The sequence below is a fragment of the Desmodus rotundus genome, chromosome X, assembly GCF_022682495.2.
Source record: "Desmodus rotundus isolate HL8 chromosome X, HLdesRot8A.1, whole genome shotgun sequence".
NCBI classification, from domain to species: domain Eukaryota; kingdom Metazoa; phylum Chordata; class Mammalia; order Chiroptera; family Phyllostomidae; genus Desmodus; species Desmodus rotundus.
The window spans coordinates 58,706,627-58,777,719 of record NC_071400.1 but is presented as its reverse complement, the minus strand read 5'-3'; the positions used below and the strand labels follow the sequence as shown (position 1 = coordinate 58,777,719).

The window sequence follows — 71,093 nt, the reverse complement described above, 5'->3', positions numbered from 1 at the left end:
CCATGATTTTGAGTTTTTGGGGTTTTTTCCATTGGGATTGGTTTCTAGTTTCAGTCCCTTGTGGTCAGAGAAAATACTTGATATGATTTCAATTTTCTTGAATTTGTGGAGGCTTGCTTTGTGTCCTATCCTGTGGTCTATCTTTGAAAATGTTCCATGGACACTTGAAAAGAATGTGTATTTTGCTTCTTTGGGATGAAAAGCTCTATGTATATCAGTTTAGTCCATTTCATCTAGGGTATTGTTAAGTGACACAATATCCTTGTTGATATTTTGTTAGGAAGACCTCTCCATTTTTGATAGTGGGGTGTTAAAGTCCCCTACTATAATTGTGTTGCTGTCAGTATCTTTCTTGAAGTCCTCCAAGATTTTCTTTATGTATTTGGGTGCTCGTATGTTGGGTGCATATATATTTACAATGTATATGTCTTCTTGGTGGATTCTTCCTTTGAGTAGTAGGAAGTGACCTTCTGATTCTCTCTTTATGGCCCTTCTTTTGAAGTCTATTTTGTCTGATATGAGTATTGCTACCCCTGCTTTTTTTCCCTGTTCGTTTGCTTGGAAAATTTGTTTCCAGCCCTTCACTTTCAGACTGTGTAGGTCTTTGGTCCTGAGATGGGTCTCTTTTAGGCAGCATATGTGTGGGTCATGTTTTCTTATCCATTCAGCTATTCTATGTCTTTTGATTGGAGCATTTAATCCATTTACTTTTAAGGTTATTGTCGATAGGTAGTTATTCATTGCCATTTTTTCCTACCTGTGTTCCTCTCTGTTTCTCTTTTCCTTCCTTTCCTTGAAGCAGTCCCTTTAGCATCTCTTGCAGAGCTGGTTTGCTGGAGCTGTATTCTTTTAGACTTCTTTTGTCTGGGAAACTCTTTATTTGGCCTTCTATCTTGATTGAGATCCTTGCTGGGTAAAGTAGTCTTGGTTGCAGGCCTCTGGTTCTCATTACTTGGAATATTTTTTGCCATTGTCTTCTGGCTTGCAGCGTTTCCATTGAGAAGTCAGTTCCTAACCTTATTGGGGCTCCCTTGTATGTTACTTCCTGTTTCTCCCTTGGTGCCTTTAAGATCCTCTCTTTATCTTGGAATTTTGCCATTTCAACTATGATGTGTCTTGCAGTGGGCCTCTTTGGGTTCCTCTTGCTTGGGACTCTCTGTGTTTCCTGGATTTGGGTGACTTTTTCTCTCATCAGAATAGGGAAATTTCCATCATTACTTTTTCAAACAGGTTTTCTATCCCTTGCTCTTCTTCTTCTCCTTCTGGTATTCCTATTATATGGATATTGTTACGTTTCATGTTGTCCTACATTTCCCTTAATCCCTCTTCATTCTTTCTGAGCCTCTTTTCCTTTTCTTGCTCTTTCTGAGTGTTTTTTTCTACTTTGTCTCCCAGGTCGCTTATCTGATCCTCTGCTTCATCAAGTCTGCTTTTCCTTCCTTCTACTGTGTTCTTCAGTTCAAAAATAGTATTCTTTATTTCCTCTTGGCCCTTGTTGATAGTTTCTATTTCCTTTTTCATGTTGATATAGTTTGCAGTGAGTTCATTGTAGTTTCCCTGTAGTTTCTGGTAGGTCTCTGTGAGCTCAGTGAGCTTCCTGGTAACCATTGCTTTGAACTCAGTATCTGATAGTTGACTTGCCTCTTTTTCAGTTAGCATTCTTTCTGAGGCTTCCTCCTTTGCTTTCATTTGTGGATTGTGTCTTTGTCTTCCCATTGTTTGTGAGACTCTTCTTGTTAGCCTCTGCTTCTTAAATTGATCTGTTCTGACTCCCTGGGTATGGTATGAACTTTTTTGGTAGAATGCCAGTCGGATTCAGTGGTGCTGTCTCCTTAATCTCCTGTGCTCACTGGTCTTGAGCTGACATTTATGGGTGTAACACAGTCTAACTCTTGTCTTTTCAGCACTCTAGGTTTTATTGCTCTCACCTGTGTGAAAAAGAGGAAGGGGTCAAAAAAAAATAGAAGGGAAGGAAGGAAAAAGGGAATAGAAAAGTAAAGGAAGGAAGGAAGAAGGAATAAAGAAAGATCAGAGGCAAGATAAGAAGAAATTTTAACAAAAATTAAAACAAAAGAATAAATAAAAGAACGCGGGAAGAAGGAATAAAAAAGGTAAAGGGTGGAAGGAAGAAAGAATTTAAAAAATGAAGAAGGACAGAAAGGAAGAAGGAATTCAGGGGGAAAGGAGGAAAGAAAGAAAAAACAAAAGTCTTCTGCTGGCTTTAAACTGTTCAGGTTAGTTCTGCTGGTCTTCCTGTCTGTGGCACGGGAGGGGGTGTTTGGAAGGATTGGTTTCAATTTTCTCCCTTCCTGAGCCACACTCTTCACTGTTGTTCACCTTTCAGTCCAGTTCCTCTGGGTCCTTTTGTTCCCCACTAGGCCTTTAGTTCACCAGCTGTGCTGTCCTTGAGTTTCACCAATTAGGGGCAACTCACATTCCACCTTCTTGCTCTTTGCTGTCTTAGATGCAGGCTCTGGGTGATGCTATAGGGTAGTTCAGCCCCGTACTGGGTCGAGTCTTTCCAGGCAATTCAGTCTCCCCTAGCCCTGCAGCTCCCCTCTGCTAGGTGTTTGCCTTCCTCCCAGAGAGCCAGTAGGCCCTGCAGGGTTCTGTGCACAGGGGCTGGGTAGGAGTTTTTCAGAATCAGTGCTTTTGGGTGTGGTCGCCTGCAGGCAGCCAGGCTGTTGATTGGGTTGTGTGGCCTTTCTCAGGTTTGGGCCTGGTTTGGCATCTGATCCCCTGCTTTGGGTCTGTGCGCAGGGGCAGCCAGCCACTGATCCAGCTGCACACCCACCGGAGGTTTCAGGTGTGGCCGCCCAGCCTGGGTTTTAGGTGTGTGTGCCCACCCAGGCGCTTTTTGTCTGTGTGCCCAGGCAGCCGGGCCGCTTATCAGGGCGCGTGCTCACCCGGAGTTTCAGTTGTAGGCCCCCAGTCCGCTAATCTGGGTGCGCACCAGCCAGGCCTCAGGTGAGCGCTGGGGATGCTTTTCCGCGTTCACAGTCCAGGGGCTGAGGGGGGAGGTGTGCCAGAGTCCTGGGCTGCTGCAGAGAGTTCTCTAACTAGCTCCTGAGTGCCTCTATTTTCTTTTCCTTTTTGAGAAATTCTTCCTGTTCAAGTCCCCATGGTCCAAACAGGCACCTGGCTGCTCACACAGCCCAGCCTGGCTCTCTCCCAAGAATCCTGCAGCAGACCCTGCACCTGGGCCGGGGCTTCAGCTGCCCTGGTCCCTACACTGGTCCCAGGGACCTTATTGTCCTTAAGCACTCTTCTTAGCGTCTGATCTTTCAATGTCCTCTATCTTTGGTCTCTGATCTTCATATTTGCTGGAATACTGTTGGCTGTTCGCTCTGCTCCTCACATCAGCTAGGTATTTCACTGGTGTTGAGGCAAAGTGGACTCTGCTCCCACCCATCTCGCCGCCATCTTCCCTCATCTCGATCTCCAAAGTATTTAAAAATCTCACACAGCTGCACTCCAGGAAGACAAACAACCCAATTAAAAAATGGGCAAAGGACTTGAACAGACACTTCTCCAAGGAAGACACACAGAGGGCCCAGAGACATATGAGAAGATGCTGAGCATCTATAACCGTCAGAGAGATGCAAATTAAAACCACAGTCATGTACCATCTAACACCAGTCAGAGAAGCCAACATAAACAAATCAACAAACAAATGTTCGAGAGGATATGGAGAAAAGGGAACCCTAGTGCACCATTGATTGGAATGCAGACTGTTGAGGCCACTAGACTGGTGGAAAACAGTATAGAGTTTCCTTAGAGAACTAAAAATGGAACTGCCCTTTGATCCAGCAATTCTGCTGCTGGGATTATACCCTAAGAACCCTGAAACACCAATCCAAAAGAACCTGTGCACCCCAATGTTCATAGCAGCACAATTTACAATAGCCAAGTACTGGAAGCAACCGAAGTGCCCATCAGCAAACGAGTGGATCAAAAAACTATGGTATATTTACACAATGGAACTCTATGCAGCAGAGAGAAAGAAGGAGCTTATACCCTTTGCAACAGCATGGATGGAACTGGAGAGCATTATGCTAAGTGAAATAAGCCAGGCGGTGAGGGACAAATACCATATGATCTCACCTTTAACTGGAACATAATCAACAGAAGAAAAAAAGCAAACAAAATATAACCAGAGACATTGAAATTAAGAATAATCTAACAATAGCCAGTGGGGAGTGGGGAGGGTACTGTGAAGAGAAGGGATTACAGGAGCTACTATAAAGGACACATGGACAAAACCAAGGGAGAGGGTGGAGATGGGGGAGGGAGGGGGGTTTGGCTGGGGTAGGGTGGAGGGATGGGGAGAAAAGGCATACAACTGTAATTGAATAACAATAAAATTTTTTAAAAATAAAAATAAAATAAAAAATCAGAAAAAAAGAGAGCAAAAATGTAATTATAAAAGATAAGAAATAAAAGTTATTAAAAGAAAATGTAGGAGAATACCCTTTCATCTTGGAAATAGCAAAGATCACCCCTAAAATAAAACCTATCTATATGTATTGGTAGATTTGATTAAACAAAATGAATAATTTCTGTGAAAACTTACATTAGGAAAAAATAAATGACTGGGAGGTCAATACATTTGTGATATCTAAAATTTAACCAACAAGACAGAATCATTCAGCAAAAAGACAAGAATTCAAATTTTAAAAAAATATTTGAATAGGCAATTTACATCTTTTACATATGAAAAGATGCCCTAGTTCACTAGTAACTAAGGGTATGCAAATTAAAACAACAATAAAATTCATTTTGCCCCTCTAAGTTTGGTAAGTATTAGAAAGCTGGAAAATACTAATGGTCAGCAAGGATAAGGTGATACTAGAGCCCCCATGCCCTCCTGATTGGAGTGTAAAGTTCAGTACTATTTGGAGAGTAAACAAGCCAGGCTCAGTAAAACAAAGTGCAAGTTTACTCTCTGATTCATTGAGGCCACATTTGGGGCCTAGCTCAATGCAGGTCCCATCAGGACATGTCCAAGGAGGGCCATTGTGGCACTGCATGGAATGGAACATGCCATTTATCAATTCTCAAGAGAATGGATAGTCAAAATAAAAAACTACCCCTGACTGCTGTGGCTCAGTTGGTTGGACTTCGTTCTGCAAAGTGAGTGGTTGCTGGTTTGATCCCCAGTCAGGGCACATGCCTGGGTTGCGAGTTCTCTTATAGGCACCCTGACTGAAGTCAGGGTGCCTATAAGAGACAACCAGTCGATGTTTCCCTCTCACATCGATGTCTCTCCCTGCTTTTTGCCCTCCCTTTCCCTCACTCTAAAAATAAATAAATAAAATATTTTTAAAATAAATAAAATAAAATAAAACTAAGCAGCAGTTTGAAGTAACTTGATGTATGCACAACATGGACTGATATCACAATTATAATGTTGATTTTTTTAAAGTAAGAAACAGAAGATTTATAGCACAATGACATTTATGCAAATTAAAAACATACATGCAAAAATACACTATATTTTACAAGAACACATACATATTCAGAGACTCACATCAAATGCTTTGGAATAGGTGCCCATTAAGGGAAGGAAAGGATATGGGAATCTGGAATTAAGGGGAAAAAATAAAATGAGAAATGGTCCTTGTACAACCCATGGGTCATTCTATAGCCAGCTCTGAACTGAGTTGTGGATTTAATTCCACTCTCTGCACCTGAAGTTCACAAACAAGTTCTAATAAGGTTTTCTTTAAGGGAAAAGAAGGGAGAGGACAGAAGAGACTGATTGCTTACTGAGTATGAGGTCTTCTTTTGGGGCGATAAAAATGTTCTGGAACTAGATAGAGGTGATGGATGTACAATGTTGTGAATGTACTAAGTGCTATTGAATTGTACAATTTAAAGTGGTCAAATGGTTTATTTATGTTATGTGAATTTTACCTCAATACAAACCATAAAAAAAGGAAAGGAAAAAAAAAAAGAAGGAGGAGCTGACCACTCAGGGCTCCTCAGAATGTAGCCTGCTCCTCTCACCTCTCTTCATCACAGCCTTGTCTCTTGCTGTCTCTTGGGGTTGGATTCCCCACTGCAGCACAAGGATCTCTTGGGCCTGGACCTGAGCCTGGGCCTGGGCCTGACCTGGGGCAAAAATGTCATAGACAGTAGTGCTCTGGGCCTGGGACTCTATACACAGCTCCCAGGGTAGCTAATCTTGGTCCTGTGTACTTCACAGGCCCATTAAGAAGAGCCAGTGGGCTAATGTATGGGAATTAGCTCAGCACACAAAAAAGTACCTTGCCAGTGTGAAGGATTATTGGGGATATTTATGACCAAGCAGAAATCCTCATAAGGCAAATTTCTTTCTTGTATTCCTTCCTGACATGGCAGCCCATTTCTATGTCAGTAACTTGGGACTTTAAGGAGGCAAGATTGAAATCCTTCCCCCCTTTCCTAGGACTTTCCAAAATTTTTGTCATCCCTCCTGATGTCAAATTAAAACAACTGAGAGGTTTCAGTACAGGGTCATAGGGGTTGGCAGAGCTCAGAGCTCATCACTCAGACACAGGATGGCTCCTCAAAGTTTGCTTTGTCCTATAGTCCCAGGCCTACAGCGTGTGTGTGCAAGTGGGCATAAGTTTGGGTCCATGCACTACGCTGTGTGCCCAAGGGCCATAATTCTCACCCTGCATGGAGATGTCTTCAGAGGACCCAGCTCTAGCAGGAGCGAGACACTTCCAGGCTCCAGGAGAAGCTGGTAGGACACATCAGGACATTTTCTTTTTTTTTTAATAAGGGCTCCTGATAGCTCTTTCTTTGTTTGAAGGCCCCTTATAGTTACCTTCTTGGTGCCACAAGGTCTCAGGATGGTTAGGAAGGCAGCCCTCCTCAAGGTTTTGGTGCTTAAGTCCAGCACCTTTGGTCAGGGAAATTCGAGACTGGAGATGATAATGCTAACATTCCAACACATGTGTCTTTTGTTCCTTTACAGGCTGGGTCACTGCACACAGCCCACCTGTACCTTCCTGTCTGATGGAGCCTTTGGCATAAACTCCACTTTCAGCAGTGACACTGCTCACCACCTCCCTTCCACTCCATCCATGCTGCTGGGCAACAGAGATACAGCGTTAAAACAAGGATCTGTATGTACATATCCCATGCTTTCAAATGTTGTAAATAGACAACCCAGCAAACTGAAAATACTTCTGTGTGGCTCTCAGGAGTCTCCATGATCAGGCCCCTGCCTGCCTTTCCTGTTTTATCTGTTGTTTTCTTCCACACCCAGCCCTTCAGCATTTCCCCATTTTTCCAAACACACCAGGCCTTTACCTTAGATTTTGTTAATATATTTCCCTTACTAGAAAGGTCTTGTCTTGTTTCTCTGTCTGGAAAACTCCTCTCAATGGCTTCCTTTTTTTTTTAAAGATTTTATTTGTTTACTTTTAGGGAGGGGAAGGGAGGGAGAAAGAGAGGGAGAGAAACATCAATGTGTGGTTGCCTCTTGTGTGCCCCCTACTGGGGACCTGGACTGCAACCCAGGCATGTGCCCTGACTGGGAATCGAACCAGCAACCCTTTGGTTCGAAGGCTAGCACTCAGTGAACTAAGCCACACCAGCCAAGGCTAATAGCTTCCTTAAATGCTCCCAGACATGGTTAGTCACTGCTTTTCCTGCCAGGCCTTGGTAGTACAAAAGGAATCAAGACAGAAGTGGTCCTATATTCATAGGGTTGGCAGTATAGTGAGTGAAGAGAGAGATTGAACAAAGAAAGCAATAAAGGAGAGCAATATGAGTGAGCAGCACTGGCCAGAAAATTAACATGGGGTGATATGACAGATCGTGACTGAATGGCAACTTTAGAATGGGTGTCCAAACATGGTAACATTTAAGCTGAGGATTGAATGTCGAGAAAGACCCAGTAATGTAGGGAATGGGGGACAGAGGATGCAGGCAGTGGAAACAGAAAATAATTAAACAAATATTAAGAGCCTCTGCCATCACTGAAACAATGATTAAACAAATAATCATTGTGGGAGGTGCCCTACTTCCCAGATCGTAGCAAGGATAGAAGAAAGACAGGTGGCTGAAGACAATCACTTCCCTTCAGAAGTTTTGAAGTTTGTCTCCATGAGATTGGCCTTTCCACCTCTCAGTTTGCTGCTGCTGGGTAAGAGCTCAGAGTGCCAGTTCCCTGGACCAACTCTATCAGGCTGTACATGGATACAGCAGGCCAAGAAGATGTAGATCTAATTGACCTGTGTTCCAGCCCCAGCTCTTCCACTTTCTTACTCTGTACCTGTGGCCAACCTCTTAAACTTCCTGTGCCTTGGTTATTGCATGTGAAAAATGGGGAGCCCAAGGTTGTCAAGTTAATGAGAGGGTTAAACAAAACTACATATGAACAGAGCCTGGAGCAAAACGGGTCTTGATAAGCCAATATCACCACAGCTGAAAGGCCAATTAGTCCATTTTTCTGTTAATTATGGGGATACTGAGAGCCAGGCTTGCCCAGTGTCACCCTACATTTGCTCTGGCCCCCATTCTTGAGCTGCCTGAATGTAGGGCCCTAACTGGTCCTCAGTGTCCCCTGTACAAGAAACTTGAGTCCATGTCTGTGCATCCATCTCAATCCCTGGCTCCCTTAGGTACTCTGCAAGTCCCCAGAATGCTTTTGCCACTAACCTCTGGCGGGACTTGGTGCAATGACAGAAATGCACCTAGTAGGTGATCTCTGTGCTGCATCTCCAGGAGCTACCCAGGCCTGACAGGCTGTCTTTGTAAAGGTCAAGGTGCTTATATGGAATGTAAGTAGGGAGGGTTGATGGTTTTCCTTGCTCTGATGCAGAGTTCATGATTGGGTTATGCTGGTGTCCCCTCCACATTCAGAAATTGCTCCCCCAACCCTATTGCCTCTTATATGATGAAGAACCCCAGTGGCTTCCCAAGGCTTCCCATTGTGTCCCACAGCCAGCTGAAAGCAGAAGGACAGGGTGCAAATTGGGCAGAGGCATAGAAAAGGGTAACCTGGAAATGAAGAGCCATGAGAATCAGAGCTGAGAGACACAGGCCAGGGCAATGAGCAGCTAAGGGTGCAAATTATGAGCAAGGATGGCCAGGCCTATGAGAAGAGGCTATATGGAGGGCCATCCAGCCAAGGTAGGTTCTAAGAGGAAAACAAAGGGGTCATCCTACATGAGATCTGCCTGGGGCTCAACTCATGACCTTGCTCCCTCACAGAGGGCTCATCACTAGGGATGCCCATCCAAAGTAACTGCCATTGATGGCTCACTTACTAGGAACAACGCACGTATGCCTAGAAGCTTCACAGATCCCTTTCATCATTTTCCATGTGGGCATCAGCAGCCCCAGTGGGCATGTTAGCTTAGATGTAGGACTACCCCAGCATGCCTGACTCCCAGGGCTTGCTCTTCTCCCTGCCTCTCACTGACTCTCCTGAATCTTTTCTTCCTGAGGAAGGACGTAGAACAGTTGTGGGAGTAAGGCTAGGACTGGGGGATAGGGTCCAGGCCCTTGGGTTCAGTGAAAATTCCATCAAAGTAAAATCCTCACCAGGTCCAGAGGCTGCTCCCAGGATTCTGCTGCTTGGTATGCAAAGAAGGGTAGAGGGAAAAGGGCAAGCTAGAGGCCCAAGAAATGGGAAGAGGAGAGACTGAGAACAAAGGGAGAGGAGAAGGGGCTGGAGGTACAGCTTGAGGGAGAGAAGGAAGATGAAGAGTTTCATGGTAGAGGGAAGACACTGGGAGGGAGAGGGAAATAGAGAGAGAGAAAGGTTCAGATGCAAGGACAATGACCAGCTAAAGAAGGCAGAGCTATGGAGAAGAGAGAGAGAAGAGCAGAGGGAAGAGAATGGAAAAGGAGGGCAGAGACTGGGGAAAGAGAGAAAGAGTGACTAAAGGACGAAAAATGAGAAATTTATTCTGAGGAGATGGAGGAGGAAGGGGAAAGGAAAGAGAAAAGGATGAGGGGAGGAATATGGGCAAGGAAAAAGAAGTAACAGGATGAGGGAGCCTGGGGATGGGGAGACAAAGAAGGGGAGGAAAAGGGGAGGCAAAGGGGGAAAGAGGGAGAGGGGGGGAAAGATGGAGAGGAAGGAAAAGGAAAGGAGCAGAAGAAAGACAAAGAAATGGCCAGAGGCATGAAGACAGATGAGAAAGCTACTGAGGGAGTGAGGAGAGGAAACAGGAGAGGGCAGGAGAAACAGGAGGAAGAGAGCAAGTGGGAGTGAGAGAGGGAGCTGAGGGGCGGGGGGAGAAGAAACCATGAGAGGAAAGACAAGGGAAAGAGAAAAGAGAACAGCAAAGAAAGAAAGGTCCAGATAAAGAAAAACAAAAAGTTTTAAAGGCAGGGAGTACCACTTCACATGGCACCTGTGACCTGGGTGTGAGTGATGATGAACAACCAAGCCTGTGGAAATCCATTTCAGAGGAGACATGACAATGGCCTGCTGACCAAGTTCTCAGGAGACACTGACACATTTCCCTGACACAGTAAAGCCAGCACACCTGCCAAGATAATTTCCACTCTATGAGTGACACTTGTGCCAGCCTTCTCGTGCTGAGCCCTGCCACCCCACAAAGCTGGGCACTAAATGCTAGGTATTGGGTGTTGGATCCTGGCAGGGCTTGAGAGGCAGCTAAGCTTTTCCAGCTTTCATACTCTGTGGCCATGAGTCACCAGGAGAAGGGCCCAGAAATCTCCCTGCCTACTTCCCTCCCTCTCTCCTTCTTCCTTCCCTTTCTTCCTCCTCTCTTGCTTCCCTCCCTATCCCTCTTTCCTTCCTCCCTTTCTCCTCTCCTCCCTTTATTCCTCCTCTCTTTCTTCCCTCCTTCCTTCTTTATTTCTCCACTCAGAGCTGACAACAGCCTCACCTGTCCTCCAAGGCCCTTGATTCACCAATGAAGTAGGTGGAGGACTGGACACAGTCCCAGGTCCAGGTTGAAAAGCCCCACAAGGGAAGCCAGGCAGAAACCAGGTGTGTATGCAGTAGCACTTCACAGATGGCCACTTGCTGCAAACTCCCTACTTTTGTGTAGCAAGGGGCAAGCCAAATCCAGCTCAAAGTTTCTTGTTTTGCAAGGCCACTAAGACCGAAGTACTAGATCTCCCCAAAAGTAAGGGGGACATGACAGGTTTAATTGAGGTCACTGACTATGAAAAAGATACTCTTAAAATAATGGGCAAATGTGAATCAGATACTGGATAGGATTTTTGTGCCTTTCAAAAAATGATTCAATAGTTTTATCAACCAATTTCATCCCAATAAATTCAATAAAAATAAAATAAAATAGTACATTTATACAATGAAATACTATACAGAAGAGAGAAAGAAGGAGCTCCTACCCTTTGTGACAGCATGGATGGAACTGGAGAGCATTATGCTAAGTGAAATAAGCCAGGAGGTGAGGAACAAATACTGTATGATCTCACCTTTAACTGGAACCTAATCAAAAGAAAAAAGGTAACAAAATATAACCAGAGACATTGAAATTAAGAACAATATGACAGTAACTGGGGGGGTGGACAATGGGGGGAAGGGTTTTCAGGAACTACTGTGAAGGACACATGCACAAAACCAAGGGGGAGGGTGGAAGTAAAGGAGGGAGGGAGGTTTGGCTGGGGTCAGGGGGAGTGGTGGGTGTAAAATGCAGACAACTGTAATTGAACAACAATAAAATAATTTTTTTTTAAAAAACCTGTGATGTTAGCTGTAATCCTGTATTTGTAGGCTTCTCACAGAACACATTGGCAAGCCTAGGTGTTATCTCATTTAACACTTGTCTTGCCTTACATCCTCATTTTGTAAACAGTGTTTTTGTAAATGCCCTGTTTTTTAAGTTCTGAGTAAAATAAAAACTTATTGGTTCACTCAAAAAACATTAAACACTAAAATAAAATAAAATAGCCCTGGCTAGTGTGGCTCAGTGGTTGAGTGCCAGCCAGCGAATCAAAGGGTCGCTGGTTCGATTCCCGGTCTAAGGCACAAGCCCGGGATTGTGGGCTGGGTTCCCAGTGGGGGGTGCACAAGAAGCAACCATACATTGATGTTTCTCTCCCTCTCTTTCTCCCTCTCTCCCCCTCTCTAAAAATAAATAAATCAAGTCTTCAGAAAAAATAACATAAAAATGATGATAACAAATAATAATTTTAAATGCAAAAAGAGATTCAATATACGGCAAGATTTGAAAATAGACAAAAATCAAGTTCCAGCTGGTTCCATCTCAAATGTCACCAATCAGTGCTTACTTCATCTGGCTGTGATGTAAACTCTGCATTTGGGTAAACAACCCACCAGAGACCTGAGATTTGGACTCATGGTGGCTCAGTTGAGGACTGATGTCACTTCGGGGCTCAGAAGCAGCTTCTGGGTTGCAATCCCCATGGCAGCCAGTGCCTTGAACCACCCACCCAATGTATCTTTCTGAAGAGAGTATCTAAAGCTGTCCCACAGCATGCACAATTAGGTCTCAGCAGATTCGCACAGTTACTGCCTTTCCTACCTTGTCTTTGGGCCAAGGAAAACTGCTTTCTGTTCCACATGATCACAATATAAAAGGAAGAGCAAGTTGGTGCCCGCAAAATGAACTGAATTTCTGGGACTCTTTCCAGACAGATACCCTCTTTCTGAGACTATTTCACCACTTACTCCCTGGCTTGTACCTGGACAGATCTGGTTTATTTCCTTAAACCTCTGCTGTGATATGGACACACTGGATACAAGGTTGTTTCTTAAAGGACTGTACTTTTATTTAATAGGTAGAGTACACACAGAAATCTAAGCACATTAAAAAATTAGAGAAATACACTGGTTTGCTCATTCTTTCCACAAATACTTATTGGCATCTACTCTGGACCAGGTGGTGAATAGGGACAAGGAGATTGAGCCATAAGAGGAGACTTGATCAAATGGGGCTGAGGGGATCTTTGGAGGTCCTCAAATTAGGGTGGCTTTGGAGAAGGTAAATTTCAACTTGAAACCTGGGGAACTTATCCCAGGCCTTACAAGAGTGGCCAAGGAGAGGAGACGACAAAAGCCATGGCTTCTGGCCCTGGCATGAAGAGGCAATACTCCTGGGCCACTGCCAGGCACCCCAAATTGTCCCATTGTTTTGAGGGAGGGCTCTAACCCAGCCTCTTTTTCTAAACACATTGCAAATCCAAGTGCTCAGTGATGAAATCAATCTGCAGAGGTGACTCACAGGCAGACAGCCAGCTCAGTTATGGGGCCCTGTCTACATTCCCAATTTGCCTACTCAGGTTGTCGCCTTGTTCATGTTATTTACCAAACCCCATGCATGGAATGCCTGTCCTTCACTCACCCCTACTAGAGCTCTCCAGACATTGTTCCTGTATGTCTGTCACAGCCTGTCACTACCTTCCTGAATTCAACAGGTCTGGGCAGACTGATTACAGACCTGCCTTCTCATTCTTGTGGCTCTAAGAACCAAGAAGGTGGCCTAGTGGCCCCAGCCCAACCTTCCCTTAGAGCAAGTTCCAGAGAAGTCCACAGATATGCACCTCTTGCCTTCCCTAGGGCAAGAAAGGAAAGGTAACAAAGGTTCTGTGGCGTGACACTGTGCTGCTGGCAGATGTGGTCAGGTCCTGAGCAGTGAAAGGAGGGGACGAAGGTTCCTGGGTCTGTAGAAGGGATGGCAAGATCAGGAGTAGTCACCTGGATAGCTTCTCCTTGCCATACCCTGTGACTGCAGCCACACTTACAACCTCGCCCAAACTCCTTCTTCCCTGAGGGCCTTGATGTGACCCCACTCCCTTGAGTACAGGTCCTGCGAAAGGTCTTCCACCATGTGGAGGGTGCCCAAGGGCTTAGAAATCCCAGAGCCACTCTCTACATTCCCCGTGAGAGTGCTCCCACTCCTTCGTGTGTCCAGAGATGGAACAGCAACTGGAAGAGAGGTCTTGGGCCAGAGACTTGACAACCTGGCTAGCTAGTGCCTTCCAGACCCCCTCTCAGGTTGCTGCTCACCCCAACCCCAGCCGCCTGCCCACCCCACCTTTCTTGGCCTCCAAGACCTTTGTCCCAAAGGCTGCGTACCCCTCCAACCTGTATCAGTTCTCACTTTCCCAGAACCTGAGGGCCCCCAAAAGCGAGAACAAAAGGGTCTCCAGAAATCTTACCTACCATACAGATATGAAAACAGGCTGAAAATTCAAGGTAGACCCTTGTTTATGAGCAACTAGGAACTTCTGGTTATTATCATCCCACCACTTCTCCTATCCAACACTAGTCCTGAAGTCCCTCTAACCACCCACCCACCTTGCCCTCAAGAGTCAGAGGATCAACCTACATGTCCCAGAGATAACCACTCCTACAACTAGCTTCTGATTCTACCACTCTGGGAATAAGTTGAAAGGACCTGCATGTGGCACAAGCCAAGGTTATGATACCAAGTTGGCATTTAAACGACCTAACAACAAATTGCCCGATTTAATTGGCTTACTCAATTGGAAAAACAAGAAAACCCATCTAATTTAAATACATTGATCCATAAAAACTGGAAAATCTGCCTGGAAGTTAAAGGCTCGACAAACTTGAATGACACAAAGTTGTGAGTTGAAAAAAGATAAACCCATTCTCCTCCCACCCTCAGGAGGGCTGCAAAGAGCCCTGGAAGACTTTTTCTTTAAAATAAGTGGGAAGCTGAGCCTAAAAGGGAATGAAACTTATCTAAGTTTAGACAGTAAGACCAAATTAATTCCAGGGTCTGTGGAGCCCAAGAGGGCATTTGGTTCATGCTCCACTCCAGCCACAGACTGGGGCCCTTGGCCTTCTTCTCCAACATCCTTGCTTAATCAGCTCTTTGGACCTGACAACCTATCCTGCTTACTCAGACAGCTCTTGTGAGTCCTTCAAGACTCTGGGCAAACATCAAGTTCTCAGGGACAAATCTGTCCATAAAGAACAAAGTAGCAACTTGCTCCAACCCTCTTAGAACTTTGCCCATTTTCAGTCATGTGAGTATAACTGGGTGGAAAGTACTAAGAAAGAGCAAGAGCAGGGCATCACTAGGCCTGGAAAAGCCAAGACAGAATGATTTGATTGGAAATAAATAAAATGTCTTCTTTCCAAACTCCCCCACTGTGCTATGCCTCAGGTTTCCAAGGGCATAAATTTCCAAGTCCCCAGCAAATAGGGTGGAACAAAACCCAGCTTATGTTCCTGATCTCCCAGGCCAGTGTCCCTATCAGGACCTCCAATGGCATGGCTCTGGTCCCAACTACAGCACTGAGCCCCTTTGGACCTGTGATTAGAGAAACTTTTAGCTAGAAATTCATGTTCATCACCTTCTCAACTGGGGCTAGCTATAGCTGGCTTGCTGTTGGGCCTTAAATCAGGGCTGAATTATCCTTTCAGGGAAACATAATGCCTTGGAAAGAAGTAAAATCACTTAGTATGTGGCATCTCTGGTGGCCTGGTACTTGCTGGCCCTCTGCCTTGATCTCTCTTCCTCTGGACCTTGCCATGGCTGGGGCAAGGTGACCTTCAACTGAACCCACAGCCAGTATGTCAAGCCATTCCTCCCACTAGGACCAAATGACACTCCATTCCTGCCTGTCCCAGATCTCTACTGCTGAGCTTGTGGAGGTCTGTCTTCAACAGGACCCTCTAGGGGCCAAGTCCCCACCTGCAACCCCAAATGCAAGTAACCTTGGCTATGGAGAAGGCAGTTTAACTCCCACACAGACCTCTCTCCTAGGAGCAAGGAAAAGAAAGACACAAATACAAATGAACAATGGGAACAAACATATTCATCTGCTTGTAAGGAATCAAAGAAATCTTCCAGGAGGAGATGGTATAAAGGCTGACTTTGAAGGAGGAGCAGGATGTTGTAGGCAGAAATTTGAAGGAAGAAGTAGATATAAGTTGAGTTTCCTGTAGGACATTTCCAGTTGGGTTATGGAATGCCAAAGAGTCTTGTGAGGCCACAGCACTCCCAGGGCATATTAAGTTGGGCAGAGAGAGATGGGGCTGAGAACATGTGATTTAATTCATTAGAGAGAAGAGAGGAAGCCAGGCACTCAAGTAGTTCCTGACATATAGCATTTAAATTTTTAAAAAAATTAAAAGAAAATAAAGGGCACTATAAAATACTAGTGACTGCTGTAGGTACTGGCAGTACAATGGAGAACCAGCAATAATGTGTGCCTCAGGAGGTTGAGTCAAATGGGGAAACAGACAATAAACAGGGAAACAATATGATTGCAGAGAGTAATAACACTACAAAGCCAAACAGGGTGATGAGACAAGAGTGATAGAGGAGAAGGGATTTATTTTGGAAGGGGGCCTCTGCAAGGGTCCCTTCAGAGCCCTGAAGACAAGGAGCCAGCCATGGCAAGGTCCAGAGGAAGAGAGATCAAGGCAGAGGGACAGCAATTACCAAGCCACCAGGACAGGAAGAAGCTTAGTAGGCATGTGCAAGGGATTAAACAGAAACTGAAGGGCCTGGGGTGGAAAGTAGCAGGAGGATAGAAAGACTGGGTGGGGTCAGAGATGCAGGCAGGGGCAATAACAGAGAGAACCTGGAGAACACAGTCATGAGTTTGGACTTTATTATAAGAATAATAGGAAACCAACCACTGGGAGGTTTTAAGCAGGGGAGTGATGTGACAGGATTTTCATTTTTAAAAAATCCTGGTGGCTTGGTGGAGAGGATTACAGAAAGGCAAGTGTGAAAGCAAGGAAACCAGTCTAGAGGTGATTGCAGCCATCGAGAAGACAGCTGGTCATAGTCTGGACAGTATGGGATCAATGGATGTGGGGGAGGTACACGAATTCTCATTGTGCTTTGAAAATTAAGCAGAGAGTTCCAGGCTGATTGGTTATGATAGTTGAAGGAAAGAGAGGAGTCCAGGATGACTTCACAGGTTTTGGCCTGAACAACTGGAAAGGTGGACATGCCATTAGTGAGGAAGATGGGAGGAAGCTGGTTAGGGAGAAAAGAAATCAAGTGGTAAGTTATGACAGTGTTAATTTTGAAATACCAGGGTGGTGTCAGGTAGGCATTTGAATATTTGGGCTCTGCTCAGCCCTCCCTTCATGGTCAGGGGAGAGGGGGATTCACAGAGCAGAGGCCAGCACCCTTTCCTTAGGTTCATGCGCCCTCTGGCGGCTGAGTTTTCTGTCTCCGTGGACTGGGGGCTTCTGAGTTAGTTTCCAGGCTACACAGAAGAGAAAGGCCCACTGCCTTGTCCTTCCCTGGAAAGGAGAGGGGAAGAGGTCAGACTAGCTTTAAGATCGATACTGAGAGACAGATTGACGCTGCTGAAGCTGGGATTCAGGCTGGGCTGAGGTATGGGCGGCAGTCTGCAAGACAAGCAGGGGCCACCAAGTCTCAGACACAAAAGGGAGGGAAAGTGGTGGATGAGAGCAGGGGCTTTTGTTTTCCATAGAAGCTTATCAGTGCAGAGAAAAGGAAATTGATGGCCATATAAAAATAGGGCAATTTACCTCTAGCTGGGTTTTTTCAAAGGAAAATTTTTAAAAAACACTTCAATTTAAATATTTTTAAATTAAGAGCACAGAACATCAGACTGTGCTGAATAAATGCAACACATAATGGAAGATGTACTTCAGTTCTTATATTACAGCCAGTTATGGGAGAGAAGCGGTGGGGGGAGCAGCTGGCGACAGGCAGGAGAGAGTCACACTTGCAGAGAGAGCAACCAGGAAGGGGGCTGGGAGAAGATCAGCAGAGATAGACACTGTCTGACTAGGCTGACAGCCAGGTGCTCAGACAAGCACCCACACCATCCATACCATATCCACAGGTGTCCGTGCAGGTGTGCACACACACACACAAATTCTCTCTCTCATACACACACACGTAGTCTTTTTCTTACTTCATCCTTTTCTCAATGAACAAACTGTGTTTAGATGAAAAGAGAGCAATTGCTAAATAGATACTTGCAGTCCAGTGTGAAAGGAGGTCTCACATAGAAGGCTATGGTGGGGCTCAAGGGAGGGGACGGTGAACTGAGTATCAGAGGAAGAAAAGACAGAAAAGGAGGATCCAGGCAGCATAATCAGCATAAGAAAGGTTCTGGAAGCTTAAGAGAACATAGGCAAAAAGTCATGAGTGATTGGACCCAAGGATGTCTGAAAGAAAGGAAGCTGGGAAAGGGTGAGAGCTGAGACTGAAGTGTGCATACCAATCCATTGAGTTCCCCATGTGACCCATATGACCACCTGCTTTGCCCTGGGGAAAACCATATTCAAGGCGCAATGTCTGGGCTGGAAATCGGGCACCCTTTGGGGCTGAACTGAGGGTGATCCAGGCTCCAGGAAGAAAAGCTACAGATTTCTTGCTAAACCAAATGAAACATTTGTCAATACAGTTATCCCTCTGCCTTTTGGTGCAGTGCCATCTTAGGGCTACAAAACTAACATCTACTCCAAGTTCTAGCACATGGTGCACATGCTGAAAACTGAGCTCTTTAGTGTACCTTTAGCAATGAGCATCTGGGCAAGCAGTTGGCTGGGTCTCCAAGGACTACACCTCCTTTTGGCTCAGCCTCTCCTGTAGTAAAGGGGTTTAGAGCCTTTTCTTCCAACCCAGCACCCAAAGGGAGATCATATACAGAACACTGTTATATCATGAATGCTGTGTTCCTATTTACTACCATTCTCAATAACCAAAGCCTAGGTATGGATAATGTTACAGATCCCTTCAAGTGAGTCAGCCCTTGGTTAAGATTTATTACTGTAAATTAAGGAAGTAGACAAGAAATTACAATAAATTTAAAGAAAAGCTAGAGCTCTGGCTGGCATGGCTCAGTGGATTGAGTCCTTGCCTGCAAACCAAAAGGTTGCAGGTTTGATTCCTGGTCAGGGCACATGCCTGGGTTGTGGGCCAGGTCTCCAGTTAGGGGCATGCGAGACGCAACCACACATTAATGTTACTCTCCCTCTCTTTCTCCTTCCCTTTCTCTCTTTCTAAAAATAAATAAATAAGATCTTTTTTTTAAAGGCTAGAAAAATGAATTCTAATAAAAATGGATGGTGACACCAAAAACCATGCAACAAAAGTAAAAAATATAAATAGACTACATAAAAATTTAAAACTGTGCATCAAAGGACACAAGCAGCAGAGTGAAAAGGCAATGTATAGAATAGGGAAAGTTTGCAAATCATATAACTGACATGGGTTAATATACAAAATATGTAAAGAACTTCTACAACTTAAAAACCACAACACCAAAAAGAAAAACTAAACATCACAATTAAAAAATGAGCAAAAGACTAAATAGAGCCCTGGCTGGTATGGCTCAGTGGATTGAATGTCAGCCTGTGAACAAAAAGGTCACTGGTTCGATTCCCAGTCAGGGCACATGCCTGGGTTGCAGGCCAAGTCCCCAGTAGGGGATGTGTGAGAGGCAACCACACATTGATGTTTCTCTTCCTCTCTTTCTCCCTCCTTTCTCCTCTCTCTAAAAATAAATAAATAAAAAATTTAAAAACCCTAAATAGACAGTTTCCAAAGAAGACAAATGGCCTGAACAAGCATATGAAGAGATGCTTAACATCAGTAATCATCAGGGAAATGAATATCAAAACTGCAATGAAATACCACCTTGTACCCACAAAAAGGCTATTATTAAAAATAGTAAACAAGTGTTGGTGAGGACGTGAAGAAACTAGTAGCCTGTGCACTTGTTGATGTGAATGTAAAATCAAGCAGCTGTTACAGAAAGCAGTATGGTGGTTCCTCAAAAAATTTAAAATATTGGGTTGGCCAAAAAGTCCATATGTTTTTTTCTGTAAAATAAAAGAGACATTTTTCATTTTCACCAATACCTTTTTTGATTTGGATATTTGGATGGCTGACATCAGCTATCTCCTGCACAGTATAACATTGATTGTTCTTAATTAATGTCTTGATTTGATCACTATCAACTTCAACCGGTCTACCTGACCATGGAGCATCATCCAGCAAGAAATCTCCAGCACAAAACTTCACAAACCATTTTTGACATATTTTCTCAGTCACAACACCTTCTCCATACACTGCACAAATATTTTTCTGCATTCCAGTTCTGTTTTTACCTTTCTTGAAATAATAAAGCATAATATGCCAAAAAATGCTTTTGGCATATTATGCCAAATACATTTTCTTCCATCTTCAATATTAAAATGGCTAAACAAAAATTCACCAATTTTGATAAGTTTTTAAAATGCATGCTGATATTACAGCTGTCACAATACAATCTAACAAAATTGCTTTGAATGAAGTTAAAGACAACTAAACACTACTAGAGCAATCTTACGGAAAAAAGCAACAAACTTTTTGGCCAACCCAATAGAATTACTATATATGATGCAGGAATTTGATTTCTGGGTATATACTTAAAAGAAATGAAAGCATAAACCTAAACATATATTCGTACATGTGTGTGCATAGCAGCATTATTCACAGTAGCCAAAAGATGGAAACAACCCAAAGGTCCACTGATGGATGAATGGCTAAACAAAATGTGGTTTAATAGAATGGAATATTTATTCAGTCTTAAAAAGGAAAGAAATTCTGACACATGCTACAATATGGATGAACTTTAAGGAAGTTATACTAAGTAAAATAAGCCAGCCACAAAAAGATAAATAGTGTATGATATCATTTTTGTGAAGCATCTAAAGTAGTCAAATTCATAGAGACAGAACATACAACACTGTGTTCCAGGGACTAGGAGGCATGGGGAAGGAGAGTTATTTAATGGGGACAGAGTTTTAGTTTGGGAAGATAAAAAAGTTCTGGAAATATGTTTTACAACAATGTGAATGTCCTTTACACTGCCAAACTGCACTTAAAAATACTCAAAATGGTAAACGTTGTGTATATTGTACCATAATTAAGGGGTAGGGGGAACTGCACAAAGGCATCTGAGTCTGCATCTAGATCTTCTTGCCCACTAATTAGCACTTACACTTTAGATTCCTGATCATTCAACTCAAATATTTGCTCATTTAGGAGATCCTCCCCAACTTCCCAGACATAGCCAGTATTTCTGTTAAGATATTGCTACTGGCAAATGGAAGCATAAGAGCTTTAGTGTGTTTGATTACTGACATGGTGAATAAACATTCTCCACTGTGCTAAGGCTATAGTCAGAACAGTGAGGAAGACTGTATTGGCCTTGCTCTCAGAGCCCACAATCTGCAGGGGAAACCAGATCCCTTAACACCAACCACATAGTGTGCTATGAGCCAACAAGCACTGTGAATGCTTAGAGGGAGCAATTGACTGCATAACATGGGAGCAAGTACAGTCAGGAGCCCTTCTCCAAGAAGGTGTGGTACCTGAGCTGGGCCCTAAGGGACCAGTGGGGTTTAGGCAGGTGGACAAAGAAAGCAGAGGGTATTCTAGGTGAATGAGTCCAGGATAAGGGGGAGAGAGAAGTATGGACGAATAAAGAGGAGTTGAGAGAGGAAGGGAAAGAATGTGAATAGCAAAACTGAGCAATAAGCACAAATGGTTCAAAATAATTTATTAATTTGTATGTGCCTCTACTGCAGATATTGCCTTGAAGAGTCTCCCACCCACCACCAGCCTTCAGGGCCTCTTTGGAATATTTTGCATAGAGAGATGATGGCCAGAGCTCCAGGATGCCTCCTTCTGGTGGCATTGCCTGCTGGCTGACTGCCAGTTACCTTGCTCCTCATTCTCGGCCCTGGAATGGACCAGAAGCTAGAAGCATCACCATCTCTCTGGTCCAGAGAAGACTGTAGAAATTCCACTCCTGGCAGGCAGATAGACAGATCAACAGAGCAGGAGTTGGAGCGCCCAGCAAGGAGGGCATCCCTAAGTGAGTACCCTCCTCCCTACCCCCTTCACACCCTTTTCCTGCCTTAGGAGACAGACACTTGGTACCTATGTTAAATGTCTGCAACCAGTGTTTAAATTACATACATGTGCATGTAAATGGGGATATTCAGAACATATATTAGAAAAAGCAAGGGCCACAACCAAGCAGGAAGTGGCTAGGCACAAAGGTGGCCAGAGATAAGGGAGTGCTGCAGCAGAGTACACACAATTCCATCTGCAGATGGGCTTCTTTAGAGAAGATTATTGCCTAGGCTCACAGTCCCAGGAGAGACCCCTTGAAGAAAGTTCATCTGCTCCTCCCTTACTCAGTTTGGAATAGGCTAAAGCTCCTGGAAAGCAAGCCAACAGTCTTGACTGTGCAAAAACTTAGCTGTTAGCTGGACACCCAGGGCTCCTGGGTGATTGAGCCAAAAACCTGGTGACAGATAGGCTTTAGGGAGAATTCAAGGTGACATGGGGATAATGTATTCAAATGTGAAGACCTACACAGCTTTTCTAGCTCCTGGGGTCAAGGCCAAGGTTGGAGAGACAGGCCCAAGCCCTTATGTCTTTTCAGCAACAGCTGGCTCAGGGCTGTTCATCCCATCAGAAAGGTAATCATCCTCATTGTTCTGCTTCATCTTGGTTTCTAGAACCGTGATGCGCTGCTTGAGCTTCTGCTGGGCCCCTGTGTACTCAGCCAGTAGGCGGCCAAAGCGAGTGTACAAGGTCTCCATGTTGGTCTCCAGCTGTTCTAGCTTCTCCTGCACATCCACCTCCATGCTGGCTGCCACCTCACTCTCATCCAGTAGCCCCTCTTTCATAAGGATTTCTCGACCTCTCTCCTCCAAGACCTTCTTGGCATCAGGGTACTCAGTCACAGCTTCCATAAGGTCATCCTTGGACAAGCAGAAGAGATCTGAATAGCCCAGGCTGCGGATATTGGCTGTACGTCGATTGCCCATTTTGCTACCCTTAATATTAAGGATACTGATCTCTCCAAAGCAACTCCCAGCTGCGAGCAGGGCATACTGAGTGACACCATCATCAGCCACTACTGCCAACTTGCCCTCCTTGATTATGTACATCTCCTTGCCAATATCCCCCTTGCGGCAAATGTAATCCCCAGGGCTAAAGACCTGAGGACGAAGCTTCAATACCAACTCCACCAGCAGGCCAGCCTCACAGTCCTGGAAGATGCGCACTTTCTTGAGTGTGGACAGGTGGACGTTGATGGCTATCTCAGCCCTCAGCTTGGCCGGCAGATTTTTGAGAACTTCCCGCTCATCCACAGACTTCTTATTGGTCCAAAGGTAGTCAAACCATTTAATGACCTTGGCTTCCATCTCCTTGCTAACCTTGCGGAACTGCATGTAATGTTTGACTGCATCGATCTTGGCCTGAAACTCAGCTCGGGTAGCATTCATGTTGGAGATCATGGAACCCACATTTCCCACAATGGTGGCAAAGATAAGGACACCAATCAGGAAGTCGAAGATAACAAATAGATACTCCTCATCCTTTACAGGAGGTGGTGTCTCCCCAATGGTAGTGAGGGTCAGTGTAGACCAGTAAAGGCAGTAGATGTATTCCCTAGCCAAGTAGCCATACTGAGGATCAGTGATGTTGGGATAAACCCAGGTGTCAACCCCAAAGCCAATGGACTTGGAGATGGCATAGTAGATGCAGGCATTCCAGTGGATGATGATCAAGATGTAGAGAACCAGGTTGCTGATGCGGAAGATGTTGGGGTAACTAGTGCGTGTTTCAGTTCGGTCAAAGAATTCAAACATGCGGGCAAAGTGTAGAAGGCGATTGAAACGCAGCTCAGGGCTGTGTATGCCCACAGCAAAATAGACCAAGTCCGTGGGGATGATAGAAGCTATATCTAGCTTGAACTGCAGAGTGTGGATATAGCTGTCCCGCAACTTCTTGGGATCTTTGACCAGCAGCCCCTGCTCTAGGAAACCTAGTAGAGATGCAAGCCAAGAAACATATCACCTCTGCCTTAAGACCTCTCCCTCCTGACAAGCTAACACTCAGCAAGGGGCAACTGCTCATCCAACCCTCCTTCCCAAGGTGGAGTATAGGAAACTCATGTAGCAGGGCTGACCAGAAGGACCTTAACTGAGTACCCCCTGGTCTGTACCTCACTAAGCATGGGAAGACCATGAGGTTTAAAAAGGATCAGGCACTAACCTGAGTCCCAGCTAGGCATTTGAGTCTATCACTGTGTTAAGATAGCTTCCTGAAATTTTGGACTCAGGCCTTTGGACATATGGGTCATGGTCCTGCCTGTGAATCTGAGTTGCTTACTTACCTGTGCGCAATCGAATGAAGAGGTCCACAATATAGACCACATCTGAGAAGTAGTCCAGCACCAACCACACTAGGTAGTAGCTTTTCTGCAAGTCACTGAAACAGGCTCTACAGGAAAACAAGGCTAGGCTCTAACCTCAAAGCCATCCAAGGTCCCCTAGAGGAGTCAAACTGAGTGAAGAGCATGGGATGGGTACCAGGGGAACTGATGATTCACAGTCAGCCTAGTGCTCAGTCAAATCCTTGCTGAATGAATGAGTGGGGTGGGGAATATGTGGGGTGGGAAACGCTGTCAGAGAAAGCTAATGTGGAGATTGGCTTTGGAACTGAGACTGCAAGAAGGAACTCCATAGGCTAAAAATTGCAAGAGGAAATTTTCTTTTGAGGAAACACCATGTTGTGATCCAGAAGTAGTGAATGCTGGGGTTGGGTGTGTCCACAAGGTGGAGTTAGAGATAAGGCCAGGTCCAGAGGGCCTTGAAGGCCATGCTGAAAGCTTGAACTTCATCCTGTGGGCTATAGGGAGACATTGAAGAGTTTGTGTAGAGAGAGGGACATAATCAAATCCCAGTTTCTACCAACCACACTAGTTGCAAGTGTGGAAGATAAGCTGGAGGAGGCAAGAGTGCCTCCAAAGAAGTATAGGGCTGTTATAGTTGTGCTAAGGAAAGAGGAGGGTAGCTTCAGCTAAGACAGTATTGGTGTCAATGGAAAAGTAGTGACAGATTACGGACACCAGGGAAAAGGATAAAAAGACAGACATGAGGCTTTGGTAACATATTAAATCAAGGGGATCTTTAACAGGGCAGAAGGAGGTACCATTGGCAAGCTGGGAATCTAGAAAGAGGGCTGGCTTGGGGTAAGTTCTGTGTCCACAGCTAGGACTGGTATGCTCTCAAACCCAGGGCCTGTAGACTCTGGGCTACTTTGACCACCCCTTCTCAGACTCTCCCTACTCACCTGGCCACCAGCAGGCACCAGTTGTAGAGGACTGGCATGGCAATCACAAACAGCCAGCGGTAGTACCAGTCCCCAGCTGGGTCTAAGACAAATAGTTGAAATTTCTTCCTGAGGAGACAGATAAAGGCCAGGCTTGGGGACCAGGCTCCAGCCAGTGTGGTAATATCCCCACTCCCAGAGGTCAAGGGTTCCTAAAAAGCAATACTTAAGGGTATATACAGGATGAGGGGTAAGTTGGATTAGGGCCCTGTTTTTCAGGGAGCCACAGCCTGGTGCTAGGAATCTGAGCAGAGCTCAGATGGGCAAGGGACACCCCTTCTCCTATTTAATCCCTCATAGGCCCATTGGCTCCCACACCTTCTGGAGGCCCCTTTGTCCAGAGTGAATGAGAATGGACAGTGCTGTTATTGGGTTGGGCTCCAGAGCCTAGAGAGGGACTTTCACAGAATGGTAATAAGGTCTCAGGACCTGTTCCTACAACCCTCCAGGGAAGAGAGAGGAACTCCAAGCAAATGGGTGCCATGTGCTTCCTTCCCACCCCAACCTCCACCCCCCATCCCCATTTACTGCCTGGTCTCCAGCCCCGAAATCACTTTCTCAGATGGTGTATCCTGCCTTGGCAAGAATTCCAATAATTCTTATAATGCACTGTCCAGAGGTGAGGAATGTCGGCTTGGCCAGACATCTGCAGTCACCTGCTCATTCTTCTGAGATCAGACCTTCCAGCTCTACCTTCTCTCTTCTCCCCACCCCATCCTGCTGAATTGTTCCTAGGCCTTCCCTGCCAGTGGGTCTCCAGCATGATCTCTTTAAAGGCTCACATCTGCACCCATACTGGTGCTGGTATGGGCACACTCTCAACAGCAGTCTGCAATAGCACTCTTCTCTATGTTTATACTGACTGCTGGAACAGAGGCTTCTATTGAGCCCTCCCCCTGCCTACATGCACGTGCCCTTGCTACTTGCTTTGTGAGCAGTGAGAGGATACTTGACAAGGCACAGCTTAGGTGAGAAAAGCCACTAGGGGCTCTTGTGGAAAGTGGGACACTGGCTGTTGTAAAAACTGTTGGCTGGGACAATGGAAATATTCTAGAGTTAAAACTATAGCAGGTCTTCTTTGCCCACTCCTTTCCCTGCCATGGCAGGGTTTGGTGTAGACCCCAGTATGCCCATGGTGGTGACATAAGAAACCCCACTGAGCCCTCCAATTGCATGCTTGGGAGCCCTTCCAGTTCCACAGGCTGGACAGGTATACTTAGTGCCCTTGCCCTCGCCGTCCTTGTTGCCTTTGCCGTCCCCTTGCTGTGTTGTCACGGTCTGGAGTTCAGGACCACGAAAACGCTCAAGGAATGAGTCAGGTCTTGGTTCCTCCTCACGGAAATTCTTAATGGCCCAGTCTCTAATGACCCCCACCAGGCGGACGATCCTAGAGGTGAGAGAGGGATTATGAGCCAGAGAGAATTGTGTGTTCAGAACCTATGCCCAGGAGCTTGGTGTCTGGTGAGGGAGATGGGAAATGGGTCAGGCCATTATTTCCCAGTGCTAAGAACTGGGATCAAGGCCAGTGCTGAGAGCAGGTAGATGGGTCTCAGTCATGACTCAGAATGCAGCCTGAGGTGAAAGGGAAGACTTCCTGTAAGAGGTGCCATCTCAGTTGGTTGTGAAAAACAAATAAGAGAACTCCAAAGCAAGATGGAGGTTGTCTTAAGAGAGGACAGGCCAGGAAGAAGGTTGTTCTAAGCTCTCTGATTTCCCTTTAAAACCTACAGCTCTGGGCTGCAGGCCTCAGGGCCCTGTACATAGACCCTTCTGCTGGGAAGTATCCCTCCCCTGTGATGCTGAAACAAGCAAATCTAAAGGGAAGCCTCCTTTGGCCACTCCAAGCTTATTCAGATGAGTTTCCTCAGGAGAAAACAGTTGAGCAAGGACAGCACTGACAGTGTTTCCCGGATGTCTTCATGGAAAATCCCAGTGGGACTGAGAGAAGGAGAGCCACGGTGTCCACTTTGACAGACCCCATAAGTGGGAGGGTGTAGCAGCAGGACCGTGGTGGAACCCACCTGCGGAAACCACCTCTCTCCCGCTGGGGGGTATCCATCTCTGCCAGCCTCTGCAGTTCTGAGGATGTGTCATCTTCAGCCGCAGACTGTGGCCTACAGAGGAAGAAGCAGTTGAGCAAGGGTTCCCTGAGCATACCTTGTTTCCTATCAGCACTGTCTCCTCCTGTGAGGCACCTAGACACCCCATGGTTCCTTTAAAGGATGTTCTTGAGTCGAAGATTGTTTACCCTGTGACAATGAGGCAGAGCTTGAAGGAAGTAGCAGCCTCAAGACCATCTCTGATATGACTCAGCTTCAGGAGACTCACCTGCTACTGGTTCCATGGTCATGTTTGCTATTGGCCTTGATGGCTGTAGGTGCATGATGGTTGTGGTTATTGGCTGCAGAGCTCTTTACACCATTAGATTTTTCTGTCATCTTCTATATACAACTGGGATCCTCACCTGCCAGGAAGACGGCAAAGAGGAATGTCACAAAGAACTCTGGCATCCATATAATTCAGAGTTGCAAGAGAGCAGTGAAAAGAGAACCAGGGCCCATCTGGCAAACACTGGTACCTCTGGGTACTACTATGGCAGTTGAGGGGAAGGGTACCCAGCATTGTCCAAGCACCAAGAAGATGATAGTGCTATTCCCACTCTGATAGATAATTTAAAAGGCAAATGCTGCTAAGTTACAAAATGTGTTTTTCCTTTAATCCATTGAAATTTTTGACATATGAACTACCAGAGCTAATACAAAACAAAGAAGAAAACTATTTAAGCTATCTATGGTGCCTGCCTTTGAAGATGTTTAGCATATGCTTAGGCTGCTGAGCACTTCCAGTGCAGTGACTACCCCCAAACTCCTGCTCCACAGGAGAAGATGTATCTCTTTGATTCAAGTGCTCTCTGGTTCTCCTAACCAAAGACCTTCCCAGAGCTCATGCTCTTCAGGTAGGAGTCCCATCTCTCACTGACTTTTTCAACCAAGGGCATTGTCTCTGGGGTTCCTTCCTTTCAGCTCAAATCACATTCACTCCAGCACTCTCAAATAATATCACTCAGGCTGAGTAACAGAGAGGAGCCCCATGGGTGGGGAAGGGAGTGAGAAGGAGAGAAGGGAGAGCTCCAATAGACTTCTTGGGCAGGGGTCCAAGTCAGGACTCACTCCTTTGGGCTATGAGTGTCTTGGAAGGGCTGATCAGGAATATGACAAAAACAGCATTATATTCTAGAAAGATCCATGTGGCTGCTACACGGAGACTAGATTATAGGGGAAGCAAGAGTGGAAATGAGGGGTAGGGAAAAGGCTGGAAGATGGTGCAACTGAAGCCTGACACAGGGCAGAGTGGAAAAATATTTAGGAAGGAGAATGAACGGCACTCAGAGAAGGATTGAGTGTGGCGATCAAGGGAGAGCAAGTGGGTGGGATCATGCAGGAAAATAATACAGAGTGAGGATCCAGGGCAGAATAGAGTAGGTAGTGTCCACAAAATAGACTGAGAAGAAGCAGCTTGAGAGGGAAAAATCCAGAAGAGAGACAGAAGATTGTGTTCCAAAGTGTCTGCCATGGAATCAGGTAGGCTGGAGCAAAAGAGATTCAAAGCAGCTCTTCCCTGCTGAGGCTTGTTGGTATGCCCCACCAGAATTGGTCAAAAATGGTCAGCACACCCACTAGATTGCTTGTGGCTCCTACTGCTGGCGCACCTTCTCCCAGCTTGTTCCAGCTTCTGGAGCTGTCACCATGACAATAGCAGGCATGTTGACCTCTGTGGTGAGTGGTAATAACAAACAGCCTCAGAGATGCTCACCTGGTGCTCTCTGTGGGACTACAGCACTGGGATGCTAATAAGGGCACCTGAGGGAGAGGAACATGCCTGGGCCCTAGAGACAGCCGACCATGGAGACAGAAATTTCCAAGCAACACAAACAAAGCTGAAGCCACTCATACTGGTCAGGGTTTCAGGGCTAGCCTTCTGGAAGCCTAAAGATTAAGAGGGTCTATACCACATTGAATGAAGGGTAAAGGTAGAGAAGAGACAGTGAAATGCAAGTCCATTGCAGGGATGGAGGGGATACTAGTGTGTGGAGGCTGGGTCTGGGCTGGAGAGTGAGCTGTGCTTACAAGAAAAAGGCAGAGGAGGCCAAGGACAGCCTGGGGAGGCTGAGAACACCAGGGGGAGGACTTGAGAGAACATCTCTCTCTGATAGAGAGACTGCACAGGTCCTGCCTTCCAGCACTTGCATTCTTCCCCTCCTTATAGATGATCCCCAATAGCAGTGACCTTGAGGCCACAAGAGGATAGCTCAGAGGCTATAACACAAATTATGCCCTCTCTAAGGTTCTGACACCAAGAGAGATTCTTCTCCCATGATCCCTGATCCTTCTTTGGAAGGAACAAGCCCTTCCCTGAGTCTGGCTGCCCAGAGGCGGCTGATTTGCCATACACATGTCCCTTTATCAGAACTGCTCCTTCAGATCCCTTGCAAGGGGCCAGGCCAGTGGTTCTCATACTCTCTTCAAAAAACTTCACCTAGCCCTGGCTGGTGTGGCTCAGTGAACTGAGTGCCGGCCTGTGAACCAAAGGGTCCCCAGTTTGATTCCCAGCCAGGGCACATGCCTGGGTTGCGAGCTGGGTCCCCAGTGTGGGGCATGCAAGGGGCAGCCACACATTGATGTTTCTCTTCCTCTCTTTCTCCCTCCCTTCCCCTCTCTCTAAAAATAAATAAATAAAATCTTCATAAAAATTACCAGGCAGATATTAAAAAACATAATATAACTGCATTCCATATATTCAAAAAGTTAAGTATGGTTATGAAATATGTGAAAAGATACAAACCAGTCTTCTAAAGATGAAAACTACATATTTTGAGATAAAAAAATACATTAGATGGGATTAACTGCAGATTAGATATTACAGAAGATTAGATTAGTAAACTTAAGACAACATGATAAAACTACCCAAAATAAAGCACAGAGATAAATGCAAATCAGCATAAGAAGGAGAAAACATCAGCAAATTGTGACACAACTTGAAGTGGCTTAATATAGGTGTAGCTGAAGTTCTCAAAGGAAGAGGGAAATAAAAGATACTTGAAGAAATAATGGCCAAATTTTTTCCACATTTCATAAAACTATAAATCCACAGATATGAAAAGCTCAATGATACCCAAGCACAACAAACATGAAGAAAACTACACCAAGGTACATGATAATCAAACTGCACAATTCATTGATAATAGGAAAATCTTAAAAGTAGTCGGAAAAATAAAATATATTATGTACAGTCACAAAAGTAAGGATGGCATCAAATGTCTAGTAATAAAGGTGAGGATGACAGCAGCACAGGTTTACTGCTGAGCTTCAGGTTTTTCTTACATCTTCCAGCTGGGCATTACACTCTGGCTACCCTTGGACAGGTACAACTCACCCTGTCTCCGATCACACTGAATTCATCACCACCCCTGGCCCTTAGACATTTGTGACAGACTGAGGCTTCAAGCCTTTAGCTTCTGGCCTTCAGGATGGCTTGGCACTCAAAATTCTCCCTGAAGATCATTTCCATGTTCATTCTGCCTGTGCACAGTTTCCTGCCACCTTTCCAAGGTCCTGGGGCAAATTCTCAGTCCAGACTATGCCACCTTTCTTGCCAGCACCCTCCTGCACTAGAGTATGTATGCACTGTCTGAGGGCAAGTCTCAGTGTCTGCATTGTTATGTACTGCATCCCCACATAGCATTGGAACTGGCTTCTGGAAAGCACTCCATACACATTGGTGGAGGGAAGAAAGAAGAAAGGGAGGGAGGGAAAAAGGGAGAAAATGAGAAAGAGAAGAACACATAAAGGTTAGACCTTGGTGCAGTTCTGAGGAATCAGATGCAACTGATAGTAGGAGAGACTAGCTCCAGTGCATCTTTCCAGGAGGAATATAAAACCCTTCAGGTGGCCAGGCAGCCCAGCTTCTTTTATACCCCAGGCCATCCTGGCCTCAGATTCATGTTACTATCAGCTAAAGTTTTTCCACTGTGATTGGGAAGGGAACTCTTCCATAACTAACAGCCTGAAGAGCCAGGCTCCATGTCTCATCTAGAAAGTAGTTCACCAGATATTCAATTCTGGCCATTGTAGTGGGAAAAGTCCTGGGCAGCAGGCAGAGAATGTGGTTCCGAGCATAGGGTCATGAACATCATGGGTGGCAGGGCATAGGGTAGGCTGGAAAGAAATCAGGGGGGTGGGCAGGCAGGCAGACAGCAAGCAGAAAGGAGAGCCAAGAGGAGAGGAGTAACTTTTTATTCATTGAGTAGCTACCACAGGCTAAACTCTTGACCTAAATTAACTCATTTAATACTCACAAAAACCTGACAAGGCTGATACTATTGTTATTCTCATTACAGAGATTCACATGCAACCAATCTGGCTTCAAAAGCACACTGGGCCACAGGGCATGTCTGGAAGGTAAACAGAGCCAGGGACCGGAACACTAGCAAAAAAAAGAGTTAGGTCAGAACTGCACCAGGCTCAGCAGGCTCTTGCGGCTGACTTTTCAATATGGAGCTGAAGTTGCAATGACCACTTTGTGCTCCAGGCCTAAGGAGACAGTTGAAGGGAGCCCAGCCATGACAAAGGAGAGTTGCAGGAGCTGGAGATGAAGAGAGTGTTTGGCACTCACTGGGCAGACAGTTAGTCCTTGATGCTGATTCACCTTTGGCTATAATCAGTCACCCTGAGCTCAGGCTCCAGCCTAGCACCTTCATAAAACAGATGCTTGAGAATTATTTGCTGGGTAAATGAAATCTCCAGTAGGACATTTGCAGGGTTTGGCCCAAGAGACCTGACAGGCCAGCATGGTTGGTGGACACTACTTTGACAAAGGGCTGGAGCTTCTAGTGTGGACACCATTACATCAGAAATTTGCCGTGGCTGGGCTGCTTTTTCCAAAAGAGGCTTCATTTCTTTACAAAGATAAGGTTAGAGCATTGCATCTGACATCATATTCAGATCACACCCCAGGGAAGGCTCCTCCGAGGGGGAACGGGCTAGATCCAAGCCGCTGCTGTCCTCACTGAGAAACTCCTCTTGTGTTCCTCATCTTCAGGTCCCGGAGGCCATCTCTATTTCCTGGGAGCAGTCACTGTGCCCCTAGACTCACCATATCACAAACTGACATGACTTTTTCTCACAAAAGCCCCAGCTCCTATCTCCCCAATGCTTTATCTTGAGAAAAACACCTCTCCTCATATGTGCTCAATCAAGAAACCTAGGAGTCATCTTTAGTACCCCCACCCAAGCCCCAAATCCTATTGCCTCTTCTGTTGAAACCCCTCTCCAGTACCCTCATCCCTGTCCAACCTGACTGCTGATTCTCTAGGCCTGGCCTCAACCCTTGTCATAGTCTTCTGCCTCATTGCCTATCAGCCTTCAGATTCTCAGCCCTTCATCTTCTCTACCTTTCATATCACCTGGGTGGGTTCAGTAAGTCCACACCTGGATCTGTCTGTCACTCCTGCTTCTAACACCAATGGGCATATGCCCTCACCCTAGAAATAAACTTTCTCAAGGCAGGGACTTATCTGCTATCTTTAGTCAATAATTCCTAAAGCCTAGCCCAGTGGCAAGCAGTGCATATTTAGAGGTGAATGAATGAATGCATTCCCTAAACTTGCTCTATATTTTCCCAAATCCACACCTTGTTTCTAGTCCACTTTCCCCCACTTTATTTGTATCATAGACCTATCATGTTATGACAATTATTTACTTTCTAATTGTCTGTCCCCACAAGACAGTCACATCCATGTGAGCAGGGACCAGGTGTGACTTATTCCCTGTTGCATCCCAAGACTAAGGATAGTGTCAGATACCTGTTGAATAGATGGAGGTGTCATTTATGTGATAAATTCTAAACTCTGCACTTGGGCATTCAAATCCCTTCTAGCTCTCATTAGAGTCATCTTTGCAGTCTCATCTCCCATGGGGCCATCTCATGTTGGAGCCTGGTGAAGTGTGGCCAGAACTGCTCCTGGCAGTTCTGAGGCCACCATGAACCTGAGGGCATATCAGGTACATATTCTCTCATCACAGTGGGGGTTCAACTTGAAGTACATGTGCCCAGTCCAAGCACTAAATGTCTCTCCTCTGGAGAAAGCAGTTACCACCCTGGAGCCTCCATTTGACAAATGGTGCTGAGGACTTTGCCCATGCTCTTCGAAGAGCAGGGCCTAGACACTGGCAGAAGATCTAGAAAACAGGCTACCCCAGAAATAACTGCCTCCTATGGCTGCAGTGTGATGTGGATGAAGTTGACAATTGCTGGTCTGGGCTCAAGTGGAGATGAAGGGCAAGCTCAGATGCAGAGCCAAAACAGAGAGCCAGACCCTGCTCCAGGATTTCTTCCTGGTTCTAGAATCGTCCCTCAACCAGTAGCTGCAAAGGCTTCACTGCAGATGCATTTGCCCAAATAGTAGAGGAGCAGGCTCCCAAAGCCTAGGCTCTCAAGGCTCTCCTGAGGAGACCAGGATACAGCTCAAAGGGCTGAAAATGAAGGCCACGATCCCAGCAGGCTTTCTCAGAAAAGCACACATAACCCAATACCCCTATTTCTGTTACTCTTCATACACGGAGAGCCACAGAACTCCAAGTAGCACACCTCCATGCTCTGAGGCTGGGATGCCCTGATATGCCCTGGGTAGGCAGACAATGGAGGTGGGCACAAGTGATGAAGCCCACAGGCTCCTTCCTCTCTCCCACCAAACCCTGCCTGGCCAGGTAACCCCTTGGTCCCTCTGTTCCAAGTCTTCACCAGATATCCTCCCCAATGCCCTCCTATGAGAAAACAAAGGCTCAGCTGCTTTGGGACAAACCTAGCATAACACTCAGTGACTTCATACTCCTATAGCCCCAGGATTTCATTTGGCTGCTTTGACAAAAACAAATGTTCTCCATGCGTTACTTTTCCCTCAGACCAGACACACGAAGGCTCACGTTAAGACTGGCTCTAAGACCTGCACATTTTCATGAGCTCCAGCCCCAACCCTGTAGAAGCCATTGGTCTGTGGCCACAGGGAGATGTCAGCCCCTTTCCTTACCAATCAGATGACTTCAGAGGCAGGATCAGCACCCGTTGGTCTGTCTGTGAAGCCTCCAATCAGAGATGAGTCCCTAGGGACTCATTAGCACGTAAAGCCAGCAGAGACCACCTGGCACTCCTGTCTCCGGGTTAGTAGGTTCTTTGAACCCCCATGCAGCTGGCAGCCTCCCAGTCAGAAAGCTGCCCCATCTTTCCCGATGCCAGCAGGGGAAGCTGGTGGTGATCCAGAGGAACTCATGTCCACTGCTGAAGCAAGCCCAAGACCCTGGTCCAGGATGGCACCTGTCCACTGGAAAAGCTGCCCTGCCTGCTATCTGGATGGCTGACCCTCTCACTGTGGATCCTGCACACCCTAGGCTGCCAGCAGATGAGGACTTGATGCTGAGCTGCCTAGCTGTGGAAGCTGCTTGTCTGCCCAGACCCAGAAGGCAGCCCCTCCCAAGGTCCCTGAGGAGCCCTCCCTTACATGGAGCATGTATCACTCGGTGCTTTGTATCTGGGGACTCAAAGCCACCGGCTCACTGCTCTCATGTTCCTGCCTTCCAGCCTTGGTCACATCCCAGCCAGCCTACCTGGCCAAAGGCAAGCCAGTGAGAAACCTGGGAGAGAGAAGAGGTACCTGGAGGGCTGGAGGGAATTCCATTTCTTCTCTTCCAGGACTCCTTGGACTTGGCCTCCAAGAAAGGCCGGGGTTGGGGAAAGGAAAGTAGGCAAGAACCCTTGGATGGCAAGTCATTGGCTCCTTTTGAAGAAGCTAGGATGTTAGGCTGCTCCCAGGTATAACACAGCCTTCCTCCATATACCCTCATCTCCCACACCCACATGGACACCTTTTGCCTGCTTCTCTCCAGCTGCAGGAAGCCAACTGGAGACAGAACACCTGGAATATTGAGTTTCAGCATCTGCTGGGGCTAACTGGTGTCTGTGGCCTTCCCAGCAGAGTAGCATGACCAGAGGCTTACAGCTTTTCCCACCTGCACACACAGCTTGGGGGACTGTCCCCTCTCTCAGAATACTGTGTGAGGCAGCTTTTGTGAGGCCCTGTGCACAAAGCCCAGGGCACATACAAGTGCACATATCTGCATGTGAGAGCAAGAATTTGCAAAGATGCACACCAAGCCAATCATGGGAGTTAGGTCTGTGGTGGCTTGACATTGGAGGCGAGGGGCTTTGTTAGCTACACCTGTAATGTTTGCATTTTTCAGGAGGATATCGTGAAGTAAAATTTGTGTGATCCAATATTTTTAAATTGCAACATGCTGGCACATAGTACATGCACCAGAGAAAGTAGTGGTCAGAATTGACTGACATTTCTGCAGGAGGCTTTTCCACAGAGGGCATGCCCTAAAGTCCAGACTTCTATGACCAAGGCAAAACCAGTCCTTCCTTCAGGAGGCAATCAGGTCAGAATTGCTCTCTGGAGGCCTGGTCAGAGGCCTTCTGGCCAGCCATTTACTTCTGTTGGGTCCCATGGATGTGGAAAGCAAGGTAAGCTAGCCCCTGCCTTCAAGCAGCTCCTGACCCAGTTGGGGGGTGGACTGACAGTATACCCCTCTAATACCAAGCCTGGACAGCCCATGGGAAATTTCACAGAAGAGCAATAAACAACAGGATGCAGAAGAATCCCCTCTGTGTCCTCAACTGTAAATGAGTACCGCCCTTCGCTCTATTTGTCCATGTGGAAGTTCCAGGCTTATTGGGAAAGGGCTGGCTTCATGCTGGAGAGCTTGGGCAAGGCCAAGGCAGCTTGAAAGGGAAATAACATTAAGGATGCAGACATTCCAGACAGATAATATCCAAAAAATCAGGCAGGAGGTGCCAGCCCCCACAATACAGCCCCTCACAGAACCCTGCAGAGGGGTCTACTGCTTATCTCCCAGGCTGTGATGGAGGCCAGCATAGGGCAGCTCTGGCTCTGATTTTCCTCTAGAAGACCCTGAAGATGAAGCAGACAGGCAGGGCTAGGAACAGCCAGTTACACTTCAAGGTGGATGGAAGGATAGTTCCCCCAGCCCACGAGGCATTTCTCCAAGGGGCCGCCACACTGTTTGCATCTCAGGTAAATTGCTCCCAAGGGTGAATCTTTGTTTCACAACATATTTTCAACCAGACTTTTCCTGCAAACATGTTCATGTCTGGTCATACAAACACACACCCACGTCCCAAAGGCAGGCCTTGCCCCACCCCACAATAGCCATCTCTTCCTCTTAGCTTTCCTGTGTGTCCCAGCTGGAGCAGAAGGAAGGGGAAGCTTGAGGAGGACCACTCAAGGGCAGGCCGTCTGGCATCTTTAGCTTCAGCCAACTCCACTCTGCTTGGCTTACCTTCCATGTCATCAAAGGCAGTGGGGGTTTGGGGCTGGTGGTGGGAAGCTATGCATGCTGCCTTTCTCTAAACCTGAACAATGGACTGCTCCCCTTAATTAGTTCCCATACCTTGGGTCTGTCCTGAGGCTGTGCCGAGTGGAGGTGTGGCTGGCAAGGAGGAACCCCAGTTTTTCTCCTAGCTCTCTGGTGATTCCAGGGTCCAGGGCCCATTTTGAAGAGGCAAGGTGGCTGCAGGTTCATGTCAGCCCTCTTGGTTCTTAGAAGTATTGCAAGCCCCAAAGAGTAAGGAGTGGAGAAACCCTCTCATTGCATGGGGGCTATGGAGGACCAGAGAGGGGTGGTGAAGGGGTAAAGCGGGCTCAAGGACTCAAGTCTCTCCTCTCTGCCTCCCTTCACCCTCCTGCCCTCACTCTTTCTCCCTGTCCCCACCCCCTCTTTCTCTCTCTCTCAAAAACACACCCATGCAGTTATGCTTATTTTATTTCTTCTGACTAACACAGTCTCTCTTCTTTATTATGGAGAACTCATGACAAATTTAGGAGGTTAGGAATGGTCTGGTTAGCCACTAAAGCCAATGAGAATGTTCTGGGTCCCTACTCCCAAGAGACATCTATTTATCTCTTTGTCCCAGGGCAAGGGACAATCGCTCTTCTGAAGGACTCCTCCAACCCAGCACTTCTGCCCTGTGGTTGGGCCCCAAGCAGTGACACTCTTTGCCTGAGTCCCACTGCCTTATCCAGCAATCCACCCTGTCTGAGGTGAGCTTCACAGGGCTGTGGACATGAGTGAATGAAGTTCAAAGCCTCTCCATGTGGCTTCCCATCCATCCTCCAGAGATGAGTAGGGGCCTCATCCTCAGCAAGTCTGTAGTAGGGACTCAAGAGAACATATCCTAGACCCAGGCTTGGCCTTCTCTTGCTGGACAATCCTGGGGCCATGTTCCCCCTCTCTGGGACTCAATTTTCTCTTGGGCAATGAAGTTTTCTGGTCCCTTCCAGGAGATTTCCTCTGATTGAGTCTCTGCAATACCTGGCCTAGACAAGCTGCTGCAGAAGAACTTCCCCACAGGCACTTGCTGGCCTGAGTCCAACAGGAAGAACCTGCAAGCTTTACTGTTCAGGAGGCCCCTGTCTGGGGAGTGGCATGGAGAAGGGAGAGGGAATCAGAGCCCCACATGAGTCCCAGATTCAAGAAGCTCAGCTACCAGGGTTTGCTGCTATCATGGAACTTTTATTGAGCATTTTCTCTGTGCAGAGCCCTATGCACAACATGGAAGAAAACAGGAAGACACAGCCAACACCCTGCCATATAGGATGGAACAGAAGAGATGAGATGGTCACCATGGAGTCCTGATGGACAGACAGGAAGTACTTGCCACTGATGTTACTGTGAGGACCATATGCCCCCCTCCTCAACCCCCAAAGGGCTGCATCTCAGCCCATTCAGATCTTCCTGCACCTCCCAGTAGCTAAGGCCTCCCACAGCAGGGGATCCAACCAGAGTTGGAAAATGGCCCTGCAGCTGCTGGGTGCTGCTGGGAGACAGGAGGAAGAGCAAGTGCGGTCCAAGGAAAGAAAAGGAAAGAAAAGGAGGAGAGAGCTCTTTCAGTGGGATGGCAAGTGAAGCATCACTGGCGCATCCACAGCCACAGGTTGGCAATGCAGGCCGACAATAGCATGGTGAGGAACGCAGCTTCCCTCTAGCGACTGATGGCTACCTGGTCCTCCAGGGCACACAGACGCCCATCGATCTCACACAGCTGCAGAGAGACCAAGAGCAGGCTAGTGAGCAAGGCTGTTCTGTAGAGGCAGACAGTCCACCAGTGGGAAAAAGTATGAAGTTAGAACAGAAAGGGGCTTTGCTGCCTTTTGGGATGGCGAAGTGCCTCTGGGTAAGAAGCAGCTGAGACTAGAGGCCTGGAGTGTACTGGACTGCCTGTGTGGGCAGGCCCAGCTGCCTTGCAGTCTCCTCTAAGTGCATCAGGTTGCCTGGATGAAGCCAGACTTTCCCAGCTGTGAAGTGGGGAAAGACATTTTACTCCTGGGGAGGGCTGGCATAGGGGAACCAGCTGCAGAGGGGGCCACCAGGTCAATAGCTCTCCATACCCACATCCATGCTCATGGCTGCTACACTCTGCCCACCCAAGAAGACCCCTCTATCAGACCTCAGAGCCACTCTCTCTGCATAGATGTCTCCATCCTCTTATATTCCCTCTTAGTCATCCTTTTCTCTTCCCCTATTTCCTTCCCATATTTCAGGAGAGAGGCAGTCTTAAGGCTAGTTAGCAAGATGGGACTCCACAGACATAGAGATTGAGAGGTAGGGGTGAGGAGCCTGACCTCACCACAGATGTTTAAGGATAAGATAAGTGGACTGATTGTGCAACTTCAAGGAGGATAGATTTAGCATTGTTGCAGCCCATCTGCCCCCAAAACACCGTGATTCTGCCTCTATCCTCCAAGTGAGTCCTCAGCAAAGCAGACACTCACCTGTCTCCTCATGACTTCCATCTCCAGTCCATTTGGTTCTTCTGGGCCAATCTCTGCAATTATATCTGCCTCTGAGTTGCTGGGAAATCAGAAAAGACAGTGAGTCACAGTTGCTGGTTGTCCCAGGCCAGACCTGGCAGGAAGCACAGGAAGGCCATAAGGGCAAATGTGTAAGGTCAGGGACCTCTCTGGACAGTGACTCTGTCAGCCTCCAGCCCTTCCCTACCTTGTTAAGCAGGTCCTGGGAGCCAGCCCAGCCCAGCTGTGGAAAACTGGGAGAACTCAAATGTGCAAGGGACCAGGAGGCTCAGGGGCTGTGGTGAGAAGGCAACAGGTCCCCAACAATCATGGCCAGCTGCTCACAAATCCTTCCTGGCCAATCTGCTTGCCAGACCCTCTATCCCACCCTGATCCCTGGCCATAAAGCTCCTTTCCTCTTTCAGGGTTTCTAGGACCCATCTTACCGCTCATAATGGAATCTCATGCCTTGGAAGCCACCAGGATACTCTTGGGAATGAACATCCCCATGGGCTAGTTCTCTTGACATTCTGGGTATTGGCAGCTGAGTACCCTAAGTAAAGGAATGGTCAAAGTAACTTTCTCATCCCTAGCTGAGAAATTTGGCTGCCCCACACTTTGCCTAGGACTAGTGGTACACCTCTCCCCAAGAGTCACGTGGTGTCTGATCCTTCAGAATCAGGCTGGAGTCTTCAGACCATTAGGAGAGCCTGGTAACCTCACAAGTTGGCTGCCTGCCACCACCCCACCCACACCATGATCCTCGGTAGCTCCTGGTCATCTAGGCTGCAGCAAGGGAAAAGCAGTGATAGGGGTCCCTATCCTGTGCCAGCACTGTCACATACAGACATCAGTTGAGTGTCTGCAACCAATGATAAAGAATGGAAAACCTCAGTTTTAGAACCAAGGAAATTGGCTCCTAGAGAGCTGACTGTACTTCCCAAGGATACATGGTAAGTGTGAGAACTCAGGATAGAAGGCTAACTACTAGGAAACCACAGCCTCCTTGTCCTTCTCTGGGTGGGCCCAGCCATCTCCATGTCTTTCATTTCTCTCTGTCTGCTAATGACTCTCTGCAGTGGATGTCTCTGGCTCAGAGCTCTGGAACAAGAGGTATTTCATGAATTAAAGAGTCAGTGTGACCTAGAAGAGCAAAACATGACTGATGCACCTGGGTTCGAATCTCAGCTCTGGGTTTCCAGTACAAGATAAAGTATCTTGTAAGATTCTTGTTTAACACACACTTATGACATGCCAGGGACCATGTCATCCTCTGAGTCCTTACCAATATCAAGTCATTAAATCCTAATCATGACCCTTTGACACAGGTATTATTATCACCTCATTTTGAAAGATTGGAAAACTGAGACACAGAGAGACCAAATAACTTGTTTATGTCATGTAACTGGTAAGAAGCAAAGCAGTATTTTGAATCCAGGACATTTTGTGTCAGAGGTTGTACTCTTAACTATTACACTGTGATAACATTCATACTTGACGCTGCTTCCTCTTAAGACTCCATTAAGAAAAGAGTGAAGACAATAAAATTATATAAGCCCATAAGAAGGAAGATAATGGTAGAGGCAACAGAGAATGAAAGAGCTCAGCAAGATTGTAGAGTTTAGGAAGTGCCAATAAGGAAGGCAAAGGTGAATGAAGTAAGCCTCAGTGTGGCTCGGAAGCAGATGGAGTGCAGCTGAGGAGGGCCCCACCTGGCAGTGCCCTGGTTGTAATTTTGCATTATTTGTTGTAATTATGCAAAATTTACTTTTCTCAAAAGTGCACACAGAAACCAGTGTGAGTTTCTTTTTTCTTTTTTATTTTTGATGAACAGTACCTCATAGTCACACTATTTTATTTTCTTCTTCCACTTCTTAAGAAACCTCAAAAAATAGCATTAAAAGGACAGTGGGTGTCAAGAAGACCCCAGGACTATAAAGGGGAAAATTGATGGACAATGTCTCCTAGAACAATTTCCACACCATTCCCTTGATTTTCCTAAAGATTGGCATTAGAAGGACAGAATTTTTTTTTGAGAGATTTGAAGGCAAATAAGGGTGAGCGACTGGTGGCTAGAGTTTGTTTCATTGTGATAATATAGTTTGTTTTAACATCAATGTAATAAGAATTAATTTAACAACATCTACAATTCAATAACTTATTGTCATCACCTATCATAAGATAGGTCTAATTTCAAAAACAATTGTCTTTATTTTTTTGGTTTTTAATTTTAGAAACCCTCTATTTAGAATTTTATATATATATATATATATATACATATACACACACACACATACATATATACATTATAAAGCATAAGAGCTTTATATTAGGAAAAGTGATGAACTGAAGGTAGTCCCAGCAGGAAGGGAAGGAGAAAGAGAGGGAGAAAAACATCAATGTGTGGTTGCCTCTCACACACCCCCTACTGGGGACCTGGCCAGCAACTCAGGCATGTGCCCTGACTGGGAATCGAACCAGTGACCCTTTGGTTTGAAGGCCAGTGCTCAATCCTCTGAGCCACACCAGTCAGGGCCCTGCTGTTAAGTAACTTTAAAAGTGTTTTTTTTTATTTTCATGTACTGTTTAAGGTATATTACATATTTCTCCCAAATCAGCAAAACAGTATCATTATATGTTTGTTCTTTCATGTTGTGGTTCTCCAGAGGCAGTAACAGTCCCATTTTTTTACTCCAAAATAATGGATAAATAAATAGAATTGATAAATTTCTTAATTCTAAGTGTCTACATTTATTTCTAAGGTTCATATAATGACTCTATTTTTTTAAAAGTGTAATTCTCTGTTCATAGCAGGTAACTTTAATTAATCTAGAGGTTTAACTGCCCCCACCATTTGCTCAGTTTTAGGGGCCTCGGTGGCTTGCTGGATGGAGCCTGACCTGTTGAAGCAGCTTAATTTGGGCTTCAGCATTTGGACACAGGATGCCCTCCCAATATTTCTGGCTTATTCTTATTCCCAGGAAGTCCCTGACCTGGGAACCCTTTTTCTCTTTCTTCACTGGAGATGGAATCATTTCAGCATTTATCTTAATCCATTCCCTAGAACAGTCAGGTCTTCTTGCTCTCCAAACTTGTTGCCTCTCTACAGTAACCTTTGCAACAGTATAACAACCAGTTTTCTAACTTTCTCTAACCCACAAATGTAGCTAACAAAATTGGCTACAGAAGTACTGGGCTCAAGTGATTTCCTACAACAAACAAGAAGGCTGCTCCACTCCAAATCAGCAGCCTTTTCCCAGTATCTTTTCCACAATATGGCCACCATTTTTTTCTAGAATATTCCCTCACCATGGTGAAACTAGCTTAAAGGATTGGCTACAAAATTATCAGATACCATTGACTGGACTTCCTAACACCCAGGAAGTATAAGAACCCCACTTGCCTTATCATTGTTCCAGCCCTGATATATATTTTTATTTAAATACATTTGTGTTTTTAAATATATATATATATTTATATGTAAAATATATTTATATGTAACATAAAATATAAATATTGATATAGATATATTTAGATATAGAGAGAGCAATATATACTTATTTACTTTTTAATAAACGGAAGTGTAATTTCACACACACTAGAGTTTTGCAGAATAATGTGTGTGTGTGTGTGTGTGTGTGTATATATATATATATATATATATATACACACATATACTCCCCAAGGAATATGTGCTTCAGTCATTCTGGGCTCAAGGTTGAACTCCCTGTCTACCAAAGGATGGCTCTGACCTCTTGCTGGACACCTCTGCTCTCATTTGCCTGCTTCCTCCTCCCAACAAGTCAATATTTCACTATCATTAGGCTGGAGCCCCTATAGCCAGTACTCCCAACCCCAACCCAGCCACCATATGCCAAGGGCCCCATAAAATATCACCTTCTTGGGTCGAGTGGCAGTCATATTCCAAACTGGTTGGCCTGCAGCAGAGCCAGCAGCTTTCTAACCCAACTTTTGTCGCCGTGGAGAGACACCCAGGGACCGGGATCCATGCTCTATTATTTCTGGGGAGAAGAACAAAGGCCCCAGGAACACCCATAAAGGCTTTAACAAGGCCTCCTGGGCACAAGACACACCAGAAAGAGATTGGGTCCCCAGACTTCTTACGAATAACTGAATACCCATTCACTGCTGTTAACTGCTGCCAATCTCAGGCCTCAGTTTGTTCATATGTTCAAAAGATTAGCAAGTGTTAAATGAGGGCCAAGCTCTGTGCTAAGTTACTTGGAACAGAGCAATGACCAATAGATAAAATTGCAGCAATCAAGAAACTGACTGGGTGTATAGAAGGGAAAAATAGAAAACAATCCATCACTGTAAATTCAAATCAAGAGACACATGTTTTCAAAATGATAAACACAGGGCAATATGACAGAAGGACAGGGCTACTTCTAGAAAAGTCAGAAACAACATTGAGGCGGAGACCTGAACAAGAAAAAGAGTCCAGCCACGGAAAATCTAGGGAAATGGCATTCCTGGCAGAACAGCTTGCACAAGGGCTGTGAGGAAGAGCCAGTCTTGGGGTGTTATAAGGACAAACATAAATTCAGCATGGAGTGTGGGTCACCATGTCACAACATGAAATATGTTGAGGAGGAGACCTTGATCAGATCATGTAGATATGGTAAGAGTTTAGATTTCATTCTAAAGGGCAGGAGAAGGTATTGGAGGGTTAAAAGAGAGAATTGATCTGATTGATCCTATAAGTTGAGCCTTCTGACTGTTTTGCAATACACACAGTGGTGACTTGGATGAAGGGAAGACCAAGGGACCACACATGTTGGTCTCACCCTCCTCCCTCATGTGCTGCAAAATGTTCACATCAATCCCTTTCACCTCAGCTCCCTGTCACTCAAGCCGCAAATACATGTATTTGCACAAAAAGACACTAACAATCACACATAATACATAATGCCATACATATGTTCAAACACATGCACACATATATATGAGTGTCTGCCCACCCTCTCACACACTTTCTCCAACACACATGCACAGATGCACACACTCAAGGAAAGCAACATTTCAGGGGATCCTCACCTGCTATTACCAGATGCTCTCGACTTTGCCCATGGCTTCCAGGAACCAGGTCTTCAGACATGGACATCTCTATCTCCTCCTTGGTGCTAGGGAAGGCTCCTGCCATCACAACCAGTTGTTCACTTGTAAGCTATGGCCAAGGATGCACAGGAAGCAAAGCAGAGAGGAAAGCACTCAGAAAATCAGTCCTTTGAGGGGTCAGAACTCAAGGTTAATATACCCTGTCATGAGGGTGGAGCCAGACTCCCATTTGGACTTACCCCTTGGACCAGCACCTTCTGTTCCTGCTGTATCTTGTTGGCAAGGCTCATGGCCTTCTCCTCTGCTACTCTGTAAGCAACATAGGAGAAGAGATAAGGCTCAGAACCCTTGCCTGTGAGAACTTCTCTGGCTACCAAATCATCTGATTTGGCCCCATTGGGGTGCAGGTGGGCCCACCCTCCATCATTTCTAGAGAGAGATAGGGACTAACACAGGACCTCAGAGTCAGTCAGTGGCCAAAGCAGAGAGATCCCAGGCCTACCGTGGCTCCTGCAAGCCCAGCTCTGGATAGAAGCATCCTTCAAATGCATCCTTTGCAAAATATATCTTGCCTCCTCCATTCCAGAGTTCCCAGGCAGAAGAGGTGGCCTTTAGATGCCCTGAGTCAGCCTGTGCAGGAACAATGAGAACCAAAAGAAGGAAGAGCAGGAAAGGATGGATATGCTTATCAACACTGGAACCTCTAGGGTCCCCAGGCCCTGCACCCTCTGATCTAAGTCTAAGTTCTTCCTGAGCTTGCCTACTGATTAGACCACTGTGAGGTTTATGTGCCCACTTGACGAGCATACAGTTCCCAGTCATTCCATCAGAAACTAGTCTGGGTGTTGTTGTGAAGGTATTTTATAGCTGTAGTCAATATTTACAATCAGTGAACTTAAAGTAAAGAAGACTACTAACCCTCAGTAATGTGAGTGTGCCTCAATCAATTGATTGGAAGACCCTAAGAGCAAACACTGAGGTTCACAGAGAAGATATTCTGTCTCAAGACTGCAGCATAACCCCCTGCTTAAGATTCCAGACTGCTGGCCTGCCCCACAAACTTTGACTTTGCCTAGCTGCATAATGGCATAAGCCAATTCCTTAAAGTAAATCTTTATACATACACATATTCACCCATCTTGTATATCCACCCATCTTGCTGGTTCCTTTTCTCTGAAGAACCTTGGCTGATATGACCACCAAAGGTTGTATGGACCAACCCTTGGGAACCCTCAGCTCTTAGGAACAGCCCCAGAGCTGCTAGGGGAAGAGGAAGCTTTTTGTAATAGGAACCAAGCACAGTTGGGGGCAGGTGGGAGGAAAAGAAGTAGGGGGCAGAGAAGAATGAAGGAAGGAAGGAAAAGGCAAAAGAGAAGAAAGGGAGGGGCCAGGACTTCTTTAGAAATGGTGGTGTAGTATTGGTTGCCTATCCTCCTCCCTGGCTCCACTTGTCCAGCTCTGGGACCAAGCTCTCTGGAGCACAGCTGACACAGGCACTGCCTGCATTGCTGAGGGACCCTGAAGAAGCCCTTCCCAGCTGCAGCAGAGCAGCTGCCATGAAATCTGAGCTTTCTGGAGGGCACTTTAGGGTCAAAGAAGTGTGCTCTGTGGGACTCAGTAGCTTGAGAAGCAGGAGCCAGTGGTTTCTGCCAGACCAGGGTTACCACACTGATAAAATAAAAATACAGGATGCCAATTTAATTTTTCAAATAAACAAAAAATAATTTCAAATAAATTTTTAGTGTAAGTATGCTCCATGCAACATTTGGGACATACTTGCACTAATAATTATTCATGGTTTACCTGACATTCACATTAAACTGTGTATCTTATATTTCATCTAGCAACCCTATGCCCTGCTCATCCTTGCCATGATCTAACCTTCCCTTTCTTGGAGCCTCCATCTCCCCACTGGACAACAGAACTAACAGTCCTTTACTTATAGGGTAGCTGGATTGGAAGAGCACTCAATCAGCAGGGTCAAAATAGTGTGGACAAGCATAGGCAGGGCTTTGCATTATTAACCTCAGATCAAATTATCCTCTGACTGTCGACTGGCCTTGACCAATTGGGGCTTCCTGGGCACTGGTGCACTAGGCCAGGTGCATGCAAAGGCACTGCCCCCTGGTAGCAAAGGAACCCACTGCCTAAAGCCAAGGAAAATGGATGGAGAGACTTCCTGGCCAATCTCCCAATACCAAGCAGAAATCCTGGCATTTCACCTTGGGAACCAAAGATGGTTGGGTGATGGGCAACAAAATTTGCATGCTGTTTCTTTCTCACTTCTTCTTTGTGGGGAAGATTTGGGTTGGAGAAGAGCATGGACATAAGAGGTGAACTGCCGTAGATTAGCTGCCCAGACAGTGCAGAGGATATGTGGCTTCTCTAAGAGCAAGCAGAAGAAGGGGTTTGGACTTGTCCCTTAACATGTCTCTCTAACATGCTAAACTTTTCCCTCCATCATAATTTTCTCCTGAAATTGCCCCCAAACTCTCATTCCAAACACCCTGGAAAGCTCTCACTGTCTGATATGTTGGCCTCAGGAACATGAAGGACTAAAGCATCCCTGGGTACGGAGAGATTTGCCAAGCTTTATGGGAGCCAAAAAGATGGCCCATGGCCAAGTGTAAGTGTTGGGCTGCAGAGACCTAAACCCCAGTGGAAGGCTCCCAGAGGAGAAGGCCATAAGTCCCAAAACTCTTCCTTCAGGATATTAGACAGATACTTCTGGGAAGGGGAGGGAGGGACCTAGAGAACATCTGGCTTATATATATATGTGTATATGTTTACAGTATTTTACACAAATGAGATCATACATTTGAGATATGTTCTGTTCTACAACTTTTTAAAGTGAACTGTGTGCCTTAGTGATCTCCCATGTCAGAACAAATGTAGCTCAGTCTTTTAAACATAACAGTATTTTGCCATGTTTATTGATCTGCTCATGGACATTTTGGGTGTCTAGGGCTTTTAACTTTTATTTTGAACAATGTTGCAGTGAGCATTACTTGGCCATGCTTCAACACACATGGGTAAATATTTTTGTAGAGCAGGTGCCTAGAAGAGGTATTGTGGGGTCCTAGGATATGTGTTTTGACAATTTTGACTGATATTATCAATGTCTCCTCTGAAGAGGCTTCACCAAGTGGGACCTCACCAAGGGGAAGCAAGTGCTAGTTTCTTCACAGCCTTCTCAAGATACTGTATTATGAAACTTTCTAAATGGCATCTTTATGATGAGTGAAAAATGATATATATTGCATTGTTGCCTTAATTTATATTGTTTTAATTATGAATAAATCTGAACAATTTTTCATGTCTATTGATCTTCTTTGTTCCTTTCTTGTGAACTGTGTACTAAAGGGCTTGGATCTTTCTTAAAAGAAGAGCTGTTTTATTAACAGAAACAGATGGGGGGCAAAGGCTCTCCTCCTCTTCAAGTTAAGCATATCCAAAGAAAACGTGTAATCATTTTCCCTGGAGCTGATAGTGAATACAGAGTCTCCACTGGGGACCAAACAAACACAGTTAATTACATCCAATTTTGTGTTGAAATCTAGAAAGCATCCAGCCCCCCACAGAGCAGGTGTGAAGCACAGGCAGATGTTACCTTCCATCTGCCTCTCTGCCCTTGTCTTTAGTCTGTCTCTCTGCCTGCCACACAATGTGTCTCCACCAATGCCTTCCCACCACTGGCCTCTTCCAGCTATTTAATTAGCCATGCACTCTACTCAGATTCTTGACCAGCTTGAGGTCTGATGGCCTGTGTGCTATCTATTTCCACCTCTCTTACAAGCAGCAGTGGGAGGTGGCAGGGACCCAGGCCCAGGGTTAGTACACGTGGGGGTGAGTTCTAGCTCTTACACTATGTCATCTTAAGGAAGTTGCTTCTCCTGCTCTAAGCCTCAGACCCCCATCTTCACATGGGAGATTGGGCTAAAATTCTGTTTCTTGGTTTGGGGAAGATATTTTGGAGCTACCTGGACTTCAGGGAAGACTCCAGCCTCTCTTTTCCCAGACTAGTCCTGCCTTCCTCAATTTCTTATATTGGGGTTCCTTGGAAGAGGGCATTCAAAGCCAATAGGTATGGAAATAAGTAGATAAAAAAAATTGGGATACATACATGCAATTAAATAATACTTGGCCATAAAAAAGAATAAAATCTTGTCATTTGTGATAGCATGGATGGACCTAGAAGGTATTATGCTAAGTGAAATAAGTTAGTTAAAGAAAGGTAAATACCATATGATTTCACTTATATGTGCAACCCAAAGAACAAAATAAATGAACAAACAAAACAGATATAGACTCATAGCTACAGAGAACAGACTGATGGTTGCCAGAGGGGAGGGGGGTTGGGGGACTGGGTGAAAAAGTTGAAGGTATTAAGAAGTACAGATTGGCAGTTACAGAATAGTCACAGGGATGTGAAGTACAGCATAGGGAATATGGTCAATAATATAATAACATTGTACAGTGCCAGGTGGTTGCTGGAAATATGGGGGAAATACTTTGTAAAATATATGATTGTCTAACTACTATGCTGTACTCCTGAAACTAATACAAAATAATATTAAATGTAAATAAGTAAATTTAAAAAGAAACAGGAAACAATTATCACATGCAGTACTATTGGACTATAGCTCTATAAAACCCTTTAATTTCATTTTATCACACTTGAACTGCAGGTTATTAATAAACTGATTTTCAGGGAAGGAAGGAAGGAAGAAAGAGAGAGAGGGAGGGAGGGAGGAAGGAAGGGAGGAAGGAAGAAGGAAGGAAGGAAGGAAGGAAGGAAGGAAGGAAGGAAGGAAGGAAGAAAAAGAAGAAAGAAAGAAAGAAAGAAAGAAAGAAAGAAAGAAAGAAAGAAAGAAAGAAAGAAAGAAAGAAAGAAAGAAAGAAAGAAAGAAAGAAAGAAAGAAAGGAAGAAAGGAAGGAAGGAAGAAAGGAAGAAAGGAAGAAAGGAAGAAAATTAAAAAGTCAATGGGCATGATTATCTGCTGCCTTCTCTGCTCAGAGCCCTATTTCAGGCAGCTACAATCCCAAGCCCAAGCAAGCCCGATTTTGGCTGCAAACCCAGATCTTCCAGACATCTGGGAGCTTCCTCTCTGCTTAATAATAAAACTTATGAACCTGTAAACAACTTTCCTTCCTGCTCCTGGAAGCAGCTGGTACTGAGGTCATCTTTGGAGCCCCAGGCCATCCCCCAGCCAGAGGGGAAGGAGAATGGGGACTAGCAGAGCCTTGCAGCTAGCTGTCTTTCCTTTCCTTGAAGAGACAGGAAGGACAGATCAAACTGCAGAGACTATAGCTGGCCCAGGAAAGGAGGGTCACTTCATGAGTACAGAGAAGGAAATAAGTGGCAGAACCACCTGGGGTAGCCCTTGGAAACCAGCCTCCATGGGAATGAGGCAACCAACAGATTATAGGAAGCACCTTGATTTCCAAGCATCAACTCCCCTCATTCACCAGGGCTGTCTTGAATCAAGAATGACTGGGTGCCAAGCACTGGAGGTAAGAATGAAGTCCCAGTCCTCATGGAGCTCATGCTGTAGAAGGCATATAGAAACATGTGGACAGTCAGAAAGTCCATGAGTCTGTGAGGACAGTAGTGGGGGTTGTTTTTGTGGCAGTCTTGCCCTTTATCCTTCCACACTGTGCCTCCTAGGGAGTGTGATATTTCCCTAGAGCACTGTCAACCTGAGAGGGAGGGCCTGACCATTTTCTGTAGCACCTTCAGCCTTTGACTACACACCTCCAAAATAACTCGCTTCTTCTCAAGGGGGCTCAGATTGGTAAAAGGCCTTCTCCAAGTTGGTTAGAAATATTGGTCATGCCCCCTGAACTCTGGTCCAGTCTGTGGTAGCAGCTCCAGCACAGGTGGGTTAAAAATACTGATACAGAGCCAGAGACTTGGCTGACAAACCTGCAGGGCTGCTGAGATGCTATGTTTCTCTGGGTTCCTTCAGATCAGCCCCTAAATTTTCCCTCTATTTGGATGGGCTGTCTAACTAAGTCAGGTGGAGCTGCAGTGAGCTTAGGATAATTGCTCCTGGCTGATAATCCAACAGGTAATTCGGAATGGCCCTGCACGTGGAGCTAAGAGCAGCAACAAACAGCAAAAAGGGGGCAGCTTGCCTCCTGCCTCATAGTATAGCCAGCTGATGTCCCTACTGCTCCTTCTTCTCTGCTGGTCCAAGAATCCCCCAGAAAGGCTGGAAGCAAATTTGGAAACCCAGAGGGGCTTAATCGTTTGTCTATTTTGTCAACTTTGATCCATGTACAAGGGATCTACCACTCAGCTGAAACTCCCCAGGCCACCAATGACCTCCTGACATCTCAATCCAATGAATCCACTGCACTCTTCATCTTAGTTGACTTCTTGGAAGCGTTTCACGTCATCGTCCTCTCTCTCCTTCTAGAAACACTTCCCTCCCTTGGTTTCCAGAACCCCACACTTCCATAGTTTTCCCCCTGCCTATCTCATCTCTCTCCTGGCCCATTGGGTCCACACCCAAGACTTCAGTTATTATCTTTATGGTAACTTAAGAGACTCTGATATCTGCTGGCCCAGTCCTCAGATTGGTTCAGCCTAGTCCTCCCCCTCGGTTCCCCTCTGACACACTCCACACCACACACTCAGCATGCCCCCCCAAACTGTTCCTCCTCCATTTAGACCCTTCCTGGTGAATGGTCCCACCTTCTACCTGACTGTCTGATACCCCAAGTCTGAGAGTCATCTACGACTCCTCCCCACTCCCTTGGAATGCGATTAGTCACTATGGATGATTGTGTCCCATCTGTAATAATTAATCCTATGTGTCAACTTGACTGGGCCAAAAGGTGCCTAAATATTTAGCCAAACATCATTTCTGGATGTGCCCGTGAGGGTACTTCTAGATGAGATCAACATTTGAATGAGTAGACTGAGTAAAATAGATGGCCTTTCTTAATGTGGGTAGACATTATACCCTCCATTAAGGTTCTGAATAGAATAAAAAGGCAGCTAAAGAAGTTTGCATTCTCTTCTCTTCTCTTCTCTTCTCTCTCCCTCTCCCCCTCCCCTCCCCCTCCCCCCCTCTCCCCTGCAACCCAGACTTTATTTTTTTTGACCAATTGTTGGTAACTGTTTTATTTATTTTTATTATTTTTTATTGTTATTCAGTTACAATTGTCTGCATTTTCTCCCCATCCCTCCACCCCACCACAGCCAGTACCACCTCCCTCTCCCACCTCTACCCTCCCCCTTGATTTTGTCCTTGTGTCCTTTATAGTAGCTCCTATAGACCCCTCTCCCCACTATCCCCTCCCCACTCCCCTCTGGCTATTGTTACATTGTCCTTAATTTCAATGTCTCTGGTTATATTTTGTTTGTTTTTTTTCTTTTGTTGATTATGTTCCAGTTAAAGGTGAGATCATATGGTATTTGTCCCTCACCGCCCAGCTTATTTCACTTAGCATAATGCTCTCCAGTTCCATCCAGGCTGTTGCAAAGGGTATAACCAGACTTTATTTATAAAACATTGTGTATTTAGTCTTACATGTTTAAACTTCAGTCACCTTCAGAGTACTCTCCACTTGATGCAATACACCTATCAAGCCATTTTTTCCACTGCCCAAAACAGTCTTTGGACTCACTGATTTTGATGCTTTTTAGTGTTTCTGCCAGTTTTTTGTTTCACTTCTTCCACATCAGAAAAATGTGGAAGTTCCCCTTTTGAGGAACTTTTTCATCCAGGTAAACAAACAAACAAAAAGTTGCTTGGGGTGAGATTGGGTGAATAGGGAAGGAGGGGGCATGGGGCTCATCATTTTCTGGTATAAAACTGCTGAACACTCAGTGCACTATGCGCAAGTGCGCTTGTAAATCACTCATGATGAAATGGTCAAACACATTGAAAGAGTCTTCAAAATAAATCACTGAAGCCCAGTGCAGCCTTTCACGATGACACCAGCTGGTACACTGATACTGATGAGTTCCTAAAACACTCACCTAGCAGGGGAAGCCTGTATTACGAAGGTCCTGCCCTCCAGAAGATAATTCTGAGTTTTTTGGGGCCCCCCTATCATATATATCTTCCTGACTACTTAAGCTGGAACATTAGTCTTCTCTCTTTGAACTTGAACTTACACCATTGGTTCTATAATTCTCAGGCCTTTGGACTCTGACTGGAACTCCACCATTGACTTTCCTGAGTCTCCAGCTTGCAGAGGGCAGATTGTGGGACTTTTCAGCCTCTGTAATTGCAATTGCATGAACCAGTTCCTTAAAGTAAATGATCTTTATAGATAGATAGATAGGTAGGTAGGCAGACAGATATACAGTTGAATCATGAACAATACAGGGTTTGGAGTGCTTACCTCTGCATAGTTGAAAATGCACATATGACATTTGACTACAAAACATTTAACTATAGTTCCTCAGTATCCACTGGAGATTGGTTTCAGGACTGTCCCCTGCACTGTGCAGATATCAAAATCCTTGGATGCTCAAGTCCCTTATATAAAATGGCATAGAACAATGCATACAGTCAGCCCTCCATATGCTCAGATACCCAGCAACAAATCAAAAATACTGTTTTTGGTCTGAAGTTGGTTGAATCTGTGGATACAAAACCTGAGAATATGGAGAACTGACTGCATATGTACTGAAAACATTCTGTGTATATGTGGACCCATACAGTTCAAACCTGTGTTGTTCAAGGGTCAACTTCAAATAGATATATCTATATAACTATCCTATATATGTATATATAATGTATACATATATATATATCCTTATTTATTTATATATTGATTCTGCATCTCTGAAGAACCCTAATACAACCTCTTAAATAGATAATTAAATATGTGAGCAAAAAATCTTAACAGTCTACTTCAGTGTGTCTTCTGTCACCAACATAGCCAATCCTATCACTATCTCTTTCTTGAATGACTACAACAGCCTTCTACCTTGTCTCTCTGATCCCATCATGACCCCCTGTAGTCCATTCTTTATATAGTAGTTAGAGAGACTGTTTTAAACATAACAGGCCTGGTCATGCCATCATGCTCTTTAAAGCACTCTTCAGTGGCTTCTCATTATCACTAAAAATGAAGACTACAGCTCTGCATGAGTTTTCCTCTACCTTTCTGATTTCCTCTTGCACAAGTCTTTCTACTTATGCTACCCTGGCTTCTTCTGTTTCCTTAAAAACATGATGGCTTTACTGGACTCCAGGCCTCTTCCCAAGCTTCTCCTTTGCCTGGTTTGTCTTCTATGCTCTTTGCCTAATTCATTCTACTCATTCTTCAGTCTTTAAATTGGGCATAGCTTCCTCAGGGAGGCTTTCTTTGGCAGTCCCCGTTCCAAGCACAACTCATGGATTCTCCCCACTGTCCTTCTGTCTCTTCACTCTATGAAGTCTCAGGACAACTGCTATAAGAATGTGGCAGAGGGGAAAGGATGAGAACAGGGATCCCAACTTTCCAAGCCACAGCCCTGAAGCACAGTCTCTGGCCCTCATCCAATTCCCTTTGTCTTCTCCAGCAGGGACTGAGAGAGACTGGAGTAGGACTATCTCTCCTCACCACCATTTCTTTAAGTACCTCCCTGCCCCTGACTTTCCCTCACCCTTTACAAGCAATCTAACTGCCTTTGCCCTAGAATCTATGGTCTTATTATATAGCCAGCAGATAAGAAATGGAGGCTGAGTTCCTTGGATAGTACCCCAAGGGGGCTTGAAGCCTGAGACCTCGCTCATGAGTTACCTTCCTTGCGTAGGCTAGGCTGGGACCCTAAGTCACTGGCTAGAATACTTGTTTCTGGCAAATAGCCTAAAGTTCCAAGCCCATGTGTGTGCTGAAGTCTGCTTAGAGTCTTCACTTCACTTCCCAGCATCTTCAGAATATTGGCATCACTCAATAAGCCAGACTGTAATAAGAATAGAACTAAATGCCTCTGGCTGTCACTCCTGGCATTTAGCCTGTACATTAAACCCTTGAAGTAGGCCCTGAACTTTATGGCTATTGTTTCATCACTGCCAGGGCTTTTCCTATTAAAGAGTAGATTACTTTCATTACTGGGGATTGGCATAACTTGAGCCAAAGATGTCCCATGGCCATATCTCACTCCACACCAACAGCTGAGAGTGTTTGGGGCTAACATTACACTTCTGCCAAGGAAGAGGTTAGGACATCATTGCCCTCTGAATAGTCTCTGACTCTTCCCATCCTCAAAATTCAGGAAGCTGAGCCAGGGTGAAGTCTGAGTATCATGCGCCACCTACAAAGGGCACAAGAAAAAACCTTTCCTCCAGTTCCTTCCCCAGCTCTGAAATGAAGTAGGCATCCTTCTAGCAAGGGACACCTCTGTTAGTAACCAGGGATCAGGTGACAGGGAAGTTGCTGATGCGATTTGTGCCAGGTCTTACTAAATTCATCCCAAGGGGTGGGTCAGGAGGTCATCTTACACACATGGGGGCAAATATTAGGACTCAGGGCATCTTTGCTTCCCACTTCCAAACTGGTTTGGGATGTTTCCTTATCTATAGTCTGATTTCTGGAAAAAACAGTTCAGCCCACAATCATCCATGCCCCATGGAAGTCTGGGAATCCAAAATAGATAAGGACAGGACACAAGTGAATGGCATTTGCTCTTTATTATTATTATTATTATCCTCTTGTGTAGGAAGAGACAAAATTTAACAGCTAAACTCAATAATTACAATGTGTGGGAGATCAGACTCGTTTGTTGCCCCCAGGCTCTAGTGAAATCCTGACCTATTACTGAATGCACAGATTTCCCAGCTGACACAGGTCAACACATGAATATGAACACAGTTTAAAGTGATACCAAAATCAATCCATTCCACAGTAATCATGTCTAATAAGCTCAGTTGTCCACTATCACAAATTCACAATCACAGAGTGAAATAGTAGGTGTGTTCAGGCCTGGGAAAGTGGCACCCATAAGGGGAGATGGATTTGAAGGCAAAAGCAGCTGTGGGATTTGTCCCAATCTTGAATACCTTGTTAATGCTGGGGCTGGGGGCAGGAGAAGGGCAGGCATTGCTCAATGGGCAGATATTTCAGTACAGTGGAACAACTGCATTGAGCCCAAGGGGGTATGCTGTTTGGATATATTTGTCAGAGAAATTCTTGCAAAAGAGAGTCTCACCACCCCACAGCCTGTGAAAGGAAAAGCTTCCTACATTTGAATATTTGGGGGCAAATAATAGGAGTGGCCAGTCTGATAGCAAAACATCTGCTTTACAGAATATTTAGCAAGATACACAGTTTATGACTTTAAATTGCAGTCCAGTTCACAAACTATATTATTCCAGGGTATATAAAGGAATAGAATGAAAACCTGTAATACCCAACATCCCCACGATGGAGAGAGAAGAGAACATCCAGTACAGAAAAAGCCTTACATTTAAGAATTGCTGAACACCAAAGCTGAAGGCACAGTGCAGGGATCCTTAATATCTTGAGCCTTTTATATGAAAAAGGTGTTCATTTTATACTAGATCCCTCTTACACATATGACCCTGAAAATTGACTAAAGGAAAGAGTATTTCAAATACTTCTATGGAGCAAGAATCACAGATACCATGAATTACCTTAAGTTGTGATTTTCTTTAAGTTCTGAATTAGTGGGCTACAAGTTAATGGGCTTTTACCATAGTTGCAGGCAGTCTGATTACAGTACTTTTAAATTAGCTAATTATACTAATTAGTATGAGGAGAGTTCAGTGGGGAGGATGTGCTTGTTTCTGAATCAGCGCAATCCTGAAATGGAGCTTCATTACTTGTCTAGCTGAAAGGCACCCTACACTAGCAGCTCTGCAGCCCAGCTCTATATCTTGGCCTTGAATGTGAGGTCACACACATGACACATAGTGCAAGTACATACTCCTAGAAAAACAGAGCACAGATGAGTAAGAGTCTCTCTCAATTATCTCTCTGGGATAAAAGAACAATCTAGAGGCAGTGTTGTTTATTTCTTCTTCTCGTGGGATGCTATTTGGTTGTCAAAAGATCAAACTCCAGCCAGCCAGAGAGAAACCATCTGGCTCCAAATCCTTAACAGACACTTTCTTGTCCTGAATTCCTCATAGTCAGGCTACAAAAAAGACGACATCAAAAAAATCAGCCAGATTCCTGTTTTTCAAAGCACCCTAAGGAATTCACACTAATGGCAGTGGGATTGGCAAGTAGAAGTGGAGGCCCCTGGCCTCCAGTTGCTCCATGTTGCATTTCCATCAGCCAGGGCATAGCACTGATACTGTGCACCCACACTGGGCACCTGTGCACTCCACTCTTTCTCTTGTGCTTTCATTTTGAAAACCCTGGATGATAGGGAGCAGCAGGGGAGGGGCAATATTGGGATTCTTGTTGTAAAACTTCTTAGAAAGTTTTTGGTTGAGAATGAGTGACAGTCATATTTCAAGGAATTTTCTTTTTTAATGAAAAGTATCTACATCACTAGTCCCACCATTCCCAAAGTCAATAGTCACATATCTTTCCACCAAAAACAAAAAAACAAAAAGTTGTAGGAGCACTCAGAATTCCTTCAGCTGCTGATACCCACAGAACAGGATCAAGGCCAAGGGCACTGAATACAAAGGGTATGTGAGTTAGGGTCCCAGCAGGTGGAGGCCCCCAGGATGGAGCTGCTTTGTCTTCTTCCAAAGCCTTTGGGGGGTGTGTGCAAAAGGTAGCAAATTTAGGGGGCTCTGACAGCAAATCTCACCTTTCCTCACTCAGGGCTCTGTCATCAGGCTACCCAGCCCCAGGAGGGGATAGTTTTCCCTTCAGATGGGAATCCTCCTTCCTGGTACAAGTATAGCCACACACCGGCTATTGTTTCAGATAAGCATGTTAGAAAAGGCAATGTGCACAAGTGTATACATACACACACACAAGTCCAAAAACAACAAAAATGTGGCTACTGTAGCTTTAGCATTGTATCAAGTCAACATCCATACAAAGACAGAGTTTGAAAGATATGTACAGAGCATTCACATTAGCCAAAGGTGCACCACGAGGAATAATGACCATTGTGGACTATACAATCTTTTTCTACAATATACTGGAAAAAAAAATCCCAGAGACCACGGTGGCAACCCCACCCAAAAGAATGCTGCAAAGCACCTGAACCAGAGAGCACAGGGCTTTATGGAACTGCCTCTCAGTGGGCTCTCCCTGCAGGCTTGTGCTCAGTGCCTGAAGGACATGTGCCACCCTGCACTGGGCCAGGTTCCTGCTTCCAGATCTATTCTGCCTCCACCCAGCTGCAAACTACCTGGCAGCTCTGCAGTGAAGGGCTCAACAGATGCCAAAGGCAGCAGGCATTCCTTGGCTCCGGTCGATGGGGCCCATGCCTGGCATTCTGCTCAGTGGAGAGGAGACACCTAGAGGGAAGTGTCTTTTTCCAGGTCACACACAGGCACCTGCCTGAGGAAATGGTGGAAGAGCAGGGGCTAGCTCAGAAGTTTCAGGCTGCCCCACATCCTCCAACATGGCCAAATAAGATTGACTGCAGCCTCCATCATGGAAAAAGCAGGGGCTTTCTAGGCCAAAAAATGCCTTCATGAGGAAGGGTAGGAGTATAGTGCTATAGACCAAGAGGGAGGAAAAGGAGAAGGAAGGAAGGCTGGAATGCCACCTGGTCAGCACCTCTGGCATCAAGGAAGCTCTCAGGGAAGGAGGAAGGGGACAGAAAGTATCAACTGGCAGGAGACTGACTCCCCAGACTGAGACTAAACATATATGAAAGCCTCCACTAACACTGGTCCCCGATAACCTACACATTTCTAGAAGAGTCTTCCTAAGGGCAAACCTTCTGTACAGGCATTAGCTTAGTCAGCCTCCAAATAGGCCTGTGAGGTAGGGGGAAGGGTGGAAAACTCCAGCCATAGGGTCAAGTTGTCCAAGCTGGTGGCCTCACTGGGATAAAACACAAGCATCCTGACTTGAAGCAAGTCTCAGGGCAAGTGTCCAGGACTGAAGGGACCTCTAGATGTTATCTGTGGCTACAAGGAGGGCTGCATTCAAACAAGAAGGTCTGATGATTGCCTTGGAGAGCTGTTTAAACAGAAAGAAGCTCGTCTTCTCAGTAGGTTTTAAACTGCTGTCATTGCCAAGAGACCCTGGCTGTGCACTCTCTTGGGCTCCACAAAAATTTGCTATGGTTTTAAAAGCACCACAGAGGAAAATGGTTTGGCACGAAGGCCAGGAGGATAGAAATGGAAGGGTAGGGGAGATGGTGTCAACAGTCTTTTGTGTGGTCACTGACAGTTAGACAGGTCACCTCTGCCCCACTATTGTCCAAAACCTCACTGAAATGGAAAGGAACAGCTCCTGGGACACAGGAAGGGGTTACTAAAAATGGACCAGCACCTGTCAATGACAGGGCTAGTCCTGGATGGGCCTTCTACCCCAGATCATGGGCTTCCCCATCTCCCTTGCAAAGAAATTTCTGGAAAGGGACACTTTAGGATCTTCTCCCCAGATGGGCACCATTGTTAAGGAGAAATGAGCCATCTAAAGTTCAAGCTCAACTCAACACATGTACTCATGAAAAGGGAAGTATCCCAAAAGTTCAAAACCGGAGAGCACAATGCTGAGGAGGCCAAGTTCATGAGTTTAATCATGCTATGGGCCAATCAATCTCATGAGGAAAAAACTTCAGCTCTCTGCCCCAGCCTATACACCAACCATTCAGAGACCATGGGCTCCACAGGCACAGTCAGCCATATAGGGTTTCCCAGGGTTATGATTGGGCTCATGCCAGTGGGCAGCAGTTTTGGCACAACCAGTACACATGTCTGGAGAGTCAAGGCCTGGGAGAGGCCAAGTGCACCAGAGCCAGAGCTACCACTCCAGGATGGCAATATTCAATCTGGAGGCAGTTCTGCCAAGCATGTCCCTGCCTCTCATCCTTCACACACCTTGTCCTCCTCCAGGTTGTTCTAGACATTCCTTTAACCTGGTCAGGAGAGTGGGGATGGGCATTGGGGGAGAGAAGTATCACAGATCTGTGAGGTTGATTTCCCTTGGCCCCCTATAAATAGCCTAGGTTATAGTGTCATATTTTATTATGTTCATTATGTATTTGTTTGTTATAATTCTTTTTGGTTTTTGTTCAGTACTATTCCTGTCCTCAAAATGTAAGCCAGGACAGTAAGCACAGGACTGTTGAGGGGAAAGGGTGCTAAAAGGCTGTCCTCTCTCCCTCATTTCTGTGGCCTAGGCTCCCAGACACAGACAGGTCTCCAGTCAGCTGCTTGGCCCGCGGGCCCTGAGCTATGCACATTCTGGCCATCGTCAACTCCATGGGGTGATTCCTTTGGCATAAGAGAAGCCAGTCACTGACAGGAGGACAGAATGGTGGGGTATGGGGGCTTCTGGAAGAGCTGGGCTCTCTGGCCTGTGGCTCCTTCCAGGGGTATGCATGTTCCCTACCCCCCTACACCTGTCTCTGACAACTGACTTCTTACAAATCCACAGTTAGGAAATTATTTGGCAACAAGGAGGCTAAGGCTGTTTTGTGGTGGCACAGTCTTTAAAAAGTTAAAAAGAAAATAGGAGAACCCTGAAAGAGGCTTTCATACCAGAAAGGACACAAGTCCCACTACTTGTCTGAGTCAGGGTTGGCAGCCACTATCTCCTCATACTTTGGGGGTGGGTCGCTGTAAGAGATACTTGCTTCCTCACTGCTGCTCTCCTGGGGTGCAGTCACCTCCTCATAGGATGGAGGAGGAGTGGCACTGGATAGTCTGGAGATAGAGAGCTCAGGAAGGTAGAGGGTGCTCTCAAGGCGGACTGTGGTTCTGGCCCCCCGACTATGCCCCAGCACCATCTGAGGGTTGCTCCCTGCCTCCCGGTGCCCAGAGGACTCCCCTTGGTTATGCACAGTGCCCCTGTACACCATGACCCGGGGCAGGCTGTGCCCGGCGCGACTGGCTAGGTACCGGTTTTGAGCATATGAGGGGTGATGACGGGTGGCTTTCTGCAGCTGGCACCTCCAGATGATGAACAAGGCAATGACAACCAGCAACGCCACCCCCAGAAGAGGCACCACCACATACATAGCATCTGAGCTCTGTGCAGGGTCTCGGACTGAGTAGACTGCATTCGGGTACCCCTTCCAGAACTCCATCTGCAAAAGAAAAAGGGCCATTTACACTTACACACAAGTGCTCATGCCCCAGATGGACCTCAGAAACCTTCCGCAAAGCTGCTTCCCATCTCACCCCATCTGACTTGGCTCTAAGAGCTATCAGAGAGGCTATGGAATGCACCAAGGATAAAGAACAACATGCCCAAGTGAGCAGGCCCTCAGAGTCAGGAAGATGGGATTCTAAAGACATGTTGTCTGTTCTTCTATGGTCCTGACAGCCTTGCTTTGGACTGGGCTGGCTTTCCTTCATTGCTTCTGATTCATTTGAGGCACCTGGGCCTGCTCTTGTTATTCCTGAGGCTATTTCTGCTCCCAGAACCCAGACACAGGGCAGTACATGCCGTTTTCTCTTTGTCCTCAAACACCTCCTTGACTTCCTCGTAGCTGCAGATCTCCTCCATGCACTCCCGCTCGATGGTACCCTGGCGCAGCTCCTCCAGGAACTCATTGGCACGAGGGAACCGTTTCAGGACCGAATGGGCGTTCTTGGCCTCCAGAAACACTGAGGAGAAAGTTGTACTGAGGCCTGGAATGAGGAGGTGCCTAGTGGCTCCTTCAAACCAGACTCAGCCCAGGAACAGAAGCACAGTCGCACAGTCATGGAGGGAAGCAAGGCAAAGCCAGCTGGCTAGCCAGCACCCCAGACATGGATGGCTTTTAGTAAGAGGGGTGGAATGACTGACTTTCTGTGATGCCATGATGTATCTGCCTGGAACACCATGGACCCAACAAGACTCAGGTCTCTGGTGCTATGGAGGAAAATGCAGAGTGCATGTTTTGTAGAAATGATGGACATAAAGGATTTTAAGTATTGTAGTCATCAGTGAAAAAACACCTAGTATATCCTGCCCCATGTCAAAATGAGAAAATCAGAGCCTTTTTCACGAGAGTTTATTCTTTGAGGCTGATGCTGGTGACCAATACAAAATAACATCATAAGACTCTATCAGGGTGGCTTCCCTCCATCTGAATGACCACCTGTGCCATCAGATTACCTGGCATTAATAGCCTTGCCCAAGACAGTCTAGCAAAAACCCAGGCAGGGGTAATTCAGAGGACTGAATGTACAAGAACCTGGGAAGAAGGTAACACGCTTCATAGGGAGAATCTAAGCCTTTATTAACTGTGCACAGATGCCTCCTGGAAAAATGTCATTGAGTGGTAACCATATCTGCTTATTCCAAAGGGAGAAACCCAGCTACAGTTGAGCTGACTGGCAAAATATGAGCTATGCACCTCCATAAGCCTGACCTGAGACTTTGGAGAATATAAGAGGTAACATCTGCTCCTGATATTCCCCTAGACGTTAAGACTTCCTAGTTCTCATGTCAACCACTCCCTCTCATGCCCAGACAGGTAGGGCTTTGCCAGCAGGTAGGTACCCTTCTCCAGGCCTCAGGGCTTGTCATATTAGTTTCTTTCATAGTGGCCTGGTTGGATGCACATCTCCAGGTGAGCATGTGCTCCAGAAAAAGCTAATGGAACAGGGGCCACAGGGACACCCTGGGACAAAGAAAGCTAGGAAGGACTTGAAAGGTGGATATGCACTTTTCCCATGAGCCCTTAGGCGTGGCGCTTCACCACTTGGCCTAGGATCAGAAAAACTCACCTGCCATAGTGCTCCCTCAGATCCAGCCTCTCACTTGCCTGGCAAAGGAGAAAAACAGAGGCACAGTGAAATCACACCCCAGAACCTATAAGATTCTTGGGCACCCTCTTGGCCCTAGAATGTGGACCACACCCCCACTGGCGTGGTCAAAGGTCAAAGCATTACCTTATGAGGCACAGCACTCTCTCTACAGCCACTCACAGCTCTACTGCTTCCCATTCTACCTTGAGCTCTCCTCCAGAGCTGCCTGATGAGGCCCTGCAGGGCCCAAAGCAAACCTTCTAGTTCTTTTCCCCAATACTATTCTGAGAGTCTAGAAGACATAGACCTTGCCATTTTTCTTTAAAAAAGAAAACCTCCTACAGGCTGAGGTTCCTCCTTTGCTTCCTTTAAGGAATCTGTGCCTTTTTGAGTTGGAAAGGACTTCAGAGATACTGGGACTTAGGCAAGGCCTAGCAAATCAACAGCGATAGAGAGATGACCTAATTTCCCTCACAATGGCAAGTCCCAGATACCTCTAATGACAAGCATATTCCTTGAAAACAGACAGCACATATTTAAGAAGCAGGCACTGGCAAAGCTTAGTATGGCAACAACAACCATCTCAAAAGTGACTGGCTATATTCACTTTCACCAGACATGGTGGTAAGGATCTCCTGAAACTAGTCATCTCTCCTCCCTTTACATTGAAGAAAACTGCAGCAGAGTACCAAGACATCGATTGATGTGATCAAAACTGAGATGCTAACTCAATGCAAGTGTTGCCTCTGATGTGAACTATTGTCTGAAAACTTTGCTCCTGCTCAGAAATTATCCAGCCAGTATGTAAACCCCAGCCACAGCACACTGCTACCTCCAACACATACTCCCACTCACACACATATTCCGGAGCACTGGCCAAACTGTCTACATCTGGGAGCAATCACCCCGCTGCTCCCCTCCCCAAGCAGAAGCTCTGATTTTATGACTAACTGGATGCAGGACATGTGAATGGTGTAACCCACTGTGCTGCCTTTTTGCCGAGGCTGACAGGAAGTTCAGCATTAACATTGACCATGAAACACAAACACCTTGGACGCCCATCTGTTAAGCACATATGTTTCTCCCCTGTGACATGGTATACACTTTTCAATTTTTGTTTTCAGAGTCCTAAGTATATTTAAAATGTATTTTCTAATTCTTTTGGCAAACAGGTAGGATATAAATCACAAGTAAAACTAAAGCTAAAGGAAAAACAGTAAATCTAACATCCACCTATGGAAACACCATGTCAAGGGAGCTTTTCTCTTTTAAATCCCAGAACAATCCCACCCAAAACTATCAACATGTGAATCTGTCAATGGATGGGCCTGCTATTGTGAGAAAAGTTGACCTCAATGTTTATGAGAGTGAAGGTGGAATATTATCTTTAAATTCTGCTTCCATTGTGGATTTCTGAGGTTCCCCTAGAGCCAACTCTCATCATGTGACCAGGGTGTGGGTCTGGCATGCCTAACAGCAAGATTTTTGATTGAAGAAAAATGGAGCCTTTGTGCCAGAGTTTGAAGAGAGTGATTAAAGGTTTTGCTAATAAGCAAAGATAGAAAAATATGTTTCATTGCTTATCAAAGAGAACTGCAACATTTTTTTAAAAAAATTTATGTGGAAAAATTACATAACAGCTTACATATAGCCACCTTTTGTCCCAAAACACCTGACTTTGGTACGTGCACACCCACACATCTCATATCCCAAAATGTGTGCTATCCTGACACCTGCAAAAGTCATTAGTTCATTTTTAAGCTTCAAAGAAGCCAGGAACTACCCCAAGCAGCTCACAGGGCATAGCCCCACTCCATTAACAATTCTGTAGTCAAAGAACTGTCACTGCTGCTGCTGCTGATATGAGGCCTCCTCCCCCTCCTTTCCCCAAATGTAGTGCCTGCTTCTTCCCCTATAAATACACCATCGATAGGCTGTTACTATGGCAACAATGAGGCAGCGTGAGGCCTCCACCACAGAGAATGCGGCAGCAGTCACTCATGTATATGTTCCTCCTGCCCCTGGTGGATACTGTAAGGCTGATTGTAGGCCAGAGGAATTTTTAACCCACTCCCCACAGGAACACAGCTGAATCCTGAAGGCCTGGGAAGAAAGGAAGGCCACCACAGAGACCTTCCTTAACCCCACCCCAGGCTTCCGAATCATAATGCTCTGGGGCATGGCTCCCAAAGTCCCTCGCATGGGGACTGGTGGCCATCAGACATGAAGTCCCAAGACATGGCCTCCAAACCACTTTTCCCAATCCAATCCCTTTTTATTTACCACACTTAGAACTGATTAGTAGGAAAGCTCCTGTGGTCTCCAAATCTTGTGACTCATCAACTCACGCAATGACTCAGAACTCTCAAATTATGCTCCAACTGAACCTCTGGACCCTCCCAGCTGAAACTCTGGACCCTCCTTGCCCCCTTCCACTTATGCCAGCCCTCAAACTGCCTGTCTTCACCCTCCATAGCAAGCCACCAGCGCTCTGACCACGAACTCCAGCTTCTGGCCCAACAACACTGTTCTCACAGGTCTGCTCCAGATTCCCAACGCCTTGGCCCAGCCAGGCCTCCAGATCCTCCCCCAGTAGTGCCTTGTGCCCAGTTCAGTGGTCCTGGACACCAAACCGTGCCCTCGGGGCTGAGGCGCCCAACCCAAACGGCCTCACCGTTCTCCGGGCCCAGAAGGCGGCCGCCCTGTTTGCGCACGCAGCCCGCCACCTCGCTGCTGCGCCTTTTCCAGCAGGGCCCCTGTCCCCGCCCACCTGCTCCCCGTCTGCCAAGTCCCCCGGCCCAGCCCAGCCTCCTCCTCTCTTCCTCTCCACCCCGCTGCCCTCCCGCCGCCCTGGACGCCCCGGTGCCTCCCAGGCTGGGGGTCGAAGTGCGCCTGGAGCTCCTGCCCTTCGCAGCCGGGAGCCCAGGCCTGTTAATTACCTCGGTACCCCCCCTGCCCTGCTTTCCTTTAGGGGCTCCGCCGTTGCCCGCCCCCCAACACCCCGCCGCGCCAGGTCTGGCCTCGCGCCCCGCGCCTAGCGCGCCACCCTCCAGCGCCAAGACCACCGTGACCTGATTGCCAGGCCGTGATCGTCGCGCCGCACCGCGCACCCGGCTGCCAGGCAGAGGAGAGGAGAAGGGGTGGGGGAGATGAGAGCGCTCCGAGCGGGGTAGGGAGGGCCGGTGGGTGAGCTGGGCCAGAGGGGCGGCTGCGCGCACCAAGCACTGCGCGCCCGCGCCCCACTCTACCAGCGCTGCCCCTGCCCCCACCCGTGCAGCCAGGGATGGTGGGGGCGGGGTCTGGCCCGCAGGCTGGGGGAACACCAGCGACACTTGGCCAAAGGTGCGGGGTCCAGTCAAGCTTCCAGGCGCAGGCACTAGGAAACCCAGGCGACAATGCGGGCTCAGGAGGCCGAGCCCAAGGCCCGCACATCAGGCATCCCTGCGCAGCTCAACCCCATCCCACAACTGTCCCCTACCGTTGCTCACCTGTCATTCCGGCCGGCACGCCCCCGAATGCCAGGGAAGAAAAGAGGGGCGTGGGACAGCCGCCTGGGTCCGCCTTGCCAGGGCTCCAACGCCTGCAGAAGAAAGGCCGGGTTGAGGCCGCCTTCCACCAATGACTGGGTGACCTTGGCTTCTTCACTTATACCCTCCCCACCCTGCCCAGTGATGGCAGGCTTCTTTCCTGTCAAATCTGGGAAATGGGAAGAATACTGCAGCGGGACTGCAGCGAAATAGAGGAAATTGGTTTGGAAAACTCTTCAGGTGCAGAAAGGGGAGAAGAAGGAATCTCCTGGGCCTGCATGGGGAGCGCTGGGTGGGTGGGAGAGTGGGGGCACTCAGGAGGCAGCCCTGTGGGAGGTTCAGCATGACAGGGCAAGACACTAGTAGCAGAGTGATGACACAAGTCTAGGGAAAACCAGGCAATGAGGTGAACTTTTCTAAGAGGGTTCAGGATCTCCTCTGCCAAAGCCTCCTAGGAGGGACCAGGTGTGCCCTCCTGAGTTTTCAGGGCTCTTTTTGTTCTCTGTAACTCTGGAGCCCAGCCAGGCCCTGGAGGTGGTGTACCCTCCCTCCCAGTTTAGTGCTTTGGGGCAGATTTCAGGCAGAGAAACTCCAACCCATCCTGCAGCAGGGTGACATGGAAAATAGGGGTAGGGGAAGATTTCCATCACCTCAAGGCCTGTTCCAGCCCAGCTCTCAGGATTAGCAGAAAACAGCCTTGGCTGGGTGAGCTCCTCCACTTCCTCCTCTCCCCCCATTCTCAATGGCGCCTTCCCCTCCATCTCTGCTTCCAGTTCTCAGAGTCCTCTCCTGGATTGCTTGCTCTTTCATAGCCACAGGAGCTCCCTCCCTGCCCAGGAAAGACCCTCATCACCCTCTCCCCATTGAAGGCAGAAAGACTACAGACCCCTAGCCTGTGAGGTGGGCTTCCCCCCCCAAAAAAAACCCATAACACAACAGTATCACCTAAGAGTGAGAATGGGGCTCCTTTGGGGTCCAAATATCGTATATGTCCTTGGCACTCTCAGCAGGGGGAGGTAGACTGGGTCATGGCTGATAGGGGAAACTGGGAATCTTCAGGAATTTACTTCCTGGGTCTCCTAGTCCACCACCATGTCCCCATCCTGACATTAGCAACAACTATATTCACAGGAGACTTCACCTAGCTTTCAGTGTATGAAGCAAGGGTCAATGGTTTCTGCCCTCCACCCAGCCCCCTACCTAAGCTTCTGGCTTCAGTACCACTAGTCTAATAGTTTCCTCTCAGTCCAGAATGCCTTTCTTCCCACTATCAGCCTTTGTGTGCTGTATTCATTCTTCCCACATAGCTCAGATGACGTCTATACTCTGAGGTCTTATGGGATTCTCCACCCCCAACTGTGTTGACTGTTACATCCTCAGTACTCAGTTTGCAGAAACTATAAATTGGGGGGGGGTGGCTTCTGTAGATGCCAAGAGTGGGAAGGATTCATAACACCTGTGCAACATGCTGCCTGCTTCAACACTTGGTGGTACCACTGATCCACTCTATGATCCTTAGCAAGTGATTTAACTTGACTATATCTCAGTTTCTTCATCTGTTAAGTGAAAATGATAATAATAGTACCTGCCTCAAAAGGTGGTGAGGAGGGCAAAAGGGATAACCACATTAAGTGTTCCTGGTGCTTAGTATGAGCCTAATACAGGTCAGCTTTGGCCACATTCATATGTATTGTGTTCATTTGCTTGCTCACAGGGTGCACACTTGCCTCCTCTACCTTGGAGTCAGAGACCTTGTGTCTTCATATATCTTTAGCATCCAACACAGAAACTCATCTGCAGCAAGGTCACTAAATTCTTGTGAGGTAGGAGAGGGTAAGCTGAGGTGTGGAGCTGGAGTGAAGCTCAGTCTTCAACTTAACACCAAGATGTCCCAACAGGCCCCTGCTTTCTCCCCATGAGGAGTCTGAGTCTTGGCTTCCTCCATATCTTGGCTTCCTCAGAGGGTTTTCTAACTTCCCTAAGGATGACTTCAGGCACTCCCAGGGATTGTCTGGGGAGGTCTGAAGCCCTTCCTCTTCACTGCTCCCCCCGCCACTGGCCCCACAAGCTTTTAGATCTTGATTTGAATAGTCCCCCTCTGCAATAAGATGGGAAGGGCTTGGCCACTGGCTTATCTGACTTGCCCAGTCAATGGTGCACTTTTTAAAAAACTTTTTAAAATTTTTATTTATTTTTTAGACAGACAGGAAAGGAGGGAGAAAGAGAGAGAGAGAAACATCCATGTGTGACAGAAACATCGATCCATTGCCTCTCACAAGCCCTAATCTGGCCTGCAACCCAGGCATGCACCCCGACAGAGAAACAAACCAGTGACCCCTTGGTACTCAGCCCACTGAGCCACACCAGCCAGGGCACTGGTGCACTTTGTTTTTTTTTTAATCAACCAAATCACAGTTACTTTAACCTGCCCTAGGCTACTGGCATGGTTTAGATCTTCACTATCTACATTCTGGAGAGATATTCTGGTCTTCCTGTGAGCCGCGACTCCTCTCCCCTATCTCTGCCACATTCATCATGCACCCTTCTCTTACTCACTGCATTGGCAATCTCAACAAACACACCTTGGTACACATCAAAATCACATGTGTAGGGTACTAAGGATCGTGGGAGATCCCAGCTACAAAAAATGTGCAGTACAGTTGCTAATAATTTTCAAAGATGACAAAAGGTAGATCATATTTCAATAAAAATTCCCAAGCCCTGGCCTGCTAGCCAGGATGGCTTAGTTGTTTGGAGCATCATCCTGTAACTAAAAAGTTGCTGGTTTGATTTTCAGACAGGGACATGCCTAGGTTGCAGGTTTGATCACTAATCCAGGCACATAAGATCCCTAGTCAGGGCACATATGGGAGGCAACCAATCAATGTTTCTCTCTTGTACTGATGTTTCTCTATCTCCCTTCTTCTCTCTACAAAGTGATGAAAAAATGTCCCTGGGTGAAGATTTTTAAAAATTTCCCAATACAGTGTGGAAGGACAGACCTTCCACCCAACCTTGTTCAAACTTCTACACTGTCTCCACTTCTGATCCAGATCCCATCTGGCAAGACCAGCTTCATGGGTGTTGAAACTACAAAGTTGGGCAGGGTCTATCACTTAAAAGGGTTCCCTGTGTTTGGTTTTAAGGATTAGCTGTTGCCATCTTGAAATTCTTAATACTTTTTGAACAAGGGGTTTACATTTTCATTTTGCACTGGGCCCTGCAAAATAGGTAGGTGATCTTACCCATCAGTGATATTCCCAACATCCTTGATCCTGTCCCAGGATCACCCTTGCCACCCTTCTAATCCTTCTTATCCTCCTCTCTTCAAGCCTTGACTTATCCCTCCTCTCCTTATCTCTCAATGCACCAATTCTTCATCTTCCTCTACACAGCCTCTCCCTAACCCCATTCCTGTGTCTCATCCTTTGGATGAGAAAAGTACCTTCTTCCAACTGCACTCACTCCTGGCACCTTAATCTCTATCCAACCCTTATTCACCCCAGAACTGAACCCTTCTATGAGCTCTGTTGCTCCCCATCCCCTTATGTCCTCACCAAGCCTCACTCCATCCCTGAGCCTAAACAATGATCCTTCCACCATAAGAGCTTCAATTCATCTCTGCAAACTGATTAACCAATTAATCAAGTGTTATGGGCTGAATTGTGCTCCCCCTTATTCATCTGTTGACGTCCTGATCCTCTTACCCTAGAATATTGGAGACAGGGTCTTTACAATGGTAACTAATAAAAATGAGGCCATTTGGGTAGCTCCTACTCCAATATAGCTAATGTCCTTATAACAAAAGGATATTAGGACACAGACACACAAAGGGAAGACCATGTGAGGACACAGGAGGAAGACAGCCATCTACAAGCCAAGGAGAAAGGCCTCTGAATAAACCAACCTTGCTGACACCTTGATCTCAGACTCCTGTGAGATCTCTCCAGAACTGGGAGAAACTAAATGTCTGTTGTTTAAGTCACCTAGTCTGTGGTACTTTGTATGGCAGCTTGAGCAGAGTATTTACTCAGAGCTACTATGTGCCAGGTACTTTTCTAGGGCCCAGAATTGCAGAAGCCTACAAAGCAAACAAAAACTCTTACTGTCATGAAGATTAGATAAAGAACAAAGTCATAAATACAGGATGTTAGGTGATGATCAGTGCTATGAAGACAAATGAAGCAGAGAAAGTTATAGGGGTATGAAGTGTTTGAATATGGTGGTAATGGAAGACCCTACTGAGAAGATAGCATTTGAACCAAGGGACAATGCTAAAGGAGTAGCATTATCCCTTTGGGGGATACATCACCCAAAGGAGATGAGGGGACATACTGTTCCAGGTTGAGGGATCTATGTGTGCAAAAGCCCTGGAATCAGAGGCATGCCTAGCACACCCTTGGGTTACCCAGGAAGCTGATATGTTGACATGGAAAGAGTTAGAGAGGAGGATGGTGGAGGATATGGCCAGAAAAGCCATGATGGGGGTGGTGAGAGATTCTACAGCATTTTTTAGGCCATTGTGAAGATTTGGCCTATTAGAGTGATGTGGAGAGACATTGAGGGGTCTGAAGTAAGGGGTAACATGATATGATTTCCATTTGCATATATGTGATAAATCTAGTTTCTTTATGAGAGCAATTGAAGAGAGGCAAGGGTAGAAACAGGGAGACTATTTAGGGACTATTCAAATAATCCAGGTGGAGACAATGGTGCCTTACATGAGGTGATGCAGTGGAGGTGGTGAGAGGTAAGCAGATTCTGGGTTGGTTTTGATGGTAGAGTCATTAGAGTTTGATGGCAGGTTGATATTGGGCTATGACAGAAAGAGAGGAGTCAAGGATAGCTCTCAGGATTTTAGTCAGAGGAATGGGAAGGATGTAGGAACATTAGCTGAATTGAGGAAGACAGCAATGAAGGATGGAATAGTTTGGATGAAGAGTCTGGAATACAAAGCAAAATCAGGGCTGTAGATATACTTGGAGAATAAGTAGAATCTAATCAGTATTAAAAGTTATGAGAGCGGATGGGATCATAGAGGTAGTGATTACAGAAAAAGAAAAACAACCCAAGAATCAAGCCTTAGCCTAGAGCCTCCCAGGCTGTGGGATCCTCACCCCTCCGACCAGCCCATGGTGAAAATATGTGGCTTCAATCACTCCCTGAGTCTTCCTACTGCAACCCTTGCACAGACCTTCCTCTTCTTCCTGAGCTTGACCCCAGACCAGTCCTCAATGACATCCTTGATTATCATCTATTCTTTAACATTCAACTGAGCTTCATCGAGCTTCACGTGCTCCCTAAGTTTTGCATTGTTCAGACACTTACCTCCTCCAAGAAGCTTCCCCATCCCTGACTCTCCCTTCTAGACAGATCCCCTCCCAACTCCATCCCTGAACCCTACTAACTCCTTGACCCAGACTTGGCCTGATCCTAGGTCTATCTCTGAGCCCTACCCCAAACCTACACAAAACCTTGCTCAGACCCTGTTGTATCTCATGCCTCCTCCCTCACCCCCATCCCAGCTCCTACTCTAGCTCCAGTTCTCTACCACTGTAGTAATTGTCAGTACCCGTGGCTGCCCCTCACTTCATCTTGCATCTTCTCACAATCCCATCCCTAACTACACACCACCTCCCTATGC

At 46.2% G+C, this 71,093-nt stretch overlaps 3 protein-coding genes across 4 annotated transcripts; all 3 read right to left on the bottom strand.

Moving 5' to 3' along the window:
- Positions 1–21,472: 21,472 nt before the first annotated feature.
- Positions 21,473–34,606, bottom strand: CNGA2 (cyclic nucleotide gated channel subunit alpha 2). Its single transcript, XM_024551127.3, has 7 exons — positions 34,210–34,606; positions 27,453–27,588; positions 27,146–27,238; positions 26,341–26,511; positions 25,086–25,193; positions 24,127–24,233; positions 21,473–23,775 (listed from the first exon to the last, which is right to left on the bottom strand). The coding sequence occupies exons 2-7, from the start codon at positions 27,560–27,562 to the stop codon at positions 22,370–22,372; spliced, it is 1,995 nt and encodes a 664-aa protein (XP_024406895.1). The 5' UTR covers positions 27,563–27,588; positions 34,210–34,606; the 3' UTR covers positions 21,473–22,369.
- Positions 34,607–38,165: 3,559 nt separating this feature from the next.
- Positions 38,166–44,209, bottom strand: FATE1 (fetal and adult testis expressed 1). The gene is given in 5 exon segments (XM_024551129.3): positions 38,166–38,297; positions 39,028–39,106; positions 39,492–39,598; positions 42,943–43,067; positions 44,104–44,209. Coding segments are annotated over 5 exon segments (549 nt in total).
- A 10,547-nt stretch (positions 44,210–54,756) lies between these two features.
- Positions 54,757–65,055, bottom strand: PRRG3 (proline rich and Gla domain 3). Of its 2 annotated transcripts, none has more exons than XM_053917385.1 (4): positions 64,994–65,055; positions 61,902–61,939; positions 60,634–60,794; positions 54,757–60,271 (listed from the first exon to the last, which is right to left on the bottom strand). In XM_053917385.1, exons 2-4 carry the CDS (start codon positions 61,906–61,908, stop codon positions 59,744–59,746), a joined length of 696 nt encoding a protein of 231 aa, XP_053773360.1. In that variant the 5' UTR covers positions 61,909–61,939; positions 64,994–65,055; the 3' UTR covers positions 54,757–59,743. The 2 variants fall into 2 exon arrangements, with proteins under 2 accessions (XP_053773360.1, XP_024406896.1); XM_024551128.3 differs by lacking the exon at positions 64,994–65,055 and adding an exon at positions 64,597–64,686.
- Positions 65,056–71,093: the final 6,038 nt, after the last annotated feature.

Excerpts from the sequence above, each read along its gene's own strand:
- PRRG3 (XM_053917385.1), bottom strand. Across the intron at positions 60,272-60,633 it reads TTGAGGACAAAGAGAAAACG|ATGGAGTTCTGGAAGGGGTA; the intron begins GCATGTACTGCC and ends TTTCTTTTGCAG.
- CNGA2 (XM_024551127.3), bottom strand. The coding sequence starts at position 27,562 with ATGACAGAAAAATCTAATGGTGTAAAGAGCTCTGCAGCCAATAACCAC. Across the intron at positions 27,239-27,452 it reads GACCATGGAACCAGTAGCAG|GCCACAGTCTGCGGCTGAAG; the intron begins GTGAGTCTCCTG and ends CTTCCTCTGTAG. Across the intron at positions 24,234-25,085 it reads TGGTGCCTGCTGGTGGCCAG|AGCCTGTTTCAGTGACTTGC; the intron begins GTGAGTAGGGAG and ends GTTTTCCTGTAG.